This window comes from Sabethes cyaneus, chromosome 1 (genome assembly GCF_943734655.1).
Source record: "Sabethes cyaneus chromosome 1, idSabCyanKW18_F2, whole genome shotgun sequence".
Classification (NCBI taxonomy): domain Eukaryota; kingdom Metazoa; phylum Arthropoda; class Insecta; order Diptera; family Culicidae; genus Sabethes; species Sabethes cyaneus.
The window spans coordinates 100,182,967-100,255,055 of record NC_071353.1 but is presented as its reverse complement, the minus strand read 5'-3'; the positions used below and the strand labels follow the sequence as shown (position 1 = coordinate 100,255,055).

Genomic DNA, 72,089 nt, shown 5'->3' with positions numbered 1-72,089 from the left:
TTTAAACAAAACTTAATAGCCACATGGAAGATGTTGCAAGTGCTGCTTGGGAAGTGCGATATCGCTCCTAAAAGTGCTATTTTGCATTAAATCGTTTCGGTATCTTCGGCGCACTTTTTTGTTATATTCCAAGCAATAAGTGCGCCGAAGAAACCGAAACCACAGAGAACAGACATTTATGCTCATATAAAATTTTACGCAAATGATGTGTAAACTTTTGAATAAGACACTAGCGACATCTCTCCTACGGTGCACCAGTCGCGCAACATCCGCGTTGCCAAATTTTATGTATTATCTTGTTATATACTACATATTCGAAATACTGGCAACTCTAACGAGAGTTACCGTAGTAACGGTTGTTGCGTTGCTCAACTTTGTTTATGTTATTTGTTGAACTCGGCAAAAGATTGTTAAAAGAAACCAGATAGGATTTCAAATTTTTATTTTATTCTGATATCGTGAACGTGATGATTCTGTTTTTCCGCATTAAATCGTACTATTCTTTCATTAACACCGTCTAACACCCCCGCAGCAGCACTTGCAGTAGCTTTCTCTGAGCACGTTCCAGATAACTTCCTGTACGGCTTCGTCGACGTCCGGTGATGCAGCGTTTGGATTTGTTCATTGATATCTCGGATCTGGCAATCGCTTTATTCACGGCATTTTGTCTGTCTGTACACCACTGACTCTCAACGCCGAATTCGTAACCGCAATAATCCTTGGCGCAGACGAATGGGCATGGAATTTACCGTTTATCGTTGTTTAATCTCTCTAAGAGTTTTAAATTTGTTTTCATTGGCGAGAATCGTGTACAAGCAATTTCGTTTCCTCCATCTGTTTACTCCAAACTGTTTATTCACAAAACAGTTAGTCGAAAGGGTTAAAAAGGGATTATTCAATCATTCAGCAATTTGACTAATTTTGATTAGTGATAAATGTTGTTTACTTTTATTTCAGGTTTGATGAGTAAACAGTATGTTAGTTGCTCTAGCAACTGTTAAATGCTTTATAAAAAATGTGACGAATGCTTTGATCAGCATATTGACTTTCAGTGATGTGAGCGCCACACAACGGGAGCATTACCACATACTTTCAAAATGGCGACTGGTCTTTACACACCCGGCGAGATCAAGATGAATGTCTGTTCTCTGTGCCGAAACGATTTAATGCAGAATAGCACTTTTATGAGCGATATCGCACTTTGGATGGTACAATTTTCCTTGCAATTGACAATAAATACAGGTAATTTAAAGTGATCCGAAAGCATTCAGGCTTAGAAAAGAATCCAAAGAATATTATTACGATATCAAACTAATCGAATTTTGAGCTGCTAGGTAAAAATGTGGCTGAATATTGTCAATTGCAAGAAAAATTGTACCATCCAAAGTGCCATATCGTTCATAAAAGTGCTATTTTGCATTAAATCGTCTCGGTCTCTTCGGCGCACTTATTGCTTGGAATATAACGAAAAAGTGCGCCGAAGATGCCGAAACGATTTAATGCAAAATAGCACTTTGATGAGCGATATCGCACTTTTGATGGTACAATTTTCCTTGCAATCAGCAATATGTTGAAAGGGTCCAATTCATGTAGGGGTCCAAATCAAGTTGGTTACCCTATTTCTAGGCGGATTGTGCTTATAAACCTTATTTGCACGGTGCCTAACCTCAACTCTGGTTTGACGTTTTTGTGTGTTTTGTTTTGATTCCCTTGGTAACCTAATTTTATTGCTAGTGGGTTTATTACTTGTAATTCGTATACCACTTGTTTGCGGAAACCGGAAATACCCGACTTTTCTGAAGCAGAAAAATGATAACAGTTCTGTACAACATATATTTTTGTCCTTTTTGCAGTTTTTTGCTTCTGGGTCTTGCGAATAAGTAATCAAAACAAACCCCACAACACTGTCAAACCTGGGGAGAAAAAAACGCACTGACATTTGCGTGCAATGCTTTATATGTGGCACATGATAATCATCTGGAATTTCATATGGAAATTTATCATTATTTATGTGCAGAATATTTTGAGTGCAATGTGCAAGAGTAAGGAGAGGGTTGCCAGTCCGTTGTTTGAGACAGTTGCCAGTCTTCTTTATGAAATGTTTTCGCTGTCGGCCCATTTCAGTCGTGATAAAGAACCAACTCCTGTTGATGTAATTGTGATGATGTGATGTTATGTTATGAGTTGTCAATGTCTTGTCGAAGTGCCATGTTTTGAAATATATTTTCAATTTCATAGCTGCAAGAGTAATGTAATCCAGACCCAGACGTGCGCATTGGTTCCTATCTTCTGCCAGCTATTGAGTGTTTAGAACGGAATCGTTCGATACGTGCTGCAGTGTATCTGGGTTTTTAGGACTTAAAACTTAGTATCTATTGGGAATCTATGGTCTTGTTGCAGAAAGAAAAGTAAAATTAGAAACAACAATTAAATCGAAATCATCAGAAGCCTAGTTGGGTTCACTTGAAAGCTTTAGTAATTTTTTCTTATTGCGCTGGTGTACCACTAGAATATCGATTTTTCTTGCTGTTCCAAGTGCAGAACAGTTTTCGACCTTTTTTTGAATAAACGACGAAATGGCTGTTGTGAGTATTTACAATTTAATTAAATGATTGTTTTTATATCGTGTGCTTGATTTCGTTATGATTCACAGATGATGAAAGCAATTAAATGTCCTACGGACGAACTGTCGCTGAAAAACAGGGCCATTGTCAACAGTACAGATTTTCCTGAGGATATCAAGTAAGTGGACAATACGAGATTTGGTAGAAATATTGATTATGTCTGTTTTCTTGAATTTTAATCAAGTTAATGGCAAGCTGTTCTATGCAATCACGTTGACATTTGTTTCGGGCGTTTACCTCAACATAAATTACAACATATGACATAAGTTATAACATATTTATCTTTTTTTTTTGTTTGATTACAGATACGTTGATGTCTCTACCGCTCCGGGACAACATTTCGTGTTTTCCGTAGAACGATGCCCGGATATCCCTAATTATTGCATCGGATTTTCTCTTCTGCAGCGCAAGTGGGCAACTCTGTCAATTAACCAGGACATATCGGTGAAACCGTTTCATTTTGATCGCTCTTCTGAAATTTTGTGTAGTGTTTGCATTGAAGTTGATTTTTTGCAGAAGAAAACGTAAGACGCTGAAAAATATTGGTACAACATGTTTGGTTTAATTGAACTTTGTTTTTCAGTACTACGCTCGAACCATACGACAGTGATCAGATGGCAAAGGATTTCATCCTGCAATTTTCCGGTCTCGCGTTGACTGTAGGTCAACCATTGGTGTTTAGCTTTGCTGACAAGAAACTACTATGCCTTTGTATCAAATCAATGGAAGCAATTGATGCTAACAGTAGTATGCAAGGTAGTAAAGCGGAGCCGAAAAAAACTAATTTTGGTCGACTGCTTGGAAATACAACAGTTACATTCGAGAAAATGGAAAACTCTTCTATTAACCTGGTTGGAAAAGCTAAAGGAAAAATTGTACGACAATCGATCATTAATCCAGACTGGGATTTTGGTAAAATGGGAATAGGTGGCTTGGACAATGAATTCAATGCTATCTTTCGGCGAGCATTTGCGTCTCGAGTATTTCCTCCGGAAATCGTAGAACAGTTGGGATGTAAACATGTTAAAGGTATTTTGCTATACGGTCCTCCCGGAACTGGTAAAACACTGATGGCACGGCAGATTGGTAACATGCTGAACGCTCGCGAACCGAAAATTGTGAACGGACCGCAAATTCTTGATAAATATGTTGGTGAATCTGAGGCTAACATTCGACGACTATTTGCCGATGCTGAAGAGGAAGAGAAAAGGGTAAACTTATTTTTAATATATTTTTAATACCACGTTGTTGCAACGCAGAAAGACAAATTTCGGCTCAAAAGTGAGATTTTTAATTTGGGGACAATGTTATTTTTTGCGTATACCCAATTCTTTTTTTCATTTTGCACGAGGAACACGTGATATGCTAACATAATCCATGCTATATGAAACTGCCTAGATCAGTGGTTCCCAACCTTTTTTGGTTTGGCAAATCCCCTGGCGAAAGTTGGCATACTATTTTGCTGCAAGTTAAATTTTTGGCGACACCCATTTATGTTCTCAATAACAACTTTAATATTCTATATAGAGTAAATGAGCTGCGTGTATTCATAATATTTATGATACCCTGCTGTTGTTGAACTTTCAGATATATATTATCCGCAAAAGGTGTTGGAAGAAATCTAAAACAATATTAATACTCTGGTACTTATTTTTCCGCCTGTTCCAATAGTGGTAGTTGTTTTCTGTAGTTTTCAGCGATTTGAACGGTTAACTAAAGTGTTTTAAAAATCGGGGTCGGGCATTACGGGGATGATTAGAATATGATCAGTTAAATTCAGTATGCAAACGCGGTTAGTTGGAAATCAATAAACGTTACATAATCCCTTTGCCATTTATTTTAAGACTTTTACATCCTATCATCAATTTTAGCTGGGTCCAAACAGTGGCTTGCATATTATTATCTTCGATGAAATAGACGCCATTTGTAAGGCTCGTGGAAGCGTGGGAGGTAACAGCGGTGTACACGATACCGTTGTTAACCAGCTGTTAGCGAAGATTGATGGCGTCGAACAGCTAAACAATATTTTGGTGATTGGTATGACGAATCGTCGGGATATGATTGATGAAGCTCTCTTACGTCCGGGACGACTAGAGGTTCAAATGGAAATAAGTCTTCCCAACGAAAATGGCCGAGTACAGATTTTAGCCATTCATACAAAGCGTATGAGAGATTTTAAAAAAATTGCACCGGACGTAGACTCTAAGGTTCGTGATGTATGTTGTTAGGCTCTGACAATACAGTATATAGAAATTTTTTGCTGCTTCAGGAACTAGCTGCTTTAACGAAGAACTTCAGCGGTGCAGAGTTGGAAGGTTTGGTTCGTGCTGCGCAATCAACTGCGATGAATCGATTGATAAAGGCATCATCCAAAGTAGAAGTTGACCCTGAAGCAATGGAAAAGCTCATGGTTAATCGCAATGATTTTCTACATGCACTGGAGAATGATATCAAACCGGTAAATGGTAACCGTTTTGTACAAGATGAAATCACTTATATGTTTTGCTTTCCTAGGCCTTTGGTACGGCACAAGAGGCGTTGGAAAATTATCTCGCTCGTGGCATCATCAACTGGGGTCTGCCAGTCGCACATGTCTTACAGGATGGTGCTCTATACACGCAGCAAGCTCGTGCTGCCGAAGGAACCGGTTTGGTTTCAGTTCTACTCGAAGGTCCACCGAATTCTGGAAAAACTGCATTGGCAGCGCAACTTGCAAAAATGTCCGATTTTCCATTCGTCAAAGTTTGCACACCAGATGAAATGGTTGGGTTTACAGAAAATGCAAAATGTTTGCAAATTCGCAAAGTAAGAATCTTTGAGATTTTTTTTACTACAGGTTAAAAATTTATTGCTGGTTTATTATTTAGTTCTTTGACGATGCTTATCGCTCAACATTAAGCTGCATCTTGGTGGATAATATTGAACGGCTTTTGGACTACGGTCCAATCGGACCACGATATTCTAACTTGACTCTCCAAGCTCTACTTGTTCTGTTAAAGAAGCAACCACCACGTGGAAAGAAGCTACTTATTTTGTGTACTTCAAGTCGAAGGTTAGCATCGGGCACAATTCCATTTGATTAAGAAAATGACATTTATTTCCCGTAGACAAGTTCTGGAAGACATGGAAATGCTGTCTGCATTTACTGCGGTTTTACATGTACCGAATCTCTCGCAGCCAGAGCATATTCTCTCAGTTTTAGAAGGATTTGATGATGTATTCTCTAAACAAGAGCTGTCCGTTATTTATAAACGGATGAAAGGTCATAAGTAAGATCATTAATCAATCATAAATCATGTCAGTTTGCAAGGTTTTATATAAATTTCATTTTCAGAGTGTTTGTGGGCATTAAAAAGTTGCTTGATCTAATAGAGTTATCCAGGCAAACTGATCCGCAACAACGCGCCAACAAGTTCCTTTCCAAGTTAGAAGAGGAAGGAGCGCTAGACGCAGGAACATCCATCCACTAACTTATAACCGGAGGGTAGCTATGGACACTAAGTATTACTTCTTTCAACGATGTATTTTAGGAACAAAAAATCTAAGTGACAACCCCTTTAGCGTTGACGGGGCGTTTCGATAATGATTGGTTGTCAATTGCTTATCAATAATAATATCTAAATATGCGCATTGCTATTAGCAACAAAAAATGTGGTCACTCTGAAATACCATCAATTATACAACTCATATTCTATACACAAAGAAGGCATACGTATTTACAAGTTTTCTTCTACGCTGAGACAAAGCTATTCGAGAAAACTAGATTAAAGATAATCCGCTTATATCGTAGAAGAAATTCTCATGCAAAGTATTGTCGCGTAGCTATGGCTCTAAAGTTCGAATGTTGAAAATGCAATAATTGTAGAAGTGTAAAGTTTATTATGAATAGTTCACAGTATGATGAATGTATAAATTCTATCTAAATATTTTCCTTTCATTCTCGTGTGTTTTCCTGGCTGTTATTCATTATTATATGCGTTAACGCTAGTGAATGAGCCCACTACGTTCCAGACCTCGAGTGTATGTGTTTAAATTTTTGATGTGTACGAATTTTTTTGTTATTTAATTGTAAAGCGATGCAACTGTGAGTCAGTAGAAAGTAATTGAATATCACTATCAGCTCCACGTCTTAGTTACCCTTCGCGATTGATAAGTATAGATATTAGAAGATGCAAATCAAAATTGATCTTTGGTAATTAAGGAAATATGTAAATGTCTACCCGTTGATTTATTGGTTCTCTTATATACTGTTCAAATTTTGTTTGCAATTGAATAGCATCATTTTTGTTGCACAACTGATTAAATCTAATTCTTTATATACTGAGCAAAAAATTTCGTTGAACTCTCGTTGGTTATGTACATTCCTGATTTGTCTTGACATATGGTACAATCATGCTCTAGCAAAATTATTGTTGGTAGTAACAACCGTAACATTAATTAAAAGCGTTAGAAATCGAGCAAACTCAAATTATTGTTTTTATGACGGTGCAAGTGTATAGATTATGCTTCTATATTTGATTAGATGAGATAAAGGTTGAACTTTTAAAATATTAGAAAATTACAAATATAATAAACTGTTACCAAAAGTATAATATCGAAACAATGAACTTACTTGCTTATTTACTTAGTTACTGATGTGTCCATGTGGGCCGGTTCGGCAGAACAAAGAGATGAAAAAAGGTATCTGTACTGTCGATAGTCTCCTGCCATATGGCATTCATCTGGTGCCAGGAAACAGCTTGAATAATGTTAGCTGGGCTATGCTACCATGAACCTCTGAGTCTGTCTCTTCTAGGTTTTCCTTACGTATTCCAGTCGAGTGCCTCCCTACAGACTTCGTTCTCTCCTTTCAACACCTTTCCTCATCTCAGGCCACAGTTAACGAAGACCTGTAGTTTTTGCGTTATCTCTACCGATACGCCTTGCGTCTGTTGACCCCCTTGTACGGCGACAACTTCATGGAATATAGAAAACCAACTTTTCAGTGACATCTGTCATATATTCTGTACTTCCGTTACGTGATTAATAAATACGTTTCTTTTATTCTTCGTTCTCTCTCTTGTTCAATACTATACACGTGTTTAATTCTGTCTTCTCTGATCCGGTATAATTCCACTGTAGTAATTCAGAACAGCGTCTAGCAGGCGTTGAATCAGAATCAGTCTTGGTCCCACCCGTATCGTGTTGCTTGACTGACAAGATATTGAAGATATTAAAAAGCTTGCACCTGTGTCCCACTATTGTCAAATCGGAATGATTGTCTATGTGATGTTAACTATGAGACTTGCTACCATGGAACTGTTGGCGAGAAAATGAAGCTTTCAGATCGCTGTTAGGAGAACAAGAGACCACTAAGTCGAGACTGTTTAATTTCTCCATTGTGAAAGGCTGCTTGCAAAATCTTCTATTTGATTTACTATCAATAGCTCCAATTAAAATTTCGTCCATAACGACGAGGAACAGTCGCTCATGTGAGGCATGATGCAAGGCAAATCAGATCTCTCAGATAGCTTTCCTTCACAACTATCTCGATCAACCAGATCTAGGGTCGTATGTGGTCCGCGGGTCGTAGTTTGACCATCATTGCCTTGTAGTGTTCGACGAGAGGCCGTCATGCAGCACTTTGCACGAAAACGCCTCAAACTGAGCCTCGATTAGGCGGACTAAATTATCTGGAGCTTTTTCACAACTCAATGCGCCGCACGTGTTTTCCAGGTTTAGTTGATCGAATGATTTTAACGAAGAACTACGTTTTTCTTTACTTTATTGGGGTGTACTTATGAAATACGAAAAATTAACATGTTGCGAAAAGTGGTTACGTTTTGTGCGCTTATTAATCGGCCGTGTTCCAATGGATTTTAGAGATATTGCATATAATCTTAGTTTTGGACGTCTATTTCATCACACAGCCAAGAATTAAGTGAAATGTGTTACCGTTCGTAACATCTGGGTATGAAATGGATAAGGCAAACAAGAAAGCGACCAACATAGCTCTTGCCGTCTCAAATCTCACACCCCTACCTAGCCCCCACGTGGCCATACCCGGTAATGCTTTATTGACTATTGAGTAGCTAAGCTAGGAGGTGCGATGCAGCGTGGTTCCCGGTTGCCTGATTTGAAAACTGCGATTTTGAGCAGACGGCTGAGCCACACGACCAGGTAAGCCTAATATGTTATTCTAGGGATTTGTTTTGTTTTAGCTCATCCAGCACCTCACAAGACCGTAACAAGTTTGAATAATGCACATAGATATCAGAATGAAGAATTAAATTAATTATTGGATATTAGATGCACTGATGGAAACTCAAATGACGCAGTTATATTTCATTCGATGGATTGCTGTGAGATTGTTCTATTTTTGCCCATATGTCCATTTCATTTTATTTTTACGTTTATATATTCATATCGTATATTACTGGGTACATGAACACCTATAAAGATTGCGTGAGTTTTTGCGCATCCTCTTAAAGTAGGTGTTCAACTGGCGCTAGCATAAAGGCCCAGCCAATGCATACGGATTTTACTACGTTGCGGAAATTTGACACAAACCTCAGATTCATATAATTCTCCAAAAAGCTGCATAATTCCCAGTGCTCTGAAATTTTAGAATATAGTTATTTAGCCTGTCTACTTTCATAGAAAAATAATACTTCATGAAAAACTTCATCTCTATTTTGGGTGTTTTGTCTCAGTATTTTCCACTGTGCGCCGTGACTTTACAACGCAAGTTTCAATCAGCTGTAATTTAGGTTCTATTTAACTTATTTTCACTGTTTAGGCAGTAGGCACCGTTTTAAAGGTATTTTTGAGTATAAAGAGAATACGGATTATTAGATTGTTTGAATTCGTACTTTTCTGCGAAAGCGAAAAAGTACACCTTTTCCGTGACGTTACAACGCAAAAAATGGCTTTATTTCAACTACTTGTAACACAAAATAACTGCAAAATTACAACCAAACTATTTTGGAATGGATTCAGCATATATTCCTTTGTAAGTTGGTCGAAAACAAGTGATATTATGAAATGCTTTAGCGCACTGTAGCAGCATTTTTAAAAATATGACGAGAAATCATTTAAGACACATTCTAGCTTTACGGGACACAATTAGCACCCACGTGTGAATTGCCTCCTGTTTCACCATTTTTTTTGGCAAATCGCTTGTAAAATAGTTGTTTAAAGAGTACTTCATTTTTCTGTAGAATTCCAGGGATTTGATAGAACAGGAATCAATCTCCATTGTTGGGATAGTGTCCCGTAACGTTGGAATGTGTCTTAATTCTTTTAAATTTCATATGTCTTTGATACACGTTTTATATAACTTCCGAAAATGCTAGAATACCAGTTATGGCAGTTTTGAAAGTTTCAAATATTGCCCAGTCATGGACAAATAATCAACAAAGCTAAAAGCAACGTTTATAAAATGTCTGGTTGGTATACGCAAAGAAACTTTGACATGCTGGGACGGGGAGATTTTGTCACTTTTTTTTCTAAAAATACGTTAAAACTACGGTGGCGTCTTTTGCAACCAATCACGAAGCGAGTATTTCCAGTTGGATAATGCTTCATTATTTCTAATTTTTCAATAGTCCGTACTTTGAAATCAATAGGTTTCTTTATGGAGGTTGATGCGTAGAAGATTTTCCGAACAATTGGCACAAAAATATTTTAAACCGATCTGGAACCCGCTAAGCTATTAGCGCTCAAAATCTTTCATTTTACGTGACGCTCACATTTTTCGATTTTTTGGAATGACCCCCTATACCGGCTACCTTCCTAAAAGACGTAGTCCTACGTCAAAAAATTCATGCCGCAACTTATCATTTTCGACGAACATTGTCGCTTCCGTATCAACTTACCCCGCATTTCACATTGCCCGGGTGTACCGTACATGGATGCAATCTGGCAAAGAAAACGATGGCCGCTCTCTTTTCTATGACGTTTCACTTTCAGGACATCGAATTGGACTCGATTCAATGTTTGAAAATTCTTCACGCGACAACTCTTCCGAACTGAATGAGAACGATCTCATAATATAATGAACAAAAAAGGTCATTGCAAATTGTTTTTAAAGTCCGTTGTAAAATTCCGTTTGAAACTGGGTGAAAGCCGAAGGTTTTTAGTTGTAGCGATTTTTCGTCATTTGTATGCTTACTGTAATCAATTTTCAATCAACAATTTATACTGCTTATTCGCAAATTTTTCTAAGCTTTCATTATTTATCACAGTTGGTTCAAAAGTGTCACTATTTATTTCGCAATATTCTATACCGCAATAGAAAGCTTCTGCTGTTTTTGTTGTGGTCGTTGGTTAGCTGCTTGTCCTAGTAAAAACATCAGATTGTTTGAAATTGTAGTCACTTGTTTCTTTATAGGCTTATCAGAAATGAAATGCAGACAACAAATTACAACACAACGGCGATCCATAGCGAACAAATTACATTCGATTTAAAGCAAAGTGACCAGATTTTTTCTGGATGAATGCGGGACATTTGCTTATTTGCTGAATTACCGATAGCGACGCTTTGAAAATCTTATATATATAAATGGATTTCTGTCTGTCTGTCTGTCTGTCTATCTGTCGGGATGTTCCTTATAGAATCGAAAACTACTGAACCAATCGGCGTGAAAATTTGCATGTAGAGGTTTTTGGGGTCAGGGAAGATTCTTATGATGGTTAGAGACCCCTCCCCCCACTAAGAGGGGGGGCTCCCATACAAATGAAACACAAATTTCCTTATAACTCGAGAACTAATCAAGCAAATGGAACAAAATTTGGCATGTGGGTGTTTTTGGAGACAATAATTTTTTCTATGGTAAATTGAGACCCCTCCCCTCTTTAGAAAAGGAATTATAACTCCTCTCCACTTTAAGAGGGGGGGGGGGCTTCCATACAAATGAAATACAAATTTCCTCTTAACTCGAGAACTAATCAAGCAAATGGAACTAAATTTGGCATGTGAAGGTTTTTGGTGGCAAGAATTTTTTCTATGGTGAATTAAGACCCCTCCCCACTAAAGGAGGGGGGCTCCTGTACAAATGAAATACAAATTTCTCCACAACTCAAGAACTAATCAATCAAATGGAACCATATTTGGCATGTGGGTGTTTTTGGAGGCAAGAATTTCTTCTATGATGAATTAGGACCCCTCCCCACTTTAAGAGGGGGGCTCCTATACAAACGAAATACAAATTTCCTCATAACTCGAGAACTAATCAAGCAAATGGAACCAAATTTGGCATGTAGGTGTTTTTCGAGGCAAGAAATTTTTCTATGACGAATTAGGACCCCTCTCCACTTAAAGAGGGGGGGCTTCTACACAAATGAAATACAAATTTCCTCATAATTCGAGAACTAATCAAGCAAATGGAACAAAATTTGGCATGTGAAAGTTTTCGAGGGCAAGAATATTTCTTTGGTGAATTAGGACCCCTCCCCACTTTAAGAGGGGGGGGGGGTCTAATACAAACGAAATACAAATTTCCTCATAACTCGATAAGTAATCAAGCAAATGGAACCAAATTTGGCATGTGGGTGTTTTTGGAGACAAATTTTTTTCTATGATGAATTGGGACCCCTCCCCACTTTAGGAGGGGGGGCTCCTATACAAATGAAATACAAATTTCCTCATAACTCGAGAACTAATCAAGCAAATGGAACCATATTTGGCATGTGGGTGTTTTTGGAGGCAACCATTTTTTCTATGATGAATTAGGACCCCTTACCTTTTAAGGAGGGGGGGCTCCCATACAAACGAAATACAAATTTCTCATAACTCTAGAACTAATCAAGCAAATGGAACCAAATTTGGCATGTAGGTGTTTTTGGAGGCAAGAATTTTTTCTATGATGAATTAGGACCCCTCCCCATTTTAGGAGGGGGGGGGGGGGGCTCCTATACAAATGAAATACAAATTTCCTCATAACTCGAAAACTAATCAAGTAAATGGAACCAAATTTGACATGTAAGTGGTTTTAGAGGCAAGATTTTTTTCTATGGTGAATTGAGACCCCTCTCCTCTTATAACGAAAACTAATCAAGCAAATAGAACCAAATTTGGCATGTGGGAGTTTTAGATGACAGAAATTTTTTCTATGGTGAATTACGACCCCTTCCCCTTTTAAGAGCGGGGCTCCCATACAAATGACAATACAAATGCCAATTTTGGCATGTGGGGCTTTTAGGGAGAACAAATTTTTTCTATGATGAATTAAGACCCCTCCCCTGTTTAGGAGGGGGGCTCCCATACAAATGAAATACAATACATCCCATACAAATGGCCTACATTTGAATAGCATTAGTGATGCTTTTTGGTTACCTGGAATGCTTTCATAGTTACGTAACTGCCAAAATGAATCATCTAAGGTTGAACTCCTCAGAAACTTGCAAAACTCGAGATTGTGACAAAGATCATCCGAGATTCATGATTTATGTACAACACAGGTTAATCTGTGGCAATACAAAGTTTGTTGAGTCAGCTAGTTAGCTATAAGAATTCACTATTTTGATGATAAGATTCCTCGAAGATAGTTTATACAGCATAATCGGCTTCATAACCTGTGAACAGAAACATAAATAGCTGCAATATCCATTCAGTAAAACGCTTGGCGCAGCAGCATGAATGTAAGTAATTTAGGTTGTCTACAGCATCAAGTAAAACAATTCGTATGTAGCATTATCCATTAGCATCATAACGCATAAACATCATAATAAAAGCAACATATTTCGTAGATAGTATAATCCATAATCCACACAGCGTGTTGCATGAGTTAAGCTTGAGTATAATTTCATATAAGTAGGTTAGGGCTAAATGATGGCGTCGGCGTACATGCAAAACAAATGCAGCCGTAGTCACGATGATGGTAGAGAAAGTTTTATCACCAAGTTCCTGTAGAGTTAGTAACAAAGCATCAATTATAAATATTGAATTAAAGCAATAAATACTCCTCCCATGAAGGTTGCTTAATAAGTAGCACTTTTCACATTACTTATGTGTCCATGTCCGCCGGTCCGGCAGAACACAGGGATGAAATCAGAGATCTCTGCTGCTGATGGGTAACCGCCATGGCTTTTACCTGTCGCCAGGACAGGTTCTCGTCTACAGCCTGGATGTCTTTGATTAAGCCGCGTCGCCATGAGCTTCTGTGTCTGTTTCTTGCCGCTGTCCTTGTGGATTCCAGTCGAGTGTTTCTCTGCAGACAGCAGACCTCGTTCGCTCCTTTTCTCAAGGTGTGTCCGATCCACTTCCACCTACGTTCACGAATTTCTGTGGCTATCGGCCATTGATGACACTGACGATGGAGTTCGTCATTAGATATCCAGTTGTCAGGCCATCAGGCGCGAATGATATATCGCAGGCACCGGTTAATAAATACCTGCAGTTTCTGCGTTGTCTCCGCTGAGACGCACCACGTTTCGCAGGCATACAGCAGTACGGATTTAACGTTTGAATTAAAGATTAGGGTTTTCGTACGTAGAGTGTTCTGGTTTGAGCGCCAAATGTTTCGCAGACCTGCAAACCCAAGCAGCACCATTTGTTGCATGAAGGGTTATGCAACTATAATTGAAACATTCAAATGTGGTAGAAATTCGTATCCGTTACCTTTATTGAACTGTTATGTGACTGAAAAAGCGCAAGAGGTGGAGCCTATGTGCAATCAATTGTTACACAGATGTTTCATGGAACATTAATGCGCGTTATCTAAACACAAGCAGCTATTCGCGACTACGATACTAAAAGTGATTTTAAGACTGTTCGCACTCACACTTAGTTTTAGCTATATTGACTGTGAGACCTGCTGTCTTGGAGGTCTCGGAGAGGTTATCTGACTTGCTCTGCATATCATTTTGGCGTTGTGCGAGCAAGACAATGGCTAGGTCGAGCTCATTTAGCTGCTCCATCGTTAGAGGAGCATACTGTCTATACTGTCAATTGCTCCAACTAATATCTCATACATAACGATGAGAAACAGAAGCGGTGATAAAATACAGCCCAGTCTCACGCCAGCAGTAAACCTTATGGGATCAGACAAGACGCCGTCGTGCAAAACCTTGCACGAGAACGCCTCGTACTGCGCCTCGATGAGATGGACTAGCCTATCTGGAACTCCTCTACGCCTAAGTGCGCCCCAGATGGTTTTCGTGGTTGAGTCGGTCGAACGCCTTTTCGAAGTCAACGAACACCAGCAGAAGAGAGTCCTGGAATTCGTTGATCTGGTCCAATATAATGCGGAACGTTGTGATATGGTCTACACATGATCGGCCAGCATGTAATCCAGCTTGCTGCCGCCGGTGAGTAACGTCGATCTTCTCCTGGATCCGGTTGTGGATTACCTCACAGAGTACTTTGAGAGTAATACAGAGCAACGTGATGCCACGCCAGTTACCGTATTCAGTTAGGTCTCCTTTCTTAGGGACTTTGACCCATATGCCCTGCATCCAATCCGTCGGAAAAGTTGCGGTTTCCCATATATTGCTGAAAAGAAGATGCATCATCTGGGCTAACAAAGATTCGTCAGCTTTGAGCATTTCGGCTGAAATTTTATGTTTCGTCGAATTCAAACCCGCCCTGGACTTGAATTTTATTTTAATTTTTATAAAACTCAACTCCATCTAAATCTTACTAGTTTTTTTTTTCATATTATCTTAACGTTCAAACTCTGAAATTCATTTGAATTTATGTTTTAATTTCCCTTTGACTTGATTATACTAGAATTGACCAATCTCGTGATTAACACTAACACTTGTTAAGCATAGCTACCTATTACCTCCCCCCCTTCCTTTCCACTCTTTCCCCTTTCCCCATTCCCTAAAAAATCCTTCTTCATCACTTTCCCTTACCGTCCCTTCATCAATTGTAGAATCATCGTGTCAAAAAATTATACTAGAATTGTTTTCTTTTTCTTTTTTGCGGGAATGCGTTCCAAGTTTTCTATGAAACCGTGTAAAAAACGAAACAAAAAATTATTTTGAAATGCTTGGATTTTCTTTCAGTATGTTATAACGGTATCTATTCGCCAGAAGTCAGTTTTTAAAATTCTCTATACTAGCTTAAAGATAGCAGACATAAAAGAGTTTGCTTTTAAAGACACTTAAACTTACAACTCCGAAGCACGAAACTTTTTTGAAATCGGAACACAAACCAGTAACTCGTGATACCAGACATTTCTAGTCTTTTATCAGTCGGATCAATCGCTCGTTGGGGCGCAGTTATGACATGATCCAACTAACGAATTCTGGCTTCTGTGTGTATATAACTTTTGATCTAAATCCGAAAACTCCTAAACGCCTAAAAAGCGACCAATCTAGTATAGCTGATATCTGAGTCATACTAAATATCATTAAATTATTACTTGTTTTATTATGTTTAAATAAAACTTTTAAGGAGTAAGGAGTGGATCGCCCCTGCTGTATTTGATGGCCAATTGTAGGTCCGGAACTAACGCGGAAGAATAACGGGGACAATTTCGTATTGTATCGTAATGAAAACGCGTGTAGTACTTTCGATTACTTGTTTAAGGGTGCCTACAGAGTGCACGCGACGCGACTTCGCTCACATTCATTTAATACGCAGCTCTTTTTCGCCGGAAGCAGGGCTACGCATTTAAAACAATGTGTCGCGTCGCTGTCGCGTGCACTCTGTACAGGGCCCAATTCTCAACAGAAGACACATTCCGGCGTGACGTTACAACGTTTTGACATTTCTTTGCACAGTATTTGTGTTTCAGCTAAGAAAATCGTTGAGAAACCCCCAAATATTATTATATATTTGGAAAGAGCATAAAATTTCCTATTGAAAATGAACAAATTAATAGCATTGGCCTTACTTAGATTGTTTTTAAAAACCAAATATGTAGCGTGACGTTACAACGCGCCAGAAATTCGTCTTTTGGTTCTTCTGCTAAAAAATATGAAAATTCTGCTCTTTCAAATTTTATCTAAAGACTTTCTTCTATGTTTTGATAAGAGATGAATACTGAACAACTTGCTATGTTCAGAATTCCGATAATTAGTGAAGTTAATTTTTAAACAGATTTTACTTTTCGGGAGGTTACAACGCTCTGCTCTACACAGAGAGGGTCATAGCTCCGTTGTAACGTCACGAAAAATCTGTTCAGTTAATATTCGTTAATTATCGCTGTTGCTGCCTTCTGTACATAAGGGATAATCCAAAAACATGTTGTTAGTTTGTCTTTTCACTATTTTGCCTACGTAATTGTGGGGTTCTTCACAAATTACGTCGCGCAGTGGGAGGGATTCTAAGAAAGTGAGACATAAGTAATAACATCGAAACCTTAAAACATAGCATAATAGTTGCTTCAGAAAAGTTTCTTCATTTAAAAAGCACTTTCTAGTGGGGAAAAAAATATTCGGACATTAGGGTGTCCTCAAGCAGATACAAAAAATATTTTCTTTATTTTAAGTCAGAAATGATTACTGTCTACAGAAAATTTGCATTAAAACTAATTTTAAGAAACTTTGTTGAATTCTGAAGATTTCTATTTCTTACATGAAAAAAGTTATAGAGAAAAACTCTTAGGGACACCCTTAAAAATATTTTTTTCGATCTACCTCTTTAATAGCGCTTCGTATGGCTTGCGATTGTTCTAAAAAATTGGTTATCTAATTAAATTGCACATTTTTGTCGAAAATAGTAGAGCACTATCTTTTTCCATTTAGACGCTATCACTGGCTTTTTTATTTTTACATGTACTCTTTAAGGGGGTGTATCTCGAGGGAGAGCAGCTATGAGCAGCTAATCTCACTTGTTTTTTGTGAGTTAATTTATGCTGTATTCCACCATGTACAGCTTAGAGTATAATGTGGAAAATCTAAAAAAAGTTATTATGAAGACAACCGTAGGTGAACATGTATAAATAAAAGAAACAAGAGATAGCTCCTAAAGGAAAAAAGATAGATCTCTACTATCTTCGACGAAAATGTGCAGGTTAATTCTATTACTAATTTCTTAGAAAATCTAAAAGGCGTACGAAGCGTGATTAAAGAGCTAGATAAAAAAAACTATTTTTAAGGGTGTCCCTAAGAGTTTGGCTCTAAAATTTTTTTCATGTAAGAAATATAAATCTTCAGTATTCAACGAAGTTTCTTGAAATTAGTTTTTCTACAAATTTTCTGTAGACAGAATGACTTAAAATAGAGAAAATATTTTTTGTATCTGCTTAGGGACACCCTAATGTCCGAATGTTTTTTAATCACTAGAAAGTGCTTCTTAAATGAAGAAACTTTTCTGAAGCTACTATTATGCTATGTCTTAAAGTGTCGATGCTATTACTTATGTCTCACATGTTTTGAATCCGTCCGGCTGCCCGCCGTGACGTTACAACGCGAGCTTCAATCAGTTGTAACTTAGGATCTACTTACCTTATCTTCATTCTTTAGGTACCATTCTAAAGGTATTTTTGAGTACAAAGAGAATACGGATCATTAGATTGTTCGAATTTGTACTTTTCTGCGAAAGCGGAAAACTTGAACGTACGTAGCAAAATATTCACGGCTCACTTTGATTGTTGTAGCTGTAGTGATATCGTTCAATACCCGCATCTCTGGCCATTTTGTATATGCATCCACCAACACGATGAAATAGGTATTGAGAAACGGTCCCGGGGAGCCCTGTACCCAGATAACACAAAATCGTAATAGAAAGTTCACATTAAATCGTTTTCATGTCAATTTCACATTGGAATTGTATAATGATTAGAGTATGTCAAATCGAAGTGAACAATAAGTTATTTTGCAGTCGTGCGTGTCTTCATATACAATTCATGACTGTGAATTATAAAGCAGGATAGACAATTGCAATATTTGATTATATCTTAATCATATATTCAGGAGTATTTAGTTGCGTGTTATAAAAACTACGCAAAATAGAATTACCAATAGTTGTCAAAATTTTCGCATGTATATCGCCTCCACTTTGGTACATATATGTGAAATATAACTTTTTCGTTCAGATATGATTTCGTATACCTCAGTTGTAATCGAGATATACAAACCAAATGGTTTACTGGGTAGCCGCAAGGTTACCGAGTCTGCCTTGACAAGCGAGTGGTCGTGGGTTCGAATCTTAGTAGAATCAGGCCATTCGATGTTAAGTGACTTTAGCATGGGTTTATTCCCAGGCCCCTCCTCATCCTTCCTTCTGCATTCTGCATATACTAACAATGAAAGCCTCTCGCCAGGGCAAGTTGTAAGAGTGGTACTTGTTTGAGGTGCGAATGAAGCCTCTTGTTCAAGGGCTAATTATAGCTTGTTCCGCTTCCTGGTTCTAGGAACGAGATTGGTGATGCATAAGTAGTAAAGGGTATAATAAATAAAAAACCGTAATTAATTCACACTACCGACCGGACGGGTCGGCGTGTCAGAACGGAATCCCCTTTATTTTTTCCACAAAGTTATTTCCTTACTTACTAAAAACTCTTTGCCCTAATGAAACTCCTGAATGCTGGTCGTAGTGATAATATCCACACACACACAAAAAACGGCCCTGCAAAATCCACATGAACTCGCTCGAACGGCTTCCGTGGAATTTCCCAACAATGTGGCGGTACTTTGGTAGGTTCAGGTGGTGATCGTGAAGATTGGCAGTAGCAACAATTTCGCATCAAATTCTCGAAGTCCTTATCGATACCTCTCCACCATACGTATTCTCGTGCTAACTATTTCAATCTGCAAGTGCCAAAATGGGTAGAAAAGAGTGTAGCTCAGCCAGGAGTTTTGCTCGAAGACTCGGTGGAACGTACACCCGGATTCCACGCATAACACAGTTTTGTTGAAGTGGAAATTCCGTTTGATCAATTCCGAATCGATTCCTTGGCTCAACGGTCGTAATGCGTAATCCTTGAACCAACAATTTAATCCGCAAGTCTAGCTTTCGACCGCTCCTCCACGGTCAGTGACAAAGTCTCTATGATATTGATCTCGAGCAGATCGGTTTCCTCAACAACATTGTCTGGCGGTTTGTTTTTCAACGGTAATCTTGAGAATGCATCAGCATTGCAGTGTTTACTTGTAGGTCTAAACTGGATGCTGTAACTAAACGATTGCAAAACCGTAGCATAGTGCTGCATTCTTACACCCTTATTCTGCGAGTCACGTGACTCAATACGACAATTGTCACTCGCTGTGACTCGAGTCGAGTAGGTGTCACGAGTCACGTAGGTGACAACCGTGACACCTAGGTAACAAACCCCTCGTCACTCGCCTTGCAGAATAAGGGTGTTAGTGCTGACGTCTTCGGCAGACCCTTAGTATCGGTAAAGATTTGCTTTACTGGCTCGTTATTCTTGATCAAAGTAAATCGTCTTCCATATAGGTACTGATAAAATTTGCGAACTCCGAAAATGATCGCGTAAGCCTCCCGATATACTTGCTTGTAGGGTTGCTGTGTGGAATTCAATGTTTGAGATACGAATTAAATTGGCCTTTCGGAACCAGCATGGTAGATGTAACAGAGTACTGCACCGACACCGTAAGGTGATGCATCAGTGGCCAACAGAAGCGGTAGTGAAGGATCGTAGTGTACCAAGAAGTTCTCCGATTGCATCTCTTTCTTCACATTGTTAAATGCTTCTTCGCATTATTTTGTCCAATCAAAAAGAACTGTGTTTTTCAGCAAATTATTCAGAGGATTCGTTCGTTTGACCGTTTTTAATCTGAACACTTTTTAATTTGAACCCCGCTGGTTTGCACGACGTGCAAATTAAAAATGGTTCAAACGTCATACTCAATATGACATCATTTGCTTATGCAGAGAATGCACATAAACACGATTTGTTTGTGCTTATGTAGCGTGTTTAATCTGTTTCACATTGCGTTTTCCCAACGATTATAGCAGAAATCGATCGGAGAATGAAATATTCGCTGCCGCAACTGCCAACTGAATCAAACCACCAACAAAGAGCAGGGCAGCCAGTTCACACAAGTTCCAGCATATTTAGGGTTACTAGTTGTTCAAATTAAAAACTAACCCCGTTAGTTCGCATGAGGAATCATTCAAATGAACGGGGGTCCACTGTACAGCGCCGTGCTGTACTATTTGGAAAGAATCTGCCGTAGTAGTTCACTAGTCCCACGAATGTTCGTACCTGATCTTTATTTTCCGGAATCGGCATATTTTGAATAGCCTTGACCTTTTTCTGGACCTTGTGGATACCGTCTTTGTTGATCAAGTATCCACAGTACTCAACTTCGTCCGCAAAAAGTGTGCATTTGTCTAGATTGATTCGCATGTTGTAGGAACTCAAGCGCTTTAAGATTTCCTCAAGACTTTGCAAATGGATGATATCGTTTAAACCAGTAACACGGATATCGTCCAAGAAAACAGTAACACCTGGGATTCCATTAAGTACTTGCTCCATAAGACGCTGCCAGATGGCAGGTGCAGACGGTATTCCATACATAAGCCTCGTAGGTTGGTACAAACCCTTGTGCGTACTAAGGGTCAATACCTCCCTGTCACATTCATCAACCTCTAGCTGTAAGTAAGCTTGAGTCAGGTCGATATTTGTAAATTTTTCACCCCCGGCGACGTTAGCGAACAACTCCTCTATCGTAGGAAACTGATAACAGTCAACTTTCAAAGCTTTGCAGATAATAGAACTTTCAACTTTCAAACTTTCAAAGCTTTGCAGACATAGTAGAAAATCCTTTAAAAACCATCGTCCTACACATTTTGCTTACACACTAGCACCCTCTATTACGCATGTTGCGGAGTAGCTTGCATTTGCAGGGTTTTAAGCTGTAGGATTTTTACATTTGTATGGTTTTATACTGAAAACTCGAAGCCATACTCGCGCGCCGCGGTGTGTCCATGTTGCGAAAGATACTTTTTTGAAAAATGAGTGGCTTTTGATTGGACGATGGAATTAACGCGAGTGTCTCGTCTGTTTTGCTGTGGTAATGCCTACTGGTTACCTGGGGTCAGTTCGTCAGTGATCTAACCGGAACTTAGAGACTGACGACTTACAAATCGCCTCTAACTTACATAACTCATCCAACGTACACTGGACAGCATCCGGCCTATAGCCTCTTCCAGTACATGAGTCTCTGGTTTCGATTTTCTTTCCTTTTTTGCTTTTAAGCACACTTTTTGTAGGTGTCCAACTAATTTACAAAAGTTGCAAACGGTACGAATATACCGGCACTTGTTGGCAAAATGAGAACTGTTGCGTATCAATAGCATTCCCCTTTTTACCCTGACCCAGCACTATCTTTATTTTTCGTATTTTTATTTGTACTTTTTACCTGCAGTTTAATGTTGCTCCTTGAAGGTTCGATCAGGTTAACCTCCGAGTTTCCTTGTTTCGACTGGATCTCCTTTTTGCCTTTATAGGACAGTTCCATTGAAACCGCAATTTCATGAGTTCGTTCACGGGTCAAATTTCGCACCTCCAGCAATCGTTGCATGTAATTGCAAGTTTTCGGATCGCTATCGAGTATTCGTCAATACTTTCTTCCGGTCGTTCGTCACCTTGCTTCCTGCACTTGAAACGAAAATTCTCTAATATTTCCAAAGGCTCTGAGTTGAAATGTGTCTCCAGCACACGTACGATTTCGGCGTACTTTTTCGTATGCAGCTTTTCTGGTGCAAGTTTATCGCCCAAAATATCGTAAGTCTCGCCTTCGAGGCAAGTTAAAAGTGTCTGACGTTAAGAAACGATGCTAGATGAGTCGTAAAATGAAGAACCTTTGGCTTGAAAATTCAAAAGAAGTCAAGAAATGTGCAGGCATTCTCGTTAATGAATAAATTGCCTTCGGAGGACGCGGATTAAGTAGCAGCTTCAACGTCCTGTGGCTTTACGTCCCATTGACGCCGGGATATATGGTCGACCAAGAAGGATTTATAGAAAATCAATGTCCAATCGTAATGGTTGCTCACCAAATTGACTGGATGGAATCTTTCCTGGAGAGACTATGTCTAGATCTAGGACCAGAACGTTTAATGTTGCGTACGGCAAATAAGGAAAATGTGGTGAGAAAGTTCCATTTAATTTCATTTTTATTTATTTACGCTTTACAACAAACGTTTAAGTGTGTTTTATCGTTTTATATTGTAATATTGTTACAAAAAAATATTTTCCGGCTACATTTTCATTTGGCAGCTGGATTTTTGGTAGTTGGTGTAACCATCTATTTTCAGAGAGCGAAATAAGGCGCTATATCCTTGGCCTATTGCAGCCTGACTTTTGGCTAAGTGCCATAAGTTCATCCCCGAGGGTCCGGAGTATTATTAAACCCTTACTAGATAAATACTCCCAACGAAAATGGAACTTTATCAATTTAATTTAATTAATCAGAAGCGGTTGGTACGAGACGTCCCCGTTTCTCCTTTCCCTGTTGGTTCAGAAATGAATTTATGTATAAATAACTTATTTACACAAGATTCATTTCACAGAATCGTCTTTGCGGCAATACTTCACAGTGGGCCTGGCCGATTTAACATTTGCGATACATCTTAGATGTTTCGCAAATGTCAATACAGACAAGAAAATAATTCGAATACATATTTCTATGAATAGAAATAATTAGAATTATTTCCAGGAATCCTTTATTGTGGCTGTGACAGTATTAATAAGAATAAGAATAAGAATAAGAAAATATCGTAAGCCTCGCCTTCCATAAAATGAAGCAGCGTGAAGAGTTTGGATTCTTCTCGTACGGCGTGTTCACCGAACGAACGCACCTTCCAGTCGTTCAATCCATCTCGACCGTTTCATCTTGTACCGGTCGAACGGATCGATGATAAACGAAGATTGCATAGCAGCGGCTGCGCCAGCAGCAGGAACACCAGTAGCAGGTACGGCAGCAGCAACAATTTGACTGGGAAGATCCGGATCCGGCAACGGATCTGCCATCCTTGTTGTCACTTTAACTGTTGTATTTGGTGGCCAATTGTAGGTCCAGAACTAACGCGGAAGAATAACGGGGACAATTTCGTATTGTATCGTAATGAAAACGCGTGTAGTTACTTTCGATTACTTGTTTAATTCTCAACAGAAGCTTACAAAAGCGCGGGGAATATTGACGGCTGTCGCAAGGTATGTATATATTTATGTTCAGGTATGGGTAGGGGAAATTAATTATTAATGGGCAAAGTTATGACAACTCCTGCGAAACAGTACTTTCCGCGAAAAGTTTTTCCGTGATGGTATATTCCGCGTAAAGGTTTTTCGCGAAATGGTATTCCGTGAAACACTATATTCCTAGTTATGGTCAATTGAAAACTAGTTTTCCGCAAAATAGTAACGAAATTTGTTGGGTCAGCTAGTATAAATAAAAACAAATCGCTTTAACTTCGGCACCAGCAAACGACAGTTTGGTTGCCGTCGTCACCGCAAAATATTCCATTGCCGTCACAATGAAATTTCGTTAATTCCGTTAAAGCTTAACGTACATCGCCGATTTGAGAAAAACTTGCGTTAGTCGGGCTGATCTGATAAAGTCATGAGATGACATGAACAACACTTGAAATGTTAGCTTTAACAGCTCAGCTTAATTAATTAGGGTCTTTCGCCAAATCGGTGATAGCGCAATTAATGGAACACTACGTTATAGTCGGAAGTCATCCACACGTAGGTTTATTTACAGTGAATTTTGAAGAGTATTAACACTGCATTGGTGTCCATGGCATGTGATAGTAATTGAAACAACAAAATCACGTGACTCTATAATACTTCTGTTTTATTCCGAACAAATCATTTGCATGTATCGGAGACTGGGTCCACCATATTTATATGGCACTGCGATTCGGGCATATATTTTTGTTTCAATCATTAATTTTTATTTTCTCTCGATCACTGCTGACGAAACAAAGATTGATGATTGTTCGTTCCTGCTATTAAGCTTTCCCTAGTCAATTTGCAAAACAATTAATAATAAAACGTACACATCATGTACCTTGATATTGTAAAACATTGCATAAAACGGCGTCCAGCGCCGAAAAACATATTTGTGTAATGCTTTTTCTTCTAGCTCGTTTGATTGAAGGTCGATTTTGGCGTGGAATTCAGCTGTCCACTAGGACCGGCTTGAGCACCCTGACAGTAATTTCGGTGTTAAACGTTATCCAATTGAACTGTATTTCGAATTGAAGACCAATTAAGTAGAAGAGAGTATTCCTCTGAAAATCCGTACTCCGGAATGTATCCGCCGCAAGCTCGTTCACTAACCAAGTGAAATGACTTCTATTTATGTTCGAGAAGTATTGAAATATCGTCGATATCTCATGTGTTCAGTTTAAGTCTCGATTTCTGTGCATATTTTGATGAGTGTTTTATTACTGATGAGTCGCGTATTTATATATACTATAACTGGCAAAATTGGACATGAGATTTAGAGAGTTAGAAAGAGAGCGTACTAAGTGGATATCTCCAAAATAGTTGACAGAAGAGTATAGCCAATAACATGTCTCTTACGGTCTATTAAAAGTTACACGTTGGTTTAATAATAACTAACACGTAAAGCGTTTTGTATGTTTTTTCATCCTATAGGTTTAATTACATTACTTCTAATACGTTAAATACATGATTATGTTAAAGAGGCACTTTATTGCGCAAAATTTTGATGAGCTTGGGCAGCATTCTGGATTAGATGTTTTCAGCAGTCTACTGCACATGTAAAGGTTTATGTATGGGACAGTTAAAAACGACTGCAATGGTCGCACGGTGGATGGCAGAATTCCAAACCAAAGCTGAGCATTGAACTGTATAATCATTTATCAGATGTTAATTTACCTATAATATATTTCGCAAAGTAGTAGTTCCACGCACAAATCATCATTTATTTCTTTTGAAACATAATTTTAGTGTGATGTTAAATTAGTGACGGTATTGTTATTCGAAGCTGTATATATGTATGTCTGTGGCAACAGTTTGCATAGCCGTTCCAGTTGAACTGAGTCAGTTTTGTAAACTCAACATTTGGTCTTTAACCTTAATTTGAATCGTTTTTGTGGTATATATATACGTGAATAAACAACAACTATTGTCCAAATTGTGCCAGTGTTCGAGAATATTGGTCTGTGATGGAAGAGAGTTTCGGCGGACATTCACGTTTATCAAAATAGTTTCTGATATTCTGAGGCTTCTTAATCACTACTAGTTCCAAGTAATTCGGCCAAATCTCTGCTAACAGTAAGAATCTAGCACAAATTTACCATATTTCAACGTTTCTAGAGTACCACAAACACACATAATGTTTTCTGCTTCTTGAAAATTAATCATAAAAATTATTTTAGCCAATACTCTAAAGCTATCTACTTCTGTTGGTATTCATTATTAGTGAAATTCTAGTTATGATTTCTCATTTTGGTTGCTTGCTTTTTAGCTCCATACCTTTTTTTGCTATTACTCGAAACTAGTTACACATCGACATTTCACTAATTATTAGCATAATCAGACAATTGTAATTTTCTCTCTTATTTAGTTTGTTGTGTTTCCGCTTTTAAATTGGTTTATTAGTCTTTTTCTAATTGTAGAAGTTTTCCCACTCCAAAACAGACTTTTTCTGTACGTTTTTACACTTTGCATCTCTTATGTGTTTTGTTTGCTTTGTATACTTCTACAGATTTGTTTTGCGCTAAAAAGAAAGATACTCCGACGAATGCCTAGTTCCGATTTATACTGATGATGACGTATGTGTCACTGTGGAACGTTGTGCATGATGTGAAAATTATAAAAATGCTCAAATTATCATTTACCGCAATGTAGCAACATGATATTAATGAAACCTGATCTTTTACTTGTTTGGTTCTTTAGTAACAGCCCATGTTAGAAACACCGCGATAATGTAAACTTGCGGCATATTCACAAGATGCTTTAGTTCATGCTCGTATTTTGATGCATACTGAAAGTCTCAGAGTGTTTTGCAGATTACTCTCAAAATCAAATCAACAACACATTGTGCAAAATAATTTAGAGTATAAATAAGTATAAGGACGTTTTCAATCGCGATGTCTTCGTGTTCGATATTGTTGTTTGCTTTCATATTGCTTCTATTTGATAACTACTTATGTTATAGAACAGTTTCCCCTTTGATTAGTAATGTAATATCTTCAAATATGTAGCCACTTTGCATAGCTTACGTATCATGCCCTTTCGGTTCATAGTAATTCATCAAGTTTCGTTTACAAAGCGGATTACGCAGAACTATCGTGATAATCTTAGCATTGTGAAAATTGAAATCTGATCAAAACAATTTATACATACTTGTTCTCGACCCAAAACTTTTACTTAGTGGGTAATTTGTGTACAACCGTCGCAATGATTCGTCTAAAATGCTTATATCTGTGGATAAACGACATAAAACAGAAGTTGGGCTCTAGGCAACCTTCCAGAAATTCTGCACTCTGCATCGTATTGAAGTTTTATTTCCTTCATTATCGTCACACTCATTTTACCTGAACACTAGCACCATCTATGATCGACATTCCCAAATATTAAATTACAACAGCAGTATCCCTCCATCAAGTAAGCATTTTCAATAATTTTAGATTTTATATGGAGCATTCCTCTCCTTTCGTTAAAAAGCGCCACTTTGACGAATACGAGACATTTTCATCCAACAATAAATTTAAAATAACTGTTACAGCGTGCAAAGAATGGGACAGTAATTGTTGTGGACAGTGAGCACTAGGCTCTACAAGTCGCTGCGATAATCTAAGAAATTGTCACTTGCAGTTTTCGAGTTGAGACTGTTTCCCAATTAGGTACTATATGCACTGACGAACTGACATGTCACGAGTGTTTCATTTTTGACCCACAAGATCTTGCAAGCAAACGACCACTTGCTTACAAGCGAGCGATCGCTTATGTCAAACACCAGAGAGATGTACAAAGGTACGGGAGACAGATTTATGCAAAATTCAGTTTGTTTCATCGAAAAACTGTATGAATATCATCAACCCGGTAATTCTTTGTGTATTGCAAAAACAAAGGATAAAGTAAGTTTTACAAAGGGATTTATGCATTCACTTGTGCTGCTAACGTGTTTCTATTTATTTCGTGTCGGTCGCACGTAGTTAGTGAATGATATTCTGACAAACCTGTTCTCTACTTTTCCAAGATAAATAGCGATCCGTTGTGCAGATGGTGTTACTGTTTAACGTATTTTGATTCAAATTTTCGGACACAAGTTTTTTAAGGAAAATGTATGGGATGTCATATCGGTTCGTCGGTGCTATATGATTGATTAAACCAATAACCTTCTTGGGATTGAGTTTCCATACTAAACATGGAGGTAAAAGGGGTCGCTTCCGAAAAGGCTGTACCTAACAGACGCAAGAGCTCGACAGGAGCAGGTCAAACGCGTAGAACTTTATTGATCAGAATTACAGAAGCGGCCAAAGGTCAGCTAAGACCTTACCGATTCTTTTCAAATGACAACGAGTGGGAAAATTCCCGTTGAAGGTTGCCATGATAGTATATAGTTCACTACGCATTGAAGCCATAATTATATTAGGCGAATTTACTGGCTGCTAATTAGTGAGTTAACTGTCAACTCGCCCAGTGGCATCATGTTCACTAGCTAGCTAGTTAACGATCTCTTTTATTGAGAGTCAGCAACTTTTGAGAAATGCTTATATACAAAGTTTTAATATTTTTTGTATTACTTCGCTGTCGATTTTCGAAACGTTGTTTTGTTCATTTTCGCAGACTTATACAGTACTCGGAAAATAACCTCAATTCTCAGCGTTTACTGACAAAGCGCAGAAGACAAATTGATCTGCTCCCTCTCTTTGCGATGTTACCTCCTCTGACATTTTCTTTTATGGATTTTTCGAAGTGTTTCACAACCGGGGACACTTTATTTTTGGTCAAAAAATTCTATGTCTCCCAATTTCGCTATAACTTTTTTGTTTCAAGCAAAAAATATATGCCGTTTTTGGCAAAAACATACTTAAGTCTTCAATCTTTCAAATGCTTTAAAAAGACATGGAATTAAATAATCCGTTCAAAAGCTATGACCGAAAAACAAAACCTGTTTCATAACCGGGGACATTCCCCTATGTGACGAAAAGATCAGCTTTGCTTGAAGTTGAGCTCTTTCTGCGCAAGATGAGTGGTTATAGGACAAAACAGTATTCATGTTTCATTCGGAGGCAAAACAACCATGTTTTCGCCGCCAACATCTCGTGTGTGCGAAAATAAGATTGCGTGTCAGCACTGCGTTTCACTCAACTGTCAGCAGTCTGATTTGGGCCCGCTGCCAAATTTTGGGCCCGGGACATCCTCACGCTGTCACTCATTGCAGCGCGATATAGAGATGCCAATAGGGTGGAATGCCCAATAAAAAATACTTGCTAGTTCGAGGGATACTTCTGTTGCTATTTAATATTTGGGAATGTCGATCATAGATGGTACTAGTGTTGAAGCAAAATGTGTGGTACGATAATTTTTGTTGATTTTTCTTCCAAGTGTTATATCTGTTTGTCTGCGCCATAACTTTTCGTACTTAAAAGCAACAGCTGGACAACTAGTCCACGGTCGAACGAACAAGCAAAATGTAAAGTTCCAAAAATCACGATTTTATCAGTATTTCCGCCACAAACCGTCACATGACCCTACAGGAAGATAGATTAAAAGAAGTCACAGCTCGACAGTTATGTTTCATATGTATGCTGTCAGATTACTATTGATTGAGATAACAGAGAACCGGAAGTCTTTTCTCACCTGCTTTGGGTGACCTAGGTTACCATCAAGAGCTTGCAAGTCGTTATCCCAAACATATAGTATACTTAAAACTAGAATTAAAATTGTTTTATTGTTTACTTCTGGATACAACTTTGCTATTCGTGTGGTGTGTATGGATGATATTTCAAACTTGCCCTTTGGTTTTAACAAATACATCTCAGACGTATCAAAAATAAAGTTCAACTTATTGGTACAAATCTTTGTTGTCCGTAAAATCTTTCACAACTAATAAATTATCAACGAATTACATATGCTACTGTTAAATATTTAAGCGCAGGGAACCTGCCCTCACGCGTGTATTTGTGTTTTGTATGTATATATATATGTGTATGTGTGTGTTACATTTGCTCTTGATAGTTGCTTTTATTCTTTCCTTTCTTGCATTGATTCAACCACAGTAGAATCAGACTTTATGCTGTTTCGCGTCTGTAGTGAAGCATACACGATTACAAAGTTACGATGAGTATATGCTTGGATTTTGCTACATTTGGTTTGGTTTGGTTTGGTTTATGCTTGTATTCGTTTTGTTCACGAAAAGGAGATGGAAAAGGCGTACTGCTTTTACTGGGGCTTATCCTCACGGTGTGAATCATCATTCTCGGAAGCACTCTCTTCCTCGAGCGTCATCTGCAATTCAATAGAAAAAAGAAGGTTATAATAGTTACATTATGATATATAGAAACAGTGTGAGGAAACCAGTCGAGTGACTTTTAGAACAGCTTTCGTCAAACATTATAGAAATAGAGATATTGCCAACAGAGGCGTTGCGTCTACTTTTAAAGACACATTCAGACAACAGGTACTTGATCTGATTTTGTATAGTCCGGCAAGTTCTGTGGAATGTGTCGCATGAGGTTTCGCAGTTTGATCACAGACATGTTATCTGAACTTACCTTCGAGATAAATGCTAGACTTAATGATGGAGATGATCCTTCCCCCTGCTAAGTTTCCCATCTGCTGATCTGCCCCCCTGCTAAGACAGCACTAACTGCTGCAGCCATCTATTAACATAGAGCGGGAACTTAGGCGACATCCATTTAGTACGTCACGCAAATTTTGACTAATATCAAACCCCCTCCCCTCTTGTCACATTTTGTCACACATTCATGATCCCCTTGAGCAAGTACGTCACGTCACGGCAACCCCCCCCCTTTACATAACAAAATTAAATATACATCCCAACCTTTTTATTTCAAGCTATCAATATACCGTGCAAGCACCATATTCAAAACAGTGCCTAATTCTGAACAGTTGCAAATTTTTCATAAATAATGACAAAACTGTGCCTATTTAAACCATTTTAATAATATGAAATCATCAGATGTAGTGATTAAATTGTTTAAATAGCTAGAATTTTGTCACTATTTAGGAAAAATTTGCAACTGTGCACTGTTTTGAATATGGTGCTTGCGCGGTAATTCACTTCAATCAGTTCATCAAATAACAAAAATGAATTTCAGCAAATAAAAAAGGGAAAATTTTCGAGTTTATAAGTCATCGACTCACGCATTTTGAAGAGGACCTCCAATTGCTGCGATCGGATACGCTTCAGAAGCCGCTGATGTGTCGTCGATTAATGTTTCCCGCATAACCACGTCCTTTACATCCGTCCACTCAAATTCGTCTGAGTTAGTTGAAAGAATCAGGACTTCCTGCTGCCGTCTTGCAGCAACACGCCTTGGAAGAACTTTTCGGACGGATTTTGTCATTGTGTGTATCTTTTGCAATCATTCAACATTACCTTAGATGCGAAATTTAATCCGCAAGTGGCACAAACTCTATCCTTCAGGGAGCTTTTAAGTGAGGGGCAGTATAGATTATACTGAAGAACTCCGGTGGAACTTCGGTATGAGTTTATGTTCATTGATTGAGTTCCGCACGAATATCAAGGAGAAATATTGCCATTGGTGTCTGGTAGTGCCCCGTAACCCCTCAGGAGTTTGTGCGACTGCTATTTGCGGTTGCAAGAATCTTTTAGGCAGGACGGTACTCAAGCAGCTCTTCAGTGGTGTACAGCATATTCTGTAAAGCCTTAATGGACAGTTCATACTAGAAGAATAAATGAGTCTTGTTCACACACATATAACTAAAAGCCTAGATGTTACATTCCGTTATCGAAACTTGACCTTCTGTTTTTATACGACAGACTTCGCAGCCAGCTGTTAGAGCACAGGACGATGATACGATCCTGTTGACTCTAACAGCCTCTCCCAGCCGAGAACATACGACGACTGGCTTATTAGGCCAAAAAATTTAATTATTTGTTTTAAAATTAAGAACATACTTCCTTGAGACACACCTATAGAGATGTTAGCCGTAATTTTATAGAAGCCTTCAATAGTTGCATCTTAAAATGAAGGCTAAATTATAATTCCCCGAATAAATTTTTCATTTGAAATTGTTTTCATGTGACGTCACATAACTTCATACCCCCCTCACCACTACGTCACGATTAGTTCCACCCCCTCCCCCCCCCCCCTTCCCCCCCAATAAGCGTGACGTACTTTATGGATGGCCCCTTTGTGGAGCACCTAATATTAATTCATACACAAATAAATCTGGTGTATCGTACGGTAGAGACTTGGAACCGTTTCTGTTTAGTAACTTCTCTAATGACACTGCTTTTGTTCTTGTATCTGACTATAATATATTCGTACACCAAAAGAGCAACTACAAGACGTCCAATTAGTGCGCGAGTCCTGTATATCAAATCATCTATTTCTTGTCTATTTTGTTTTGCTAATTTACGTCTAGTCGTCTATATTGTGTGAAAAGTTATTGTGTAACTTTTCACACAATAAAAGTAAACAACATACAAGTAAAAATTATTGTGAATGTAATTTTTTATCAACAACAAAGTGAAAATTGTGATCTATCTCACCTGAAAGCGAATCTTGTCCTCTGGTTCATCTAGCGCTGGCGGCGATGGCGGTATTAAGCTCTGATAGTAGTCACGATTTTCTTCCAATGTGTCGAGGATATCCTGTGCATCTGGATGCACTAGATCTGCCCAAGTCTCCCATAATGGATGAACAATATAATCGATAAAGCCGACTTGAGATTTCTCGATTGTCGCGTTATGCCGATCGCACATTGGGCTTATATCCATACCAGCGGCTCGCTCTTTGTCTCCTTGTAGGAAGAACTCCTCCATCAGCAATGAGACCCATTTTTTGTACAAGGGTAACGGTTTGGTGGGATTGCTCAAATCAGCACAGTGTACCATATTTTCTAATACCTAACATAATTGAATATTTTTTGGCGCTAGTCATCTTTGAAGTACAGCAAAATTTACTAACCTGTATCCTATCAGTATAATTATCTAACAGTAGAACTCCAGAACCTGCTACCTTTTTCGTCTCAACCATCGTTTTCAAGTCAGCCAGCAGTGTCATATGTTTAGACATATCCGTCGATAGCACCATATCAATGACCATCTTTCGAAATGTTTGCCGTTGTTTTCTGGAAAAGAATTCGCTATTTAGAAAACGTATTTACTTTGCGTTCTACGCTTACTTCTGTATATTGCGTAGTATATCGCAGTCTTCATTTTGTAAGAGCTTAAATGCAACTGCTAAGTGATGGTTTTCCAGTACGGATTCGTCATTATACATAATCGCTAGTTCCGAACCTATTGCGAAAAAAACAATAAGTACTGGATCTTTGTGCAGAAAAATGGTCATATCATACTCGAATTAATTAAAAACTGGTTTGTTAAACCTGGATGATCAACATCATGTATGCAAGCTGCGAATAATGCAGCACAAATTTCCAATGCGGTGAACACGTTCTCCAAAGCTGGTGTATTCAACAGAACGTGAGTACTTTGTGCCACATCTGCCGCGTGAAGTGAGTTGTGAAATGGGTTGTCCTTAACATAGTGATCCTCTAAGGTTGTCATAAACGCTAGAAAAACTTTGGATGGTATCATAAGAGTGTTTAAGATGTCCCGTTCCTGAGGAAAAAAATTGAATTATATTGATGGTTAGGATTAAAACATAATTTTTATATGGAACAGACCTGAAATATAGCAAAAGCTACACAGGTTAGCGGTCGATTGTTGCTCAGAGTTTCAATTTTGAAAATGTCGATGCCCCAGGTATCGACACTGTTGAGAATCTGTCCCAGCTGATGTTCATGCGGTGTGTCCACTCCATATACTGGCAGCCGATCACTGGTGAAAGAATTCGTGTGTTGTAGTGGTCTTTTGAAGCCAGATATTTGCGACATCCTTTCACCCATCCTGGGTGATCGACTACGACAGAACGATGCTTGATTATGAGAATCTGAATCATCTCTACTATAGGGGATATCCAACTCTTGTTGTTTGTCTGTAAACATATAAGTTTCCTTCACAAATGAACATATTTTGCAGAAATAATTGCTTATGTTACCTAAGAAGGTAGAGCAAATATACTCAGAGATTTGATTACCGGACTTGCTAGATTCGCTTAGATGCGACAATTCTTTGTTAAGCATCCTTTTGAACTGGAATTTGAGAAAGCAATTGACTGATGTGTTGTAGTTTGAATAGAAAACAAACAACTTACTTTCAATGATGCCATATCGGAAACACTGCGATGCGTCTGCACGGTTTCTAGTTGATCAAGGCACCAGTCCAACTCGTCGATCGTTTCTAAAGCCAGCTTCACGTACGATTCGTCACCGGGAGTTGGTGCCTTAGGAATTGGTGTCAGTTGAACATTGTTTCGTTTTGATCTAAAACAAAAGTCAATCTTATTAAAATCTGTCGAATAGAACTCTGCTGTAGACCGATAGAGTCATTCCGATTCAGTGTTACAATCAATGTCAGATAGATTAACTTCAAAAGGTTCCACATTTGAAACGTTTCTAAAATAAGAATACTAGAATTCTAATGATATCGGTTAGGTGTAAACTAAAACAGAGTTGATAGAGATAATTTTTAACATATTTTTTATAAATTTGGCGTTGGCAATTTATTGAATTCAAGACGCAATACAATTTCTATTTAATAAAGCTTAGCCGACTGCAATGTGAGTAATTAGCAAAAAGACGAAGTTTTTCGGATGGGAGCTTTTGGGTTCTATCCAGGTCGCACTTGGTCATCTGGTGAGACAATGGGTTAATAGTGGTCGCGGACCTTCAAACCCAGCATCACTATAACTCGAGCAACAAACAACGCAACAATTGGATTCGGTTAATACCTTCCCGAGGGGCAAGAAACTGCTGAAAATATATTACTTTTCCCTATGGAAATAGTTTTTCAACCTTAATATATTTACCGTTCCCACCAATAATATAACCTAAAGTCCTATAAAGTTATAATTTTATAGGGCTTTAATAGGGCCTAATATATTGATATATGATAATATTATGAAGTGTCTTGCCCGTCGTACTCCCCCCCTCTCTAGAAAAATTAATTCTGCTTTTACGAAGAAATTTCTTCGTTTCTAAAGCCATTAATGAGGAGAAAACATTGCAGAGCTACAGGAGATATGCCGTAAGGAAACCAGTATACGTACGTACGGAGATGGTGCGGCAAAACAAATCAGCTGAACGCAGCTTTTGTTTGTCATGGGCGAGATGCAGAAGCGAGTGATTTGGTGGCGGCTGATCAACCTTCAAATGTGCAGATTAAGGAGTAAGAGATGATTCTTCAAAATTAGCATTCATACCGTGTACAGAGCTCACTTTGAAAGTACCAATGATGAAAAAGGCAAATTTTACGCGCAGTTGGAGCACGAATACGATCGGTTTCCAAGACACGATAGATCATTAAGATCATCGCATCGAATGCAAACCGATGATTGGATAGCTTAGCGCACACCAGCAAGGACGTAAACGACCTAAGATTTATGGATTGCACCACCATGATGTCGATATCGCCGAAAGCTACGCATTATCCCTCGAAGCCGCGGTACCAAATGAGGACGATCTGGACAGAGCCTCTTTTGAGGACCGGTGGAGTACCGTTAAAATAGGCATTAATAGCATAGTACAGAACATCTTAGGTAATGTGGTACAGAACTGATGGCGAATGGTTTGACGAGGAGTTCCAGCAGATATCGGAGAAGAAGAACACAGTGCAGGTATTGATGTTCCGCAAGCCACGCGTCAGAATTTGGAGCGATACAGGAGCGGAGGCAGTAATCAGGATAAGAAGCACCTCCAGGAGAAGGAAGATTGCGAAGAAATTGATTCTCATGATATCGCCGTGATTTGTGCCGCTGGTCAAAATGTTCAGATATAAGGATAGAGTTATTTTGTCAAACGACCGTGCGGTGATCGTAAGATGAAAGCAGTACTACAATTAATACCTGAATGGCGTGCAAGCGGAAAACTATCATGTGCAAGCGATCGATAAGTGAAGTTAAAGAAGCTATCCAACGGCTAAAACAACAGAAAGGATGGAAGTGAAGTGCAACTTATCAAAATGGGCCCGGATATAAATTGGTTGAACTAACCCGTTCCACCAGAGAGAGCTGTGAGTTGGTCTATAATTTTAGCCTAATATCAAGACTTTGTAGTTCAGTTAAATTTACCTTTTTAACATCAAACATTCACTCACAAGAAAAAAGTAGTTTCCACTGTACTTGGTTCTGGGCTACTCGTCGTCAATTCGTTAAGCGTTTCGACACACGCAAGTCGGATTCTGGTCGAGCCATCTAGCACCTCGGGCCCCTCTATTCCTGGTACCGGTGGAGTATCCTTGCGCCGGGGGATGGGGTCCGGTATTCTTGCGACGTGGTCGGCTCATCGTAGCCTCCCAACATTTGCCAGGTGTACGATGGAAATCTCTCCAAGTAGTGCCTGCAACTCGTGGTTCATATACCTACGCCACTCTTCGCTATCCGTTTGTACTCAGCCGAAAATAGCCCGCAACACTTTTTGTTCAAATACGGCAAGTGCACGTATGTCTTCCGTAAGCAAAGTTACTGTCTTAAGTCCGTAGAGGAGTACCGTTCTGATTAGCGTTTTGTACATCGTCAGCTTTGTGCAACGGCGCATGCTCCTTGATCGAAGCGTCTTGCAAGGAGCAAACTAGGTTCGACTTCCAGCATACTCCAAATTTCCACCTGCCATTGAACAACCTGATATATTTTCGGTCTATGAATCCTTACCAAAAAGTTTTTTGGTCTTACCAAAAAAGAGGTTATGTCATGATCGCGTATAGTCATATACAATAAATGAAAAAAAAAACATTTTTAATTTGTACGTCAGTATTATTATCGTGGTTCAAATTAAAAAGTTTTCAGATTAAAAACGATCAAGCGAGCGGAGGTTCACGGTACTGTGTAGACGGGGTAATTTGATGAGTTCATATACTTCAGCTCACTGGTAACCGAAGCAGGTTTGCTTTTGCTTGTCTTACCTACAAAGAGACAGAGGCAACTGCTTGTCACAACGACAAAGTGGTTTTGTTTTCTGTTCAACCGTTTGCTATACCTCCGAGCTTTGATTATTAAAGAACATAGATACGCCACTCTTCACAAATTAAATCGGGGTTGAGGGCAGCGTATGAAGCAAACCATTACAAGGGCAAAAAAAACTCGTCGGTTGTCGAAGAAGACAACATCTGGCTAAAAGTGACCATCGAGTCGTCTTTTGTGCTTTACCAGCTAAACGCTGCGAATCGAGATTTGTATTATCAGCGAATCTCGCGCTTGCTCACAAACATTTGCGGCCGAAAAAACTAAGCATCCGTTCAAAATGCACTCTATACAAAACGCTAAAAGGAAAAAAATGCGATTACGGCGCACCGTGAAAGGCTCGTCGACAAAGTACTGTGACCGTCAAGCGGTTTCCTGTTATATTCCGCTACGACAAAGTCGTTGAAAACCATAGATATTTTGTAACACGATTAGAATCGGTAGGAGCTGCCGTGTGACTTGACCGCTCTGGCAAGTGACCTCTTCGTACGTGAAGGCCGGACCGAACCACATCTCAAAAATGTTGGCTGGAAGGCCGAGTCCCGATTACGTGGTACATAGATGTACCTCACAGTCTCTTCAGAAGCGTGGCCCAAATCGGTGGGTCCCCGTATATCTCAATGGATTCGGATATCCCGGTCTCATACTCGACTGAAAAAACTATTCAATCACGTGGTATTGGTGGCGGCAGAGGTGCTGATGACCGACGAGTAACGCCATCGTCGAGTCATACGTGTTCGTCTAGAGGGACGAACGTTTCGGAGGGAAAGGCCCGAGGAGGTCTGATTGAGCCCCCGCTCTTCGACACCAAAACCGATGAGTCTCTCCTTCATCTACGAGCGCCGTGAATAGAGAGACCGTCAGGATCCCGAAAGCTCGATTCATATCTTGATTTCATCAAGGTACGTCACACTCTCTCCGTCTACATCCGCATGTTCTTGTCATCAGGGTCCCAACAGTTGGCCGCACTGCTTCACAATTACGTGAGGCAATCTAAACATAAGTATGTATCAAAATGATTTATTTGGTACAATTCGTTCTTTGCTGAGTCCTATGTCTGTCTTGCATGCGTATTTGGTGTTTTGTCCGTTTGATAGTCCGAGGTAAGTTTCTGGAAAGTGAGTCTTCTCCAGTACATTGCATTACCGGGTAGCTGACCAAGAGTCTGACCGAGCTAGTCGTTAGTTAGAACCACTCGGACAGCGGATGCTAGGAACCATCTTTGGTGGCATGCAAGAGAGTGGTGTATGGAGACGAAGAATGAAGTGCAAACTTGCACGCTTCCACGGTGAACGGTGATTAAAGCTAGGCGGACAGCATACACGTCATCGGCAAAGCAGATGGATTGATCGGGTTGCCGCTCGCCTTATAGTTCATAGCAAAGACTTAAAGGGCTGCTGCTAAAATGGCGCGAAAATGGTTTTCGAATCCGGTAGGAACAAGACGAAAAGAGGCGTACGATTTGACAAGACCTGGTGGAGCATGGTGTAGCGGGCGCAGGATGCCTGCGCAACTCGAGACTAGCGACCATGAAGTTCACTTCATGAAGTTTTGTCAAAAGACGTGAGACCAACAGTTTATATAAGTATATATAAATTTATAAGTAAATTATATATTTCAGGTTTTCTACATTCCAAAATTGTTATTTGACTAGGGTGTTACCAAAAATTATTATGCTAATATCATAGAATGTACAGATCCATTGCGTTTAATGATCATTTTGCAGGTATTTAATTTAGAATCGACAAAATTGAACTGTGAGTAACGTTAATATAAAATATAAAAATATGTACCAAGTATGAGGAATAATGTGACTATCTTTAAGAAGCAGTAACACCGATTCCCATTACATTTGTAAATGTCATGAAACTGATCAGCCGCCGTATACCAAAACAAACCACTATCGGAGCTTTTTACCAACACATTTCTCAAGGGCAAGTAATTCTAATAAGGTACGTTTTTCGAATTTTCGTTGTGATGGGGAATGTTTTTCATTAAAATCAGAACTTTCGTTTTCCGTCGCTAATCTGTCAGGCATTTGTTTCCAAAAATATATTTTTCTGTCTAGTCTAGATGTAATCATTCACATGATTCATTCTAGGAATATTTTGCTTCATATATGTATGACACAAACAACTGTGAATTACGTAGGCAAACACTTGAGCAAGAGAAAAGTTGGCAGAAAAGTCAAAATATTTTTCGCCATTCTCTTTGGTGACGGCATGAATGTGTGAACGACCGGATCTGTACAGTAATAGCGTGCGAAAATTAAGGAAAAATATTTGTGACACACGAATGATACTCACTTGGGCGGTGTAACATTTGTCAAGCTGTAGAAGTTCGATCGTATCGAACGTAGGCTTGCCAGAATTTGCGCAAACGGTGTTACGATCAGATCTTCCAAATGCCTGGTAGAACGTGATGGTCGTGGTGACGATGGTAATGACGTCGACAGCAATCAATGTGCACAGATTTTCAACCGTGACACAGTAAGCGCAGGAAAGAAATAAAAGAAAAATCTCGAATTATTAACTCGGCAGTTGGCGACGAAATGAAGAGGATAACGAGTGTCCCGAAAGCGTAGCTTTTTGGCAACATTTCGGATTGCAAACATTCATTTTGATTCCGCGGAACATCGAAGCAGTTGTTAAAAATGTGCTGATTCACTAAGCTAGCTGGAACATATGCCTTGGAAAAACTGTTTGTGTTCAGTAACTTGTTCAACAATTGTTGAATTTGTTTTTTCTCAAAAAAAATTAATAGAAAATTTACATTTACATATTAAAGAAATTAAAGCTATTTACAACAATCATAGTATTATACAGTCAAAATAGGATATTTTTAGAAATCCTCTATTCATAAACGTCAAGTATTACCAAAATTAATAAATAATTACTGGTATATACGAGATGTTTACTGCCATTTGAAAAAATGACCACCCAACAGGACGAAAATTAAGTACAACGATTGAACCTTAATCTAATTTGATGTCTACAAAGTAAACCAAGGTGTAATAGTGCGCGACATTCCAATCGCTTGTATCGATATACGCTTAGAATTTAACGAAAAATGAAGTTTTGTATAGAAATGTAAATAATAGAACATACCGTTTCGCATAATTTTATAATGCTATTAAGTGAGGAATCACAGTAACCAGTCGCGGTTTATCCCAAAATGGGTTATGGGCATTTCTTTTGCTTTACATTAGTAAATGTAAACCCCTATTTTGTAGTTTTCGTGTTCGAAATTTCGAGTGGCTGGAGAAATCACGAGAAAATGAACATTTGAATCGATGAACGTCCCTCATGAACATACACTATTCGCTTCTGCTACCGATGATGCATTTATCGGCATTTGACTTTATCACGAGTATACACACTTAAAAAAAAGTACTGAGTTCGGTAAATTATCGTAAATTTTACCGAACTCTGAGCAGCAGAACGTTCGGTAAAAAACTTTTATGATGCCAAACATTACTAATTATCCGTAAAGGTCGTTTGGCACCATCGAATTTTACCGAACGTTCGGCTGCTCAGAGTTCAGTAAAAAAAATTAAGTGTGTAGCTCATCATGAATATCGCAAGTTCATTCAAAAATTAAATATTGAACTTTGAACGCGGCTGATTTAATGGACATAATATACCGAGAATGCCAGAAAGTATCCTAAACAGTATTACAGTGAATAAAGAATAGTTTAAAGTAGTGCTAGTGGCTTTTGAAGCAACAGAACGCTTTATTTCGCACATTGCGTTGTATACGATATTCGTATATTCAGCGATGCTATGAATCGTGAATGCATGCGGCTCATTCGATGTGGCGAATTGAACCATTCATTTTGGTCAATACTCGTGATAAAATTGCTTGCCGATGCTTGGTGTATATATTCAATTTGTGAATTCTCCAACCTCTGCATTTGAACCATTTTTAATTTGTACGTCGTGCAAATCAGCGGGGTTTAAATTAAGAAGTGGTCATTTTAAAAACGGTCAAACGAACGGGGGTCCACGGTATTTTGAAGATCTTCTCCAAACACCACGTGGAGCGTATTATACTGCAATTGCAATTGATTTTCAGATAAAAAACTAGCATATATTCGTAGTTGTAATGTTAATCGTGGGAAGCCCATTTATTCTAAAGGAGGCATATTATACTACATTCCTCTATTCATTTGTTCGGTACCAGAGTGTGATAATTGCAGAACAGTCAGTTTCACGGAAGTTATAGAAAGGACTAATTCCTTTGCTGAACTCAAAACACAACATTAATACACAAACAGAAACGAAGTCATCTGCCAAGTGCAGAGTTAGTATTTTTACATTTGCTATATTGCTTTATTAAAGACAGTTCTTGGCATAACGTGTACGCGTCTTTACAAATTCTTTGAAGATGCAGAATAAGATAACAGTTTTAGGAAAGTAAGTGTATAGACATACATTTAGCGAGATTCCAGATTGTTTTCTAGTTCCTTCGATTGTTTGAGGACACTCGTTACAACCACGTCAATACTTACGTTCGTTCTGTACTGGTGATCGTTGGCGCTTCCACTTCTTTGAGTCTAGAAAATTTATCAGTTCTATGAGATCAATGTACGAGCAGCGATTGTTGGTTTTTGGTGGTGGTTGTGGTTGTAGTGGTTGTAATTGTGGTTTTTAATTTTTTGTTTAGCGAACACAGGTGACGTATGCAGGCAACAAAAATCGTGGGGGTAGGAGACATTAAAACAGAGACATATAGTTTAGGTCATATAGAGGAGAAGAGAGCATTGAATTAGAAACAGGATACAGCAACAAAGATACATTTGCTGAAAGCACTACAAAAGGTTCGTACCTTTCACTTGCGATGCTAGAATTTCTCGACATCGACTTCGGTGACATCTCGAAATCCGAATCAGACCGATACAAAAAGGATTCTCTTCGCTGAGGTAGATTCTGCAGTACCAATCCGGCAGCGGCGGCGGCTGCTGGCGATCCACCTTCCAGCGGTGATCGTGAACCTTGGCCATTTTCAACGTCAAAACTGAAATGGGAGAACGCAATGTTTTTTATTAGTGATAGTAATTATTGATTTTTTTATACAGATTTATTGTTATTAATTAATGATAGAAAGGCTATCTTTTTAAGATTCGCCTATATGTACCTCTAACCTAAATTTCATGACACATATTTTACTGTATTTTAATACCCGTGCCCCCTACGTAAAGCTATAGTGTAGTAAGTTGGGTGGGGGGCGGATGTAATAAGCTCCCTTGTCCAAATGCGTTACATAACTTGCAAATGGTCCCTGGATAATTTTCATGTATGGTTTTGCATATGCTTTTGCACATCAAAATTATATGGAATATTATTTGAATATTTACCACCAACAATAATTATGTGAGGAGTTTCTTGTATGCATCTGCACATGTCTGGCAAAATTTTTTTTTTCGTTTTGTCATTTTTGATGTTCTTTTTTTTTTTGTTTGATTATAGTCACTTTAACCAGCTTGGGTTATTCGTGAATTCTGCAGAGTTGGGATTTGAACCCGGGTCATCGGCGTGAGAGGCGTGAATGATAACCACTACGCCGGGACTGACCCATTTGATGTTCTCTTGAATAAAGCAGTCGTTCCATGATATTAGCTATTTATTATGATCTCTACTGGTTTTTCAAAAGGACGTAACCAAACATGGTACTAATGAAATAAATACTTTAGATTGGAGAAACGATTTGTATGATCGAAATGGTGTCTTCAGTATAGAACTTTGCTAATAAAATTGGGCTTCTAAAAAAACATGTTCCACTTTAAAAAGAATTTTTTGTTGAAAGAATAAGGAAATGTAACTAAAAAATTAGATATCTAAAAAAATCTTCACGTCCGACGAATCAGTCGATTTCTAACTAACTCATTAGTTTTTTGTTTTTATAACCAACGTGCTTCACTCTCGGTGTTTGTTTATCAATTTGATCGTTAGAGGAGTCCAAGGCAACCCTCGATTTGGTCTACTGTCAATTGCTCCAACTGATATTTCATCCATAACGATGAGAAACAAAAGCGGTGATAAAATGCAGCCCTGTCTCAGGCTAGCAGTAACCCTTATGGGGTCGGACAAGACGCCATCGTGCAAAACCTTGCACGAGAACGCCTCGTTCTGCGCCTCGATGAGATGGACTAGCTTACCTGGAACTCCTCTACGCCTTAGTGCACCCCAGATGTTTTCGTGGTTGAGTCGGTCGAACGCCTTTTCGAAGTCAACGAACACCAGCAGAAGAGAGTCCTGGAACTCGTTGATCTGCTCCAATATAATACGGAGCTTTGTGATATAGTCTACACATGACTGGCCAGCACGGAATCCAGCTTGCTGCCGCCGTAGAATAGCGTCGATCTTCTCCTGGATCCGGTTGAAGATTACCTTACAGAGTAATTTGAGAGTAATACAGAGCAACGTGATGCCACGCCAGTTACCGCATTCAGTTAGGTCTCCTTTCTTAAAGACTGTGTCCAATATGCCCTGCATCCAGTTTACCGGAAAAGTTGCGGTTTCCCATATATTGCTGAAAAGCTGATGCATCATCTGGGCTGAAAAAGATGGGTCAGCTTTGAGCATTTCGGCTGAAATACAGTCTATCCCTAGCGCTCTATTGGATTTCATGCTTTTGATGGCTGCTACAATTTCATCCAGCGATGGCGCCTCCGAGTTGACGCAATTAATTCGACGAACTGTAGGCGTCATACGCTGCTGGTTTTGTTGGTTTCTGACATTTGAAACTCGGAAGAGTTGTTCAAAATGTTCAGTCGATCGCTTAAGCTGTTCTGTACGGTCAGTCAATAGCTGACCAGCTCTGTCCTTTAGCGGCAGCTTTGTATTGATCCTGGCACCACTCAGGCGGCGAGAAATATCGTTCAACAAACGGATATCACCATTGGCGGCGGCGGTTTCTCCTTGTTCGGCTAGGGAGTTAGTTCAGGCACTCTTGTCCCGCCTACAAGCACGTTTAACAGCCCTCTCCAGTTCGGCGTATCGTTAACGGGCAGCTGTCTTAGCCGATCTGGTACGCGCTCGCTCAATGCCGGCTTCTGCCTCTCTCCGCTCGTCGATCTTCCTCCAAGTTTCATCCGAAATCCACTCCCTCCGCCCGCTGCGCGCTTTGCCGAGGGTTTCATCACTGGTCGTGATGAAGCCGTTCTTAATACCGGTCCATTGCTCTTCGATGGTTCCACCAGCTGGTAGCTCCGGGGCTCGAGATTCAAGTTGTTCGACAAAGGCCCTTTTCACCTTAGGATTCTCCAAACGGCGGACGTCGTAGCGGCACCCAACTTTCTCCTCCCGTCGTTGGACACGTGCGACGCGCAGACGTATCTCAGCGATAACAAGATGATGGTCGGATGCAATATCAGCTCTGCGTTTGTTGCGTACATCAAGAAGGCTCTTTCGCCATTTCCGGCTGATGCAGATGTGGTCGATTTGGTTTTCTATTCGGCCGTCGCGGGAAACCCACGTGATTTTGTGTACTGGTCTATGGGGGAAGAGCGATCCACCAATGACCATTTTGTTATTACCACAGAATTCTGTAAACAGCTTCCCGTTTTCGCTCATCTCTCCTAAACCATGGCGTCCCATGACGCGTTCAAGGTCCGCGTTGTTTGAGCCAATCTTCGCGTTGAAGTCGCCCATGTGAATTTGGATGTCCTCATGCAGGATTTTCTCAACCATGCTGTTCAGCTGGCTGTAAAAACTCTCTTTCCTAAAACTTGTCATTTCATTTATCGACCCGCTATATATTCACAAACGCTCAGCAAAACATAATTAGTAATGGAAAATAAATTCAACGGATCATATAGATCATTACGTGTTCATAAAACGTATAATCTGCAATTAGTTAATAGATATTTGGTTGCGCACATATGTGCACTAGCGCTTTCCGAAAAAACAGCACCATGGTCTCAAAGTTTCGCCACATCAATGAGCTTTTAAAGAGCTTTTGCCGCATCGATAAGCTAAGAGAAAGTAAACAAACTAACAGCTGACCAGCAATCAAATGCAAACGGATTAATTAACCATCTTATTGATCCTATGCATTATGCAGTTGCTGCTGCAAATCTTAGATGAATCGGAAGGTCTTGATAAAGAAAATAAACCTTATTTCGGGATGTTCGAGTCGGTGCGGTTGGTTGCAGAGCAGCTGTGTTTATAATTGCAAGCTCTGCCATTTGACATATATTACCAATACTAATGCAACATTCAAATAAACGTTTAGGTTTTTAACGAACACATGAGATGTACAGTGTTGGCACATCAGTACCTCAATGATATTTTTGCACATCTTAAACCGAAGTCATCGTAGGGTACGGGAGGGTATTCCCATCACGCTACTAATTTCGGCATACATTACCTTTTTTGGCTACACTTTCCCAAATAAAAACTTTGCCGCTATATAACAATACTGAAACGAATGTAGCACTCATAGGCTTTAATGTGTTATAACTATTTTCATAAAAATGTAAGTAGTTTGCTTAATTTTATTCAATAAACATCAAAACCACTGATTTTCCACTAGCACGTAACCAGGCTGAAAAAACTAATAGCAATCGCTTACGCGTATCCGCTCTTGGTGATGATTTGGAAAACACACAATTATGATCACGTTTACTTATTCTAGAAACTAAACAGCTGTGAATATGCTATCACAGAACAATTCTACTTCTTTTTATCACGGAAGAACACAAAAATTCCCCTCTGATATGTAAATATAAATCAATTTTCATTCACTAGCCGTTAGCAGCATTTTGTTTTTAATTCCAGCGTATGGTGCGTTACTTACACTACTACCAATATATGTGCTGACATATCTGGTATTTGAGTGACAACTGGCGCTAGTGTATATGACCGATTCAGTGATACACTAGCGCCAGCAGCAAGCTGTTGTCACTGCAAAACTAAACATCTTCAATGAGCCCGGAATATAGGCAATAGCGAGGAGTTATTTTTTGGTCTCTCTTTTCTTGTCTCTTTTGATCTGTTTTTGAAAAGCATTTAATCGCTGTGCTAGCTATTTCGGCCTGTCGGATTTAAAAAAACACAGACACCACTATAGAAAACGGGCTCAATTTAGCCCCAGCGACTTCATCATTTCTCGCGACTATAACTCAAATTCAGTAGCGTTTTATTAAGACCAAAATACACGCCGATATTCAGTAAATATTATTCTATCAACTGGTATAAAAATCTTGTCTCGAATAAATATAGTTTCAACGTAGGTCCTGAATATTGTTCAGCCTACCGCTTAATGGGCTGGAAATACCCACCCGTACCCTATATGTAAGCAATGAGATCGTATCTGATGCATTGAACATAAGTACGGATTTGATTTATTCTCATCCGACATACGAGTTTGTGTCAATTGTGACTGAATTATAGTGTCGTAAATAAGTTTGCATTTGATCGTTAATTTTAATGCTGACTTCATGGAATGATATGCAGTACTTTTGTGAGCATTCCGTGGTACAGATTGTTCTAAATATACATTAGAATACGTTATATGCATATTCATATTTGATTACATGGCTATAATATTATTAAAGCTCAAGTACACAAATGTTGTTTGTTATTTTAGAAGCTCTTAAAAAGAAATTAAAAGTTATTTAAAAAAAGAATGCTGAACATTTAGGTGCTATAGGACAACTCAGAATTGCTTACAACAATACGCATCAAACATTATTTTTAACAGTACCAGTTTAATGCTGAATGTCTTTTTCCTATTTCACTCAACATTTGCATTTCTTCTGAAAAGCCATAAGATGCCTTGCCTCGACTTGCCCAGTTCTGAGAAATACTCTCCTTGGTAAATTTTAAGATTTCCGTTCGTTCACTTACCTATCAGAGAAATATCTAAAAAATTATGAGTTTCTACTTTTAACATTTTTAATTTTTAAAACGTAACGTTACGTGGTTTTAAATGCTAAAAAAACAATCAAACTTCTCAAAGGGTGCTTTTTCAAAAAGATCTTTTATTGTCTTGTCAATATGAGTTAATCATTATATGCTTGCAGCTTAATATTTAGGCGGGCTTATTTGAATTTTTAACATTTTTAAAATAGTTAAAGTTAAAATAGTTAAAAATAGTTAAGATAATTGTAAAAGTTTCTCAAACCAGATAATAGTTTTTAAAATATTCCGCCACAATAAAAATAAGTTCAATTTTAACAAATTTAAAATAAAAGCGAAGAGACCGTTAACTTTTGACGTAGGACTACGTCTTACGGCAAGTTTTGAGATAGGGTGTCATTCCAAAAAATCGAAAAATGCGAGCGTCACGAAAAATGAAAGGTTTTGAGCGCTAATAACTCAGCGGTTTTCCGATCAATTTTCAATATTCTTACACCAATCGATCGGAAAATCTTCTAAGAATTGACCCAAATGAAGAAAAGTATGGATTCTTGATGTTGAACTATTGAAAAATTGAAAATAATGAACCTATGTTTTACCAGAATTCTCGCTTCGTGGTTGGTTGGAAGATTCTTTACGATGAACTAAACCTATACCAATTTGATATCTGTGCTTGGGAAGTAAGCCAAAATAAGTGACGAAGTTACCTTATTTCAACAAGATTTCTTAACACCGCGGTTAAACCTAGACCATTTTGATGTCCTTGCTTGGGAAGTACGCCAGAAAGAGTGACAAAGCCCCCTCGTGCCAACGGATTTCGTAAGAACGCGATTAAACCTAGTCCGATTTGATGTCTGTGTTAGGGAAGTGTGCCAGAAAAAATGACACAAGTTCGTTGTCCCAACAGATCGCAAATTCTTTACTGCGAGACGATTAAACATCGGCGAATTTGATATCTGTGTTGGAAAAATGTGCTACAGCTGTAGTGTTCGGTTATAATACGACTCTGTATGAATACGCATGCTTACCGTTTCATTAGAAGTGTAGTGAAAAGATGTGCTGTTGATAAAATAGAATTGAATTGGTAAAATCCCTTCAACGTGGGAAACCATGGGTAATAAAAACAATCTTTAATTTCAATACGGTAGCAGGAAATCAATAGTTTGTGTTCTTGATTTTGTTAAATTGTATTTAAATGCACAATCTTTTGAGAATTGAACATTTGCAATGTTACTACTTTGATAAATGTTACATACAACGCACGCAGCATGTATATATGTTGCATATAGCATGTATACATGAAGAATCGAATGATTGCAAGCATGAATACATGCTACTATCACTACAAAGAGACTTACGTAGTCCTGCGTCACCTATATATGCGGTCGTGTCCTGTACACAACCCCTCTAATTTTTTTGGTTGACAAATCTTCATTAAGAACGTATCCTTGAAATATCTCTATTTTTTTGTTTTTGTTGTAAAGAAATAACAACAAATTTGAACGTGTTTTGATGCAAACCATATTTTAATGCACCTAGAATCTCATGATTATAACTGCTTGTATATAAATCTAAAACGATGTCATATAAGACATTTTGCAAAACATAATCCGATGAAAACTGTAATTAAATACGATTACATCTTCATGATAGCCATTGTTGGTAACTAAATCTAAGAAACCGTCATAAGTGATATTCGCTAAGCATAACCCGATTATCTTTCGACCTATGGACGATTTTTACGATCAATCATCGTGTGCATTACATACGATGAAATTTACACATTGTGCTTACAACATGTGTTCATTTATACGAGTCCGATGTGATATCCATTTATATGAGATTAAATCTCGACATGAATATACGATATCTGGTTTGCCGCCCCCCCCCCCTCCTGAAAAGGGGAGATGCCCTTATTCATCATAGAAAAAATTCTTGCCTCCAAAAACCCCCACATGCTAACATGCTAGTTCTTGAGTTATGAGGAAATTTATATTTCATTTGTATGGAAGCTCCCGTCTTAGTGGGGGGAGAGCAGGCTTCATTCTCGGTTTTTTGCTCAGTAGATGCTCATTTGACTACAGCGCCCCAACTAAACAGAATTCGAAAAAGTAGTGTAAAGGGCAATTGTAGAGCTAATTATTATCTACATTATTGTTGAAGAAAGTATAGTTCTATCTTTCGTATTTACGGCGCTATGGGGCTGCTACCCCATTGGTAGCAAAAAGAGCGCTCATTTGGCTACCAATGGGGTAGCAGCCCCATAGCGCTGTAAATACGAAAGATAGAACTATACTTTCTTCAACAATAATGTAGATAATAATTAGCGCTACAATTGCCCTTTACACTACTTTTTCGAATTCTGTTTAGTTGGGGCGCTGTAGTCAAATGAGCATCTACTGAGCAAAAAACCGAGAATGAAGCCTGGGGGGGAGAGGCCTCTAACCAACATAAGAACCTTGCCCGGCTCCAAAACCCCCTTCATGCATATTTTCACGCTGATCGGTTCAGTAGTTTTCGATTCTATAAGGAACATACAGGCAGACAGACAGAAATCCATTTTTATAGGTATAGATAACAAAGGTTTAGAAATTGGTCGAAAAACAGGAAGTTGAACGGAGGCCCGGTGGGTCGAGTCACATATATCGATCGATAGAACTCGACGAAGTGAGCAAGATCTGTGTGTGTATATGTGTCTGCAACTCATTTTCTATCGCCTGTTTCTCGGATATGGCTGAACCGATTTATACGCTATTAGTCTCATTTGAAAGGTATTATTGCCTAGTATATCACTATTGAATTGTTTCGTGGTCCGATGTTTCATTTAAAAGTTAAAAGCAAAAATGTGAAAACTACGTGACACGATTTTCTCTGCAACCACACAACCGCTATTAATGATTTTAGTACCAAATGAATGCTCTTGCAAATTTACACGCTAAAATTTACAATAATTTATAGCGATTTTAACCAAGATTATTTATCTAGTTTCAATTATTTTAGTATTAAACGAGAGGTCTTAATACTGCAAATGTATCTGCCAAATTTCATAAGCATTGGTTCTACTGGTCAAAAGATATTTAAAAATGATTGATGAAATTTATTCAAGAAAACTGTAATAACCAAACCTTTAATGGGACCAAACCTCAAAAACAGAATAATATAGTACACTCGAAAAAATCGGCATGTCAAGTTTACACAGGTAATTCTCATCCATCACTTTTTTCATGTAACATTCACGTGGATTGTTGGTAACTCGCACTCATACTAACTAGTTTACGTGCGATCCCGGTAAGTTGTATCAATTTTCCCATTAACTAGTACATGAAGCTCACGTAAGTTGCTATACAGAAGTTTACATGATTTTTCACGTGGATGCGAAGTGCCGATTTTTTGAGTGTGCTTTCAAATGTTCTACAAAGTTATTTAGTAGGTTAAAATACACTCTGAAGATTAGGCCGTATGAATAAATGAGTTAGAGCAAATGTTCCCATACGATTTAAACAGGAAAAGCAAAGCAAACTGTTTTATTCATACGGCCTATTGTTTATCGCTAGGATGCATATGGCACAGCGTTAACAAACAGTCGAGTTAAGTTCCGAAGACGTGCCGATTTCTATATGATCATTTACAGCTTAAAACGCTTAAAAAAGTCATTTTTATTCGACTATTTTTGATTGGAACTGGAATGTGAAAATAGTTTCTTTCAAGACCTAATATTTCCATGTTTATCTATGAGTAAAGAATAAAAAGGTTTGACAAAACGGGTCTTTCCTTTTAAAAAGGAGGATACTACCGCTAATCGTGGGGGGTATCAATCGGCACCAAATTTAAGATTTTTGCTTCTTATCCTAAAACGAACAATCTGACAAAATTTGGTTCAAATTCGTAAAGATCGCTTACACGGTTATCGGATACTTTGCATGTGTTGGCTCTAATAGCTAATTTTTAGATTTCACATCTGAATAAGTTGTGAACGGCTGGGCCTAAGAAATAGTTTATATAAGAATTTAGTTCAAAGTGATGCGTATAGAATTCGACTCTGTCAGTGTTATAAAAATTACAAATTCAATACAAATCAAAAATATTGTTTGAGCTGGAAATGCCCATATCAAATGACATATAAGATGGTATAACAAAGGTTCCTTTTACCACTAGGTGGATTAAATCGGGGTTTTAAAATAATTTTTAAAAGCCTTCAATTGAAACATTTGAAACACGCTCTCGCGCTTCCACTATACCTTCCTGTTGTTCGTCGTCGTCGACTGAGACTGGTCCTGGACATGCAACGTCGAATGCGGGTCAAACTCTTGCGTGTTGTGATGCGGATTTCATCCGCTGCCGAGCGGCCTTCATCTGTATTAAAGATATCCGAGCAAATCGAGGATGAGTCTTGACGGCGCTTGTCGTAGATTTTACTGGTTGCGGTAGAATAAACCGTATCACTCTGCATGGACACACATAGCTCTTCGAACGAGGAATTAAGATTCGCTTCACCGACCGTGCCATCATTCAACCTGTGGTTTCCACGGTTGCCGTTGAATGTGGTTCCTGGCACTGTTACCGCTGCTACTGACGTCGATGACGTTATGTTATTGTTCGTGATGGGTTTTCGCCTGTGTGTGAGCCCACGGAATAGCGAAAATATTACGAATACAGCAACAATCATATCATTGTTTGTTGGCTTTCGTCCGATTTGAAATTTTTTTTCTATTATTAAAAACCGAACGTTTGTCACTGCGATTCGTTTCGCTAAATTTCCTCTTTAATTATCTTCAATGTACGGTTACTCACTGGTCTAAATGCACTGAGAGAAAGGATGCATTATCTAGTCTGACAGGTGGCGTTATAGGTTTACAGAACGAATCTCACTTCCTCTAGAATCGCGTTGCCCTCATTTCCGAATGCACTTTGAAATCTGAACGAGAGAGTTATGTAGGTTCACTTCCGTCGATGAAACTTTATCGGATATACGGTTTTAACAGATTAGTATAACTGGTAGATAAAGATTCTAGTTATTGAAAGGAACGAACAGCAGAATTTGTTCTACAGTTTGGAAAAGTGGAAGATCTAACACGGGAAGAAGGAGAAATTTTAAGCTCCAATGTAAATAATGCGCTTTCCTCTATGGTCGGTTTCCGAAAAGTATTTGCTGTTTCTATACCGGGCAAGTACGCCTGCCCAGATGTTACAATCAATCATAGTGGTGATTGTTGGCGGCGCAGACGCTTGTAGTCCTTGGTTGGCACAATGGTACCCACACAACATAAACTCTATGGCAGAGGCCCAAACAGTGGGCTGAACCTAAAAAAGAAGTAACTTTCACTTCTATGCTTACGATTCCAAAATGCGTAAAAACACAGTGCTTAACGTCCAAAATTTGTATTAAAAAGCTTCGTGAATTGCAAAACTACACCTAAAGACATGTGGTCGCATAAAGCAGAACCACATAAATTAAAAAAAAAATATAATTATGTATATGCAAATGTATAATTTGCATATCCAGAATGTTGGATATCATAACCTCTTTCACTTTTATCGCAAGGGATTCTTCCTTCCATGGTAGCAGATTTTTCCAGACACCAAATTAAAGGTACATTAATAAATACAACATTGTTTAATAGTATTCATATTTATTTTGTTAAACATTGGTTAAAAACGAATATTATACATATTGTAACATGTTTATTATAGTTGAATTATTCGCTATCACACTTATAAATGCGCGGTGCCTTTCTAATCGGCGGAAATATTTCTTCGTCGTTTCCAAGGAATGCAGTCTGATCACTAGCAGAATTTCCTGATGTAATTAGTTGCAAAGTCTCCGACTGATGGCTGTCACGAGATGTAACACTAGCTGATTGATGTTTTTGAAGCTCACTGTAATGAGTCATTAACTTCTTCGTTGCGAAATTGTACGGCTCTTTCTACACTAGGATCATAATCTAAAGCAAGGTTTTCCATTTTTTCTCCTAGTTCGAGGAGCTCTTCCAGTTTTGTCTGATCAAACTGTAATAGATCTACGTCTTCTTCTTCGGTTATAATAGAAGTATTAGTTGATTCCATCATTAGTTGAATTAATTCCTCATCTTCAAGTGAAGTCTCCCTTATCATTTCATCGAGACCATCCTTATCTATTTGTTCAAAGCCTTCTTTTCCGACTGCTCGACCAATTTTAATGATTTGCATGTCCATATCAGATTCCTGCTCCTTTTTGGAAACGCAGGCAGGCCAAATACTCCTCCAACAGCCGTTCAAAGTCGTTCGCTTCAATGCATCTACTGCCACTCCTATAAAATAAACGCAGTCCCTTATGGTGAATCTTTTCCACGCTTCTGTAACCGACATAGTTCTATCATCCTCAATTTTTTCAAGGATAAATTTGAATGTTTGTTTGACATAATATTTTTTCATTGTCGATATTATTCCCTGGTCAAGTGGCTGTATAACTGACGTGGTATTAGGTGGCAAAAAGAGAAATTTGACACATTCATGGTCAATTTGAACATGACATGTGACATTGTCAAGCAGAAGTCGCGTATATACTAGCGCCGCACATTGCGAATAAACTAAACTATTTTCCATGTCATCTCCGAGGTGACAGTCATTTGAACAACTTTTCCGAAGACCACAACTTTCTAGATAGTCAGCAGCGCAAGATAGCAGCGCTTGTATAAGAATATTACATATACGCTAGCGCCACGTAGTGAGTCAATTCTGCGCTATTTTCCATACCATCTTGAAGGCGGCAGTCATTTAAGTAACCTTCCCGAAGACCACAACTTTCTAGATAGTCAGCAACGCAAGATACAGCTTGTATAAGAATGCTACATATACACTAGCGCCACCAAGTGAGACAATTCTGCGCCATTTTCCATACCATCTTGAAGGCAGCAGTCATTTAAGTAACCTTCCCGAAGACCACAACTTTCTAGATAGTCAGCAGCGCAAGATACAGCTTGTATAAGAATGCTACATATACACTAGCGCCACCAAGTGAGACAATTCTGCGCCATTTTCTATACCATCTTGAAGGCGGCAGTCATTTAAGTAACCTTCCCGAAGACCACAACTTTCTAGATAGTCCGCAGCGCAAGATACAGCTTGTATAAGAATGTTACATATACGTTAGCGCCACCAAGTGAGACAATTCTGCGCCATTTTCCATATCATTTTGAAGGCGGCAGTCATTTAAGTAACCTTTCCGAAGACGTTAATTCAAATTTTGGACGTAAAACGAGAGGACGTTAATTCAAATTTCGGACGTAAAACGAGAGGACGTTAATTCAAATTTTGGACGTAAAAAAAGTGACGTAAAACGAAATCACGTAAAATGAACGGACGTAAAACGTGATTCTAGTGTATAACAATTTCCATTGTATTTGTTGCCGATATTTTCTTAGTTAGGGTGCGGGTGGGTATTTCCAGCCCATTAAGCGGTAGCCTGAACAATATTCAGGAACTACGTTGAAACTATATTTATTCGAGACAAGATTTTTATACCAGTTGATAGAATAATATTTACTGAATATCGGCGTGTATTTTGGTCTTAATCAAACGCTACTGAATTTGAGTTATAGTCGCGAGAAATGATGAAGTCGCTGCGGCTAAATTAAGCCCATTTTCTATAGTGGTGTCTGTGTTTTTTAAATCCGACAGGCCGAAATAGCTAGCATAGCGATTAAATGCTTTTCAAAAACAGATCAAAAGAGACAAGAAAAGAGAAACCGAAAAATAACTCCTCGCTATAGCCTACATTCCGGGCTCATTGAAGATAATTGATTTTGCAGTGACAACAGCTTGCTACTGGCGCTAGTGTATCACTGAGTCGGTCATATACACTAGCGCCAGTTGTCACTCAAATACCAGATATGTCAGCACATATATTGGTAGTGGTGCAAGTAACGCACCATACGCTGGAATTAAAAACAAAATGCTGCTAACGGCTAGTGAATGAAAATTGATTTATATTTACATATCAGAGGGGAATTTTTGTGTTCTTCCGTGATAAAAAGAAGTAGAATTGTTCTGTGATAGCATATTCACAGCTGTTTAGTTTCTAGAATAAGTAAACCATCACCAAGAGCGGATACGCGTAAGCGATTGCTGATAGTTTTTTCAGCCTGGTTACGTGCTAGTGGAAAAATAGTGGTTTTGATGTTTAGTGAATAAAATTAAGCAAACTAATTACATTTTTATGAAAATAGTTATAACACATTAAAGTCTATGAGTGCTACATTCGTTTCAGTATTGTTATATAGCGGCAAAGTTTTTATTTGGGAAAGTGTAGCCAAAAAAGGTAATGTATGCCGAAATTAGTAGCGTGATGGGAATACCCTCCCGTACCCTACTTCGATACTCGTGAGTATCATAACATGCACAAATTCCGTAAGAAAGTCCTGTCGAAATTCAAAGATTCTCTGATTGTGCATCGAGGAGAACTAGCAAATGCTCATAATTTTCGAGAATGGAGTTCTAAAACTGACGGTGTACACGAGGATTCGCTATCGGCAAACCCAGTATTCGTAAGCTGGCTTAGGCTGGGTGGATGCGGTTGACAGGACAATTAGCCTGCGACGATGCTAAATTACCTTCATATCGAGCAGAAATAAGTTAACGAGAACCATAGCGTAGTAAGATGGTTAGACCAGATTGCGCCAGATCTGGGAACAAGTACATGGTGTCCAACGAACTGGAACCAACAACTTAGTTAAATGGAGCATTCATTGTGAAACAGGCCTTTTTTGTTAGGGGTGACTTAAACTACTTTGTCCAGTGAGTTGAATTTTTGTAGTAGGTATACAGGGTGTTCAATAAGATCGAATACAACTTTTTATCGTTGTGTAAGTGCGCATCATGCGCATTCTGTGTATTGATATTGGTGTCAGCTTTAGTCTTATACATAGGCTAACCGACGCGCAAGGTGTCGACATGATGTAATTTGTTATTTGTTTACCGCGTGCGATGAAGGAGTACCGCAGCGTCGTAGTAAAGTTGTTAGCGAGGGGAGAGCGACCCGGCGACATATTTCAGCAATTAAAATCCCACGGGGTGAAGCGGAATTTCATCTATAACATCATCCGTCAGTACCGGGAGATGGACTCGGCCAAGGACCGTGCTAGATCCGGGCGGCCCCGTTCGGCGAGGACGCCAGCAGCCATCAAGGTGATGATGGAGCGGGTTCGTCGAAAAATGGACCGCTCGATCCGGAAGACGCCGTAGGCCTGGAAGTCCATCATGGCGAAGGACCTGGGATGTAAGTCGTACAAGAAATGCAAAGTTCACGGGGTAACGGAGGCTACAACGAAGAAGAGGCTGGACAGAGCAAAACTGATATTTTCGAGGCAGGCTGGTCAGGAGTTCGTGTTTTTTTTATGAGAAACTCTTCATCTTGCAACAGCCGCATAATGTCCAAAATGATGCTGTGGGCGCCGACGTTGGCCAGTATCACCCCGTCCCACGTGAACATCCCGCGGTTCTTGAACGCCGCGTCGGTGATGGTTTGAAGGGCCGTATCCAAGCGTGGGAAGCTTTCACTGGTGTTTATCGAGAAAAACATGAAAATCAACGCCGTGTACTATAACACCGAGGTTCTCGAGAAGGTCGTGGCCCCGGCACTTCGTGACCTCTACGGGAAAGATCATTACGTCTTCCAACAGGACGGCGCACAAGCCCACACGGAGAATATCGTCCAAGCGTGGTGTCGGGAGAATTTGACTAATTTTTTAGCGATAAGACTTTGTGACCTCCCAGCTCACACGCAGCTCTTAAATATGGTCCTTGCGGCCTGCGGACTGATTTGATGCATGGTGGACTGGAAGTATAGGGTTAATTTATTAATGTCAGAAGTCATTCCGGCCCGCGGATCTAATGAGGAGATCTGATTTGACCCGCATAATGCTTATACCGTGGCTGCCACTGGTATACTATATAATAACCTTAGCTGATTCATAAATGTGGAGTGACTGTACACTCAAGTTGTTCTAACTTTTGAACCGCTAGGTAAAATAAGTTGAAATTTTGCATTGAGAAAGTTCGATGTGCATTGTTTAAACTGTATGAATCTTTCATTCAGGTGTGCAAAGATCGGAAAAATGGTGTCGAAAGAACAGATCGTTCGCAAAAAAATCTGCACAGATACCGTTCGAAGAATGTCTGACTGTCGATCGTAAACCAAGATACGGGGAAAAAATCGTCCGTACACTGTTAAGGACCACACCCGCGTAGCTAGGGCTTTCGACGAGAAACTAAAGTCCGGAAGCTATACAATCAAAAGCTAATGAAACCATACTGCTGTGTTATGTACGACGAGACCTACATGAAAGCTGACTTCAACTAGATTCCGGGGAACCAGTGTTTCACTGCCAATTACACCTTTCGTGACCACAGATATCATGTATAAGGCAAATAATGTAGATTCGTGTCAAAAAATCTTGACCCCAAATACACCGGAGCTGCGCCCAATCGAGAATTTCTGGGCTATTAGGAAGCAGAATCTTTTGAAACGTCTTAAACAGTCAAAACAGTAGAAGAAATGAAGCAAGCACGATAAATAAGCAGAAACATAGGTGGGGTTAAGGTTAAAATACGGGCATTCGGCTACGGAGGCGAAACTAAATGAAGTAAAGACGCGAAAACTAAGTTTATTGTTTCATTTAATACCCTGAAAATTTTACGGCAATACGTCAACTCGAATTTTGCGAATGAATTTTGTGTGTGGCTATTTTACCATCGGCACCCTTTATATGTGAAATTGAATTGTTGACATAGTTAAACAAGCATAAACACAGATGCAAGCATGCAAAGTTTCAGGTAAATTTGAATTGACAAATTAATATCGATTTGCGAAACTTCGTGAAATCGCTCTGCTGCCCAAGTTCAGCCCATAGCGAGCTGCCGGTAGCATTCACTGAGCATTGCAAGGACAACACTATGACGGACCGGAATGTTGGAACAGGCGGAAAATCAGCAAGTAGCGGTATAACAGTGTTGGAAAATGTGTTTTCACATGCAGTCAAGCTTACGCTCTTTGTTGCTCCCATAAAACATTCATAAAAAAGCAACATGCTACAAGTTACACTTATCAGCTTCCCGAAGCTGGTCTAGACTATGTTGGTGTGCCTGTTTTGGTTCTGTAAGTGTGGACTCAGAATAAATTATTACTACATCTAAACGCGAATCGACCCACTGATTGCTCAAATCTGGGCTGACGATTTACCAGATTTACTTCTACTTGTGAGCTACTTTTACCGATGATGATGTAAGAAGGATGCAACAGTCTCAACATTGTGGTAATACTCACTCTAAGCTTTCAGCGTTTATGTAACAGGATGTTCGTTCTTCCTTAGATTGTTCACTGCGAATGCTCAATTGAACAGGGCTTAGGATTGCTATTTTCCGATTAAGCTGCAGACTTTTTTTGAGCTTCATCTCACTACTTGCTTCCATCTGCCCCAGCATTTTTTCAAAACGAGGAGAAACTGTTTTCTGCGGTGATAATGGAGGTAATTGACTTAAAGTTGATAAAGAGCCAGGACAGGAAACCACAGCTTCATTAAAGTTGGACGCAGTCGACGACTGCAGGGAGGAAAAACTAGCTGAGCTACTCTGCTGCGTTGTAGATATGCTGCTACTCTGCAGGAAACTGTGGAATCTGGTTTTCTTTGAGGATATCGATGACGAGGATACCGTCGACGCGGATGACGAACTCAGCACAGTTTGAAAAGATTGTACGCTTGCGTTTGGACTGACACTTGTTGCTGTAAAATTTCCCTGATTTCGAACATTTTCCAGCAGCCCGTCTGCTTTGTTCAGTCCACAATCATCAAATGACGAGCCGGGTTCCATCGCATTCGTGACGTCTGACGGTTGCACTGCCAGCAAACGCAGTTGGCTGGCCAACATTGATTTGGCATGTCGCTGTTGCTGGATGAATCCTCCCAAAGGGCAAATTTTGTCGTCCTCCTCTTGCATGGTAGAATTAGCACTTTGGAAGTCGTTTGAAATGTATCGGAGGTAAAAAAGTTCACTTTTTGTTGGTTACCAGTTATAAACACATTTCGGTAGTCCAGTATGACAAATTGGTGATGTTTTTTTTTACTGTAGAAACAATAACACTCGATTTATACAAATTTAACTTTGTTCATGTTTTAATGATAACTGTTTAATCAAATTATTTAAGGTTGGTTTCAAAAGTCAATTTCAATTTAAAAAAAGACAATATTATGTCACAATATTAACACCGTGAAAAATTGACAGTTTCGACACTTTTGTTTGAATTTGGTTTCTCCTGTTTATCAGATAAGTATTACTTTGTTTAAATACCTACTATGGCTAGTTTCAATGTGTTCACATTCGTCCTTATTTAAGTGATTTCAATGTCATGTTACGAACTTCTAACTAAAAAAAAATAAAACAGTTGGTATATCGTATCGATCGATATACATATTTTACTTCGCACCATTCTTCACTTATCGCCTCGTTTATTTGAATATTTTCACATTTCCGTTACTTTTTCACTTTTCCAACGACGACGGTAGAAATAAATTGTCTTCTTCCCGAGTGATCAATTTCCCGTTTGCTGTTTCTGGCAACAACACTAACTGGAGAGAGCGAGAGCGTATAAGTTTTCGGATGCTAGTAAATCGCTTTGGACACAGAACAGCAATTTCACATTAAAACGGTGAAAAATAAATATTTCATTGATCACTTTCCCGACGTGCTACAAACATTTCAAGAGAAGCAAAAATTCCGAGGGCGTGAATAGTATGATGAGGTCGGCGCATTCACAACAAACCGTTCTGCGACTATAAAGTGTGCCACTTAACTGGCAAATATGCGCAAACCGCAGTGTTCCACGACCCGATTTCTATCATCGAGAACCGGGGAATGACAAATTTTAAATTTTGTTTTTCAACAGCAAACATGTTTGGTAGGTACCTACAACCAACAAGTGAATATCCGTTGCCACTACGCAAAGCGTGACTCTGCCCAGGGGAAGCAATGCATTCTCTAGGGATGTTCAAATATTGTGCAAATTTAGATATGTCGTTCGGAAAATTAATTTGTTAAATACTATCAATTTATTTTTTCAGTATCATGTATCAGTAACTACCGGGATTCGTTTAATCTAAACTGACTAGACGATTATGCGGACCAGTCCAGGGTTTGGTGACTTTCCCTGGATGACCAAGTATCCTGGAGAGTGTCCGGGTGGATTGATTATCGTGCCATGCCAATTAAATTTTGGAACACTCAGAGCAATAATACAGGTGAGACAATTTTTTTTTGAAAATAGCGAAGAAATTTTCAAAAAGGTCACTACAACCATTATTAAAACAAGTGCATTCCACTGAAATGTACATGCTAGTTTGTATTAAACTTAAAATAAATTTGCACTACAGAACCAATTTTCTATTCTCCAAAATATCCAAAATCCAAAGTATCCCGCTTTCATCTAGAAAAATCTGATTACTTTAGTTTAAACCGGTTAAACCGCATCCAATGAAATATTCCAACATAAAAATACTTGATAACTTCCATAAGTCCGGGCAGATGTTCTTTAAATGTGCCACCTGAAAATTCTACGGAATTTCATTTGAAGATCAACAACAATATGAGGAGTTGCCTATTGTAATGGTACATTATGTTGAAAATGTAAGCACAGAATATGGAGAAAGTTCAAACAACGAGTTGATCGTCTCGTTGGAAGTTGGAACAGAGTACTTTCGATTTATTTTCTTTTTTGGAGGTTTTCGCATAGAATAAGGAATAACAGCAACATGAACAGAACGCGCGCTCCTTTTCGCTACCATAAGCTTTCGTATGCTATCGTGTATTTTCGTGGAAAAATTCTCACTACCGTCAAGGTCGCTAGATTAATACACATATAAAATGCAACAATGTCAAATAGTCAACAGAGAATGCTTGTATGTAAACATCGAATGATGTCATTACCACTTAATTTATGCGCACTTTAATAATAAATATAGAAGGAGATGCACTAGATGTCGAAGATAATTATAAAATGGTAAAGAAAAATCCCAAAAGGGGGCATTCTAATTCACTTGGATGACTTCAACGAGCCGATTAGTATAAGCAACGCGGACTTTGAATGCGTCATGGGGCCCTAACCTAAACATGATGACCGAAAACGAGGAGCTGTTTCCAGAGTTCTGTGATTATAACAACATGGTCATCGCTCTTCCCTCATAAACTAACAACAGACTCAAACAAACGCAGCACATATATTGCATCCGAACGTCACTTTCATCATCAAGTTTGATTTCGCTACGACGTCCGCCGGTTGGAGAATCCCAAGATGAAAAGGGATTTTATCGGACAACTTGAATGCCGAGTGTCGGAGCTGCCACCTGATCTAACTGTCGAAGAACAATTTACCGATATCAAGAACGTCTTTATCACAAGCGGTGACGAAGCCCTCGGTAAAGTGCGCAGCGGGCGGAGGGAGTGGATTTCTGATGAAACTTGGAGGAATTTCGACGAGTCGAGAGAAGCGAAAGTCGGCATTGAGTAAGCGTAAACCAGAGTGACCAATACAGCTACCGGTCGACGATACGCAAACTGGAGAGGGCTATTAAACAAGTTGGTTGGTTTTCGTGATAATACAGCCTGACCTAACTTCGTAACACCTGACGGAGACACCACCACCACCAATGGTGATATTTGTAGCACGATAATTCTCGTCGCCTTTGTGGTGATTCTAAGAAACTTTTAAGAGCTAGTCGTATACTGACTGACGTATAGAACAGCTTAAGGGATGGACTGAGCATTTTGAACAACTCGGTCCAGTTTCAAATGTCGGAGACGGACAAAATCAGCAGCGCATGGCGCCAATAATTCGTTACATTAATCGCGTCAACTCTGGAACTCCACCACTGCATGAAATTGAAGCAGCAATCATAGTTTTGATTCAACTACAGGGCACCAGGGATCGACTGCATTTTCGCCGACATAATCAAAGTTAACCCATATTTGTTAGCCCAGATGACAAATCAGCTACTCAGCAATATATGGGAAACCGCAACTATTCCGGTGGACTGAATGTAGGCCATATTGGACAAAGTCCCTAGAAAGGGAGACTCTACTGAATACAGTAACCGGGGTAGCATCAGGTTGCTCTGTATTAGACTGAAAGCACTTCGTGAGATAATCCTTAACCAGATCCATGAGAAGATCGACGTTATTGTCAGGCGGCAGCAAGCTGAATTCCCTGCTGGCCGATCAAATGTAGACCATATCACAATGCTCCGTATTATATTAGCACAGGTCTACAAATTTCAGGACTCTCGTCTGCTGGTGTTCGTTTACTTTGAAAAAGCCTTTGAGTGAAAGTAAAGCAAAGCAAAGCAGTATGAATGTTCTTAAGAACTTGACCCTTCTTTATCGACAGACTTCGCAGGCGGTTATCAGTGTTCAGGAAAATTACGGGGCTAATGCAAAGATCCAATTGACTCTATAAGCAGCACCGCCCAGTCGAGATTCGAACATACGACGACTGGTTTGTTAGGCCAGCATCGTACCCTGGAGCTAACTGGGTTGGCAGCCTTTGAGTGACTTAACCATGAAAACATCTGGAGCACACTTAGGTGTAGAGAATCCATCTCTTCGAGGCTCAGTATCGGACGCTTTCGTGCGCAATGGCATCCTACGAGATGTTGGTGTTGCACTATGGCATCTTGGCCGACTCTGTAAGAATTGCTGCTGGTGTGAGTCAGGGCTGCACAATAACACCGCTGCTGTTTCTCATCGTTATGGATAAGATATTAGTTGGAGCAATTGACACTAGACCAAACCGAGGATAGCCCTGGAATTCCCTAACGATGGAGCAGCTAAATGACCTTGACCTAGCTGACGACATTTTTTAGGTGGGTTAGGCAGATGGAAGCCTTTCAATATCTTGGTACCCAGACAACGCCCGATAATGGTACCAAAACAAATCAGGAGGGCCTGGGGTGCCTTTGCCTGGCGCTCTAATCAAATCACTCTACATACTACAACCCGAATTTTCAATTCAAACGTTCAATTTGTATTGCCTATACGACCGTATGAAACGTGGCGCGTCTCGGTGGAGACAATGCAAAAATTGCAGATATTTATTAATCGCTGCCTGCGACACGTCATTCGTGCCTGGTGGTTTTACAACTGGATATCCAATGAGGAACTCCAACGTCAATGCCATTAATGGCCGATAGCAACAGATTCGAGAATGTAGGTTGCAATGGATCGAACACATCTTGAGGAGAAGAGCGACAGACCCCGAGGCTCATGGCGACGCCCGACGCAGCTTAGCCAACGCCAACTGAGCTGTAGCAGATAACCTGTCCTGGCGACAGGTGAGACCCATGACGGCTAACAATCGTTAGTTCAGATCTCTAATTTCATCCCTTTGTTCTGCCTGACCGGCGGACACGCACCAATAAGTAAGTAAGATCCTAATTTATTTTTCACTGATTAGAGACAATTACGTCTATTTCATTTTAAACGTATGCTGTTGGGTGTTGAGTTAGTATCGGAAACGAACTCATACATCACGCGTAGCACCCTAGCTTACCGCATGCGACGAAAACAATCTGACACTTATGAAAAACAACAACGGCAACAACAATGTTTTTCATAAATGTAGGTTTCTCCTCAACTTTTGCTTGCATAATCCACCAAACCTCAAGCCGCTTAGGATTATTCGCAGACAGCAGCTATTGAACCTGTAATGTGGAAAGGATGCATTTTTACCCAGTTCAACAAGCTCCACACCTCCAGGGTGACATGGGACTGCCTCACAATTTGCCTTATGGTTGTCTTGAGATCATTTCCCACGACCCACAAAATTTTATAGTCAATCGCTGACGCCACTTGCTGATGATGCTCCCCTCGAAGCTTCGTTGAAAACAACGTCCCTTCTCGGAAGCGATGGTCCGTTGTCGTGGACGTTCATGAATTAAAAGCATTGTGTAACAAAACGAACACTTCTCGATTTGTGTTCGCTTACTTGCATTAGGTAGCCGACGATTAGAAAATCTACAACCTTACTCCTGCTGGGCTGTCGTTGCTACATAGTTGACGAAGCAATAACAAATGTGAATATTCGCGAGTTCTACCGGAGAATACATTTTACTGCAATCGTTTTCAGAAACGTGCCAGAGAGACTCGAGAAATCTGTTTCATTATTGTTTTCCATATGTGTCAGATCATGTCCGCCGCATGCGGTGATCTAGTGTGCTATGCGTGATGTTTGAGTTCGTGCAGTTTTGAGATACTAATTCAACACCCAAAACCATATGTTTAAAATGAAATTGCAACGAAACTAAAAGAGATATTCGTTTCACGTCAAAGGGCGAATTGTAAAACGGTAGCAGATCTTCAAAGTGGTGAATAAAAGCAATTAGTTTTATGACACGTTTCTAGGAGAAATTTGATAAAAACGTCTTGAGCCCTGACTTATTTCAAAGCTTTTTGCTTCTAAAAAGTTACTAAATGAATATGAAGTAGGAGGTTTAAGAGCAATGTTCGTCCGTTTGGAATCCTGACTATAACAACAGTTCAGAGAAAATTAAATCAGTTCAGCGTCGATTTTAATTTAATTAATTTAGAACCTCTCTGTGTTCGTATAGATACCTCTAAGGCTTTGTTTATTGTGGACTGCCTGCAAAGTAGAATAGTCAGCCCCGTGCTTATGGAGCAAATTAATATAAACGTGCAACCACTAACACTGCGTAATAGGGCAACGCTGAGACCGAGGGTAAAACACTTCATAATACCACTTCGTCGTAAGAATTACTCTATGAATAGTGCTATCGGTGGCCTGCAGCTGGTTTTTCTACAAGTGTCATCGTTATTCGATTTTTATCTGTCACGTCGAATGCTATGCAAAAAATTTGCAAGCTTAATTCGGGAGCAATAGCCGCGAGTGATGTAGACTTATGCTTGAATTGTTTTTGTATTTTACTCATTTAACTGTATTTTTATGTAACCATCGACAATCATTGGAGCTATATCGAGCCCGTTAATTTAATAATAGTAAATAATAACAAACAAGCACTAAACTATTTCAAAACATATTAAAATAACATTCTTCTGGCGAAAAAAGACTAAATTTATCTCAGCGGAATCCAGAGATATTTACTTTTACACTGATGAAACTAGGGTACAATGCCGTTTATTTGACCAAAACATCAAGAGAAAAGATCAATTTTATACTAACGGAATCCGGAGATATGGACTTTTACATCTCTTCATATGAAGAAAATTAGGGTAAAATACCCTAATTTTGGCCAAAACTACTAGAAATATATAAGCACTATATCACTGGAATCCTCATACAAATATCAGTCTTTTGGCACCTAGCTCATTGGTTTTTTTTCTGAAAAAAAATCCAATGTGCACTGCTTTTAACGTATAGGGCAACCGACCTATTGTGGACCCCATTAGCAGCTGTACATAATTTGGACACTTACACTTGATTTTACCGCAAGTGTCCAAAATATGTATAGCTGCTGATGGGGTCCAGAATACGTCGGTTACTTTAGATTTCAGTCACAGAAAAATGGCGACGTGTCGGGAATCGGTCGTAACAGACTGCATGCAGTGCAACATTTCAATATACCACGGATGCACAGAAAATATTTATGGCATACTGAAAAACAATTCACATACATATTGACGGAATCTATAAAATGTTTGTCGATAATTTACAAATAGTAAATGATGCATCCCTATCTTTGCTGTGGTTCAAATCAGCTGAGGGAAACCAAAGAAGACGTTTTGCGGGCGATAGGGGCAATTCACCTCGCGGCTAGAGATAAAATTAGATTTCATAAACACACGCGGGAAATGAGCTCTCGTTGCTTTTGCTTACTAGTTACGAAGGAATCGGGAAAACAAATACTAGAGAGAAAAAAACGGTCGGTAATGCTTCTGTGGAAATGTTGTCTGACGTCTCCTCATGTTTTATTTTGTCTTTCAATACTGCACGATTAGATTTGGCATGATCAATTGCTCAAGATCACTAACATTCAGTCCGAGTCTGACAAATTGAGAACTACACATATGATTTGACTAGTATTTTAGCTTACTAGCAGTAAAACATGCATGAGAAGATTAGTGAAAAGGTGATAAAAATTAAAGGTATACATCCATATGGGATGTAAGAGAAGATGACGTGGTACTATTATTTATTTATCAATTTAATAGAATTCATAGTTCTACGATTACTATTTATTATTAACGGGTTGGTTTTCGATGCAATGTTTCTTGCACCAATCGTTCCAGACTTGGGAAGCAAAAGTGTGTTGGGACGTGATTAGTCGATTCATTAATTATGACAATGGTTGACGTTTATGCATTTATCAATAGTGAATACTTAAGAATGATCTGTTGTCATATCATTTAATTCGTAGAAAGATTTCTAACCGACTGATATAATTATCTTTCGTGTGGTTTTTCTTCGCACGCATTTTTATATTTTTTGGAATGACTCTCTACCTTCGTTACCTTCTTGTAAGACGTAGTCCTACGTCAAAATCATTACCCAAAATTACGTGTAGTTATCCCTAATCTATTTGTATTCTGTTGTATAGCACAGTATAATAAACAGCAAAAATCTGTCATGCGTTTAGAATTATGTTTCAATATATTTTGATTTATTAGTTAAATTATATATAAATGCTATTAGAAAATTTCTGCACTTTAATGCGTTCAAGCATAACCATATGTACAAAGCAAAGCCGGGCATCCAATAGAACTAATGGATTCAATAGAACCAATGCTTAGGCATTCTATCCCAGGGCGCTGGGCGTAAATTCCACAAGTCTTCTATCCTCTGTTTTTGATTCCCATTACGATAAACTCAATTTCACAACGGTCGCGTCTTCATTAGCATTTCTCAGATAAGCCAATCTATTCTAATCTTGTACATGTTCGGTAGACCTCACCGTAATTTAATAATAAGGACCATTAAAAATATATCTTGATCCCACGTCGAGCTGCAACGATGAAAAAATCGTATTCCCGACGCAACAGGTGCAGGTAACGCAGACAAATTTAATTTACTTTCAATTTGCATTTCAAACACTGCCGGTTTATAGACTACCATGATTGACTACTTTAGTATAGCAAACGCATATCTCAAGAAAACGGGAAGAAATGCAAAATCTCTGCCATCATTTGGGATTTGATGGATACAAGCGATTGCTGTGCGAAGTGTTGACACCTCATTCATTTTCAAAATAAACATTACTCGTAAGATCGAACGCCGTTCTTTACGGTCAGCCACAGTCAGGGAAAATCAACGCTGAATGTTTTTCCGATCAGTGGTGGTGTATTTATAGCTCGGTAGTTACGAACCGTTAAACCGCTGAGGATAGCAGCATGAGCAAAGCTATTTGCATTAAAATGGATGGAACATGGATTTTCTATATTTTGCTAAGCCCAACAGTTAACCGCATGAAGTGATTTCGGTTCTGTGGAATACGGAGAATAATAACTAAATATGTTGGATGTATTTCCCCATCAGTGGTCAGGGTCATACACTGCTAACAAAATAGATTTATTTCCTTTTCTTTCTGTCTACCGAAAGGCGCAAATATCGCTCTGAAGCAGTGCTTTGAGAGGATAGAAATATTCATCAGTGAATATTTTTATTCACAATATGTTTCTACCTTATTTATATAATAAAAATAAAATTGACATAACACGCAATCAATAACACACTACACACAAAGCAATAAATTATATTATATGATTATTTTTAGATAATTCAACGTGCTTATTGCAATGACTGGGACCCAGCTGGGAATACGGCGGGCGTTTCAACGATCATTGTCATTGCACCGGATGCTGCGTCAGCACAAATCAGTTTCATCACGATTACCAAAGTTCACTACATGTCGTAACAGTGGTGTGGTGACTCAAGTACGTGGATTTATATGCATTTTCAGAAGAAAAAAGATTAGAGCAGAAAAATCGTACCCCTCGTAGGAAAAAAAGCTGCCTATGCCGATGAAGGACGGTCAAGAAAAATTTATGACAGCAAACAGCAGCCATCTACCAACAGCCTCTACCAACGGGGAGAGGCACTCTGGAACTACCCGGAACGTTCAAGTATCGACTAACCCAGATCACACGCTACAACTCTCGTTGAGCAAGAACGCTTTATGAACTCCATCTCCATGCTTTATCGAAAATTCCAAAGGTCTAACAGCTTTAAACGGTCACCAAGTCAACAAGCTTGTTCGGAACAACTGAGTCCATAAACGTTGCCTGCAAGGTTCCAAAGACCCGAATGAAGAATTCGGGATCTGTTCCTACTATGTAAATAAAAGCAGCGTGGAGTTTGAATTGGATAAATTAACCAGTGAGTCAGGAACTGTGGCACGATGCATTGTGCTCGTGAATGCAGTTTCAGGATTCGGTGTCTGATTATAATCCGAAACGATAATGGACATTATAGTTTCGGAATATGCCTTTTCAGTTGGTCAAGGTGCAACAATCAACTATCTAGAGCTTTGGCACCGTTTGGCGGAAGGCAGCAATAGTCAATTGACCGGATAGAGAAGGATTTGGTCATTATCGCATTTTCAAAACTCCACTCCACTGCGCATTATTTGGTCTCAAGTTCAGGCTTCAAACGGTCCATCCATCACTGTTACTTAGGTGGCTTGCCGTCCTAAGACAAAGCCTGTTGAATAAAGTTTCCCCAGCCGAGTAAGGGCTACCGCTCTCCAATTCCTCGGACGCCGAGTACTCTCCACCAGATCTCATACACCTGGTCTAATTATCTTGATCGCTGTGCCCCTGATCGTCTTGTTCCTACCGAATTTGAGGCAAACACCATTTTTGCGAGGTAGCTGTTCGGCATTGTAACAACATGCCCTACCCATTGTATCCTAGCATTAGCCACCTTTTGGATATTGGTTTTATCATAGAAAGTTTATAGTTCATCCTCGCCTCTATGCTCCGTTTTTCTGCCGCAGGAGAACGTTCCTAGCGCTTTCGAAGTCTTTCGAAGCCTTCGAACACTCGCAGGTCCTCCTCTAGCATTGTCCATGTTTCATACCCGTAGAGAACAACCGACTAATTAGCGTTTTGTACAGGATACACTTTGTACGGGAGCTTAGTCTGCTCGACCGCAATTGCTTGTAAAGCCCATAATAAGGACGACTTGCGCTGATAATGCGCCTCCGAATCTCAAGGCTGGTGTCATTGTCCGCCATTACTAGTGAGCTAAGGTAGACAAATTCCACAACCACCTCAAATTCATCGCCGTCGATCATTATTCTACTGCCCAGGTGGTGTCGGTTAGCCTCGGTTCCGCTGACCAGCATGTACTTTGTTTTACCACCACACTCTTACTAATTCGGATAAAAAAATGACTCCCTATCTACACTACCAACTGGCTACAATCTTGACACTATCAATATACGATTTTGTATTCGAGTATGTGGCAAAGCAAAGCTTTGGACTTAGATCATCTTTACCCTTCTTTATCGACAGATTTCACAACTGGTTATTAGAGTACAGGACAATTACGGGGCTAGTATAACGATCCTACTGACTCTAGGAGCACCACCCAGCCGTGATTAGAACATACGATGACTGGCTTACTAGATCAGTATCGTATCTCGAAGCTAACTGGACGGTGGGACTATGTGACAACGGATGAATTCGGCCATGCAGACCCTTCTTTCTAGCCTTATTAAATGCACATGGCCTAGAACAAAGCATGCTTGAAAAACCTATACCACGAATAATTGAGAGTAGAGAGATCGACAGACAACGGAAAAGGTACGGTCCCAAGTAAACAGCCATTCACAAAGTTTGATGGCCCAAAACAGGAGAACACGAACGGCAGGAGAACTTACTGCGGTTATGACATTTAGGTATCACATCTACTGCAGTGCAGTGGTGGCAATAAAACGGTTTCGTATTACATGGAAACAACTGAAGCGTGTTGTAAACTGCAGGCCCTTCTATACGTTATTCGATGAACACCCAGTAAGCATTTTCATATGTATGTTATTATTACAAATACTGTTACACTGTTATTGTTACAAATTACATACCGATATGTATTGAACAAAATTCGATGCACAAAACCCCGATTAAGCACGACCAGCTTCATACTGTTATACAACTTTGTGCTGAAAATCGTATGTTTGTCAGCTACTATCATTATAAACGATGGAATATTAACTTGTGCACGCTTACTAAGTCTTATTTGCGATTCAGACTTTATTAAGAGATGTTTACGACAATTTTCGTACATTGATATACGAGTTGGTGCTAGCTGAGCACCTCCTTGGCGAAGATACAGAAAGAGGCGAAGCAGAAGTTACCCTACACTGAGAAAACTTTTGGTATAGTTTCTATGTACTTCACACAGGAGCACATCTACAGGAGCCACCACAAGCAGGAAATCGAGCCTACTTTGCCCTTTGCAAAACGCTACGATCAACAAACATACGTCGCCGTATGCAGCTGACAATATACAAAACTCTCATTGCACCAGTAGTTCTTCATAGACATGAAGCTGTGACGCTGCACACGCAGGACGCCACAGATAATAGGCACTGCTTGAAGAAATTTTCATCATGCATCTGGCAAAAGTCGATAGACTACGATGGGGTTGACATGTCGCAAGAGTGCCGGACGACAACAATTCCATCAGTACCAGGAACAGATGGGCCCAACGTGTGAGCTGGCTTGACCAGGTAAAAAACGACTTGTGGCTTCTAAGACGACTGAGATATTAGCGACGAGCGGCCCAAGATCGAGTTCAATGGAGATGACTGCTTGAAACACCACGAGCACCCTGACTTTATCCTAACGACAATAACGACTGGTAGAGAAAGCATCCACTCTACGACAAACGACATCGGTCTGAGATGACTGAGGCAAGAACATTCGGAAGCATATCCCTAAAACAATCTAATGGAGAGGACTACTCTCGGTTTTCGGATGTCGCAGTGCGGACTTTCTGGGGCCCAAATGTTGACTGGGACAGCTATCTCGTTGTAAGCCAGATTTGCGCCAGGCTGTACAATGTATTCAAGTCGAAATCAATAAGAAAGACACAGCTGAATATTTTGCGATAATCAACAGAAGGTGTTGCTGCTGAGTATTCACGAAAATCTGATGAGCATGTCGTCAAATGAAGAGAACCAATGAGCAATGGAATCATATCCACGATACAGTCAGTAGCGCGAGAAGTATTAGGTAGTACTGCTGCAGCCGTTTCCGTTGAGTGATTTGACGCTGAGGGCCAGCAGGTGGCTGACGGGCAGTACCGAGGCAGCACTCACATGTTGACAGTAACTGTGACACTCTGACTTCGAGAGACACCGAGGTGCTAGAGCTGCCGAAAAGAGACTCCATCGTTGTAAAAAATGCCACTGGAATAACGCTCTTGCAGAGCCCGAGAATTGCTTCGATAGGCGCGATACGAGAAGCAACCTCGAAATGATAAACCGAATCAGAGACCGAACTACAAGGACGGAAACCTCATTACCGAAAAATCTAAGGTGATTCTTGGTAGACTGAATTGCCTCCGATAATTTTTGAAAATCGTAAGCGGCGATAGATATAAAATAAGTTGTTATATGTGCTAATTGTTAGTCTGACCGCAATCATATTTCCTCAAGTAACATGATTGTCCCATGTTGTTTTGGCCGGAACTTGCCATTACGGAACAAAGGTCATGGAGTGGTATGCTACCAACGATATTCAGGTGGTACCCAGGGACAAGTGCCCTCCCAACGCATCAGAATTCTTCCCATTCGTCTTCCTCAGATTTGACCTCCTTAGGATGCTTCCGTAGAGCCTTCATCATAATAGCCCAGCAGTTTTCGATAGGCCCTAGTTCCGGTACCGCTCGAGGATATCCTTTGGATAGTGGCACAAAGCTAGATTCGGCCAAAAAATCGTAGGGCCATCGTGTTGCTTCAACAGAGGAAGCAGACGCTTCTGTAAACACTCCTTGAGGTAGATCTGTCCGTTTACACTCCCGGTAGTCATGACCGGCGCACTCCGTTTGCCACATGAGCAGATCGCTTACCAAATCATGTATTTCTTGGCAAGCTTTGAAAGTTTCTGGTTCCTTATTTCCTCCGGAACATTAAACTTGTGCTCCCACTGTATTTTGCCGTTCGTCACGATTTGGAGCCTTCGGTACTCTGTACGTACCCACTTTCTCCCTTACGCAGTCCCTCCCGGTCCTTGGCTATCTCAACAAAAGACTTTCAACTTTTTAGCCACCTGCCTGACCAAGGCATTGGGATTCCGCTTAAACGCTTTCACGACACGCTTGTGACCCTGATCACTAATAGAACATCCATTCTGACCGCATTTCTCCTTCCATTCGATGCTCAGAGTTTCGTAGGAACGTTTATTCACACGACTCACCGTTGACTGCACGATTTTGAGTTGCTTTCCGATGTCCCGATGGGAGAGTTGAGGCTTTTCCAGGTGCTTGCG

At 39.4% G+C, this 72,089-nt stretch overlaps 2 protein-coding genes across 2 annotated transcripts; one reads left to right on the top strand and one right to left on the bottom strand.

Moving 5' to 3' along the window:
* The first annotated feature begins 2,213 nt into the window (after window positions 1-2,213).
* On the top strand, window positions 2,214-7,218 carry LOC128733077 (vesicle-fusing ATPase 1). Its single transcript, XM_053826676.1, has 10 exons — window positions 2,214-2,585; window positions 2,654-2,742; window positions 2,930-3,148; window positions 3,208-3,835; window positions 4,496-4,831; window positions 4,894-5,082; window positions 5,139-5,429; window positions 5,492-5,676; window positions 5,732-5,893; window positions 5,959-7,218. The coding sequence occupies exons 1-10, from the start codon at window positions 2,577-2,579 to the stop codon at window positions 6,092-6,094; spliced, it is 2,244 nt and encodes a 747-aa protein (XP_053682651.1). The 5' UTR covers window positions 2,214-2,576; the 3' UTR covers window positions 6,095-7,218.
* Window positions 7,219-29,759: 22,541 nt separating this feature from the next.
* On the bottom strand, window positions 29,760-58,574 carry LOC128742588 (cAMP-specific 3',5'-cyclic phosphodiesterase-like). The gene is made up of 12 exons (XM_053839037.1): window positions 57,904-58,574; window positions 41,569-41,757; window positions 41,252-41,314; window positions 39,048-39,149; window positions 33,880-34,048; window positions 33,724-33,817; window positions 33,350-33,660; window positions 33,020-33,284; window positions 32,846-32,960; window positions 32,629-32,791; window positions 32,211-32,567; window positions 29,760-29,956 (listed from the first exon to the last, which is right to left on the bottom strand). Exons 1-12 carry the CDS (start codon window positions 58,572-58,574, stop codon window positions 29,891-29,893), a joined length of 2,565 nt encoding a protein of 854 aa, XP_053695012.1. The 3' UTR covers window positions 29,760-29,890.
* Window positions 58,575-72,089: the final 13,515 nt, after the last annotated feature.

Bases quoted from the DNA above. Each gene is read 5' to 3' on its own strand.
- LOC128733077 (XM_053826676.1), top strand. The intron at 5,430-5,491 runs GTAAGAATCTTT...TTTATTATTTAG, and splicing joins AATGTTTGCAAATTCGCAAA to TTCTTTGACGATGCTTATCG. The intron at 5,894-5,958 runs GTAAGATCATTA...TTTCATTTTCAG, and splicing joins AAACGGATGAAAGGTCATAA to AGTGTTTGTGGGCATTAAAA.
- LOC128742588 (XM_053839037.1), bottom strand. From the start codon at position 58,574: ATGCAAGAGGAGGACGACAAAATTTGCCCTTTGGGAGGATTCATCCAG. The intron at 39,150-41,251 runs GTAAGTATTGAC...ACGTTCTACCAG, and splicing joins ATCACCAGTACAGAACGAAC to GCATTTGGAAGATCTGATCG. The intron at 29,957-32,210 runs GTGAGATAGATC...ATTGAATTGCAG, and splicing joins AGGACAAGATTCGCTTTCAG to ATGACGCTCGAGGAAGAGAG.